We start from the raw sequence: 72,089 nt of genomic DNA on the forward strand, positions 1-72,089 counted from the left end.
CCATATACTTCTCTCTTATTAAAGAACATTCTGCACTAATCTTTGCCGCAGCACCATAATTAGAATCAACTATTTCTAGATTGCAAACAGAAGCTACAAAGAAACATGCTTTCTTCGCAACTCGCTGCTCAGCAATGTACACTTCAGGACAGGGATCACTGAAAATGCACTCCATGGAAATACTGTTACGAGGGCAGGTCACCGTTAACCAAGACATATAGCCATGTCCTTCTAATCTAGTGGTTTCAATGCCAGTCACAGAAACACCAGTCTTCCTAACTAAAACCCCCAAAAACTGTGCATAATCCAATGTCACATGAACGTCATGAAACAGCGCATCCTCCCTTGTACTGCATTCTGCACGTATACGACTTAAATCTTCTATGTCCTGCACTAACTCAGTGCATCTATTCTTATACAACTTCACACACAATCGATACATCTTAATGCGCTCATAAGTGAAGTCAGACACGCGCCCACTAAACCGATACATCAATCTCTTCACAGCCTTGTGTGCCGCTCTTTCACGAGATTCTTCAACTGAACTGGCATCTCCACCATAGAATATGAACCTTGCACGGGAATTTGGCTTACTAACTCGCACAAAGACATTATTCTTAGCAGCATCTATAAATCCATAAACAGGCGAAGGGAACTGCAGCCAAGCAACAACCTTTTCCAAAAGAGGCTGGAAAGGAACAAAAACTCTGTTAGGCCGTCTAGCCATAACCTGTAATGGCAAAAACGATATTCAGCTGCAAAGCATCTAACAAGAGAAAAGGGCTTTCTCTCCTAAACAAGACTACTAAACCCTAAGCACACCAGACCAGAAAAAATAAAACTAAACTCCACTAATAAGCATCTAATCAGAAAAGGAAAGCTATAGTAGATACAAAGGCAAATCATATAAAGAATCTAGAAAAAGAGGACATATATCTTATGCTAAACGCACATACAGGTAAATAAATATTCCTAAAATCACAAACACTCCACCACAGAACAATCATACCATTGGTGCACTATAACAAATAGGAACTCTAAATCTGAAGACGCATACATAGAAAGCAACTCCATTAGTCCAACAAAATGTACAACTTTGTTCGACTCCATGTGAAATCCCCTCCCATGTGTACTCAATTTCAGTATTGGCGAACACTAATTCACATTTAATCATTAGCTAACACTGAAGAGCTATGCCATATTTAAACGACCAAACAAATACTACTCTGGCTCTACATACAATAGCTAACAGGTACCATTTCTAAAAACAGTCTTAACTATCCACCATCAAACACATTTTTTAAAAAGCTGAAAAAATACCTCAACAAATGTCCAACAACACTACAACCAACGATAGCAGCAAACCTGTGAGGCCAAAAGGTAAAAACCGAAATAAGAACATGCAAATAAATCAAATTTATGTGTCAATCGTCCTATCACCACAGCAATCGAATGCATTAATATTATCACCATTTCTTTGACAGTGCAGAACAAAAGCAAACCCGACACCACTATCACGAATATTCAATCAGCATAAACAAATAAGTGTAGAGAATTGATTTGCTAGAATTGTATATTCAATATCGATCATTGTATCAGAACACATATAATAATCTATTAGTGAATTAAGGCTCAATTTGCTAGAAAATCCAAAACAAAAACCATCTGAACAAACAAATCCTGTCCTATAATTAATATAAAATCATCCATAACAAAGTACGACCTTTCACACCAACAATTCCGCACAGGAAACTCAGATCACCCACCGCCAAAAATAAGCTGATACTGCGCATGGATTGCTTGCCATGTCCAAAGAAAAGAACACCCTCAAGCTATATATATATATATAGACTATGGTCAACAAGCGCACCGACATGAAAGGCATTATTTTTTTCCACTTTGACACAGACACTGCAGTGGCGCCCAAGTAAGGCAATCCAATGCAAAAAACAAACCAAAATACTAAAAGGCTAAATAGAAAAGAAAGCAACAGAAACATACCAGCCATTCTGGAACTTCCAACCACAGCAAGAAAACTCCATTCCAGACCTGGCCATGGAGCAGAAAGGATCGGCAAACGAACCACCAAAAATACCCAAACCAGAGCAAATAAGCAAGACTAAATCAGAAATTCAACACACAAAGCAAGCAACGCCTTAGCTGTCAGGCAAACAAACACATGCACACCAACTGGATTTTCCATCACACATGGCAACACAGAAAACAATTCACAACAAGGGCAAACTCGACATTCTATTTAATCCAGGGGCGTCTAGGTAATAACACGCAAAAGAACTATTCACCAGCTACAATGAATACTTTTGCATGTTTTATATAGGTTATATATTAAAGTTTGTAAAACATGTTTGTTATTATTATTAAAACATGCAAAAAATGAAAGTGTGTGAAAATATGGAAAAATTATACTCATTTTATACTGAAAATTTTTTATGACCGTTGGTGCTTTTGGTTTTCTGAAATAAGTTACCATTAACAAATTATATTCGTTTTAAAATTTTAAGTCACAAAAATTATCTCACCATTTAGCTTGTGACAAGTGTCACTCTTTAAATGTAAAAGTTTTCATTGCCTTTGGCATTTTTCGCCAATAACACTGCTTTTGTTTTTTTTTCTTTTTCTTTTTCTTTTGTTTTTTGGTTCACCTTTTGGCTCGTGGGACGAGGAGTGTTTTCCTTTCCATAGAAAGGAATTGGTGTTATCCTATTACTAACAAGATCTTTTAAAAATTTCTCACATTCATGAGGAAGAGGAAGAGGAAGAGGATGTAAAAGAAGAGCTAAAAGGAGAAGATTTTCCATTAATGCTGGTGCTCTTAGTGGAGAGAGAAATGATAAACATACACTTAGTGTATGTGGGGTAAACATACACCACCAGTAAAAAAAAACTGCCATATCACCCATAACCAAAAAAAAGAGAGGGAAAAATGGGTGGGGGAAATTTTGGCTTTATGGAGCCACAAAGTAACGTTAGGCGGGATATTAGTCTTGGTGCCAAACTTTTATTATTTGTGGGCTCAAGTGCGCAACTTTCAATAATTTTTTTTTTTTTTTTGACAACTACTTTGCAAGTACCGAGTAAAAAACAAAGACTAATCCAAATATTAAAATAAATAGCTATAGAAGAAAATATTCAAACCATTAACGGTGGCAAATTTCCCGGTGAAATTTTTTATTTTATTTTATTACGCTAAAGTTTGCGATAGAGGTGATCATTGGGCAGGTTGGGCCAGGTTCAGGCCGAGCCAAGCCCAAAAAAATTGTCCATTCCTTGGGTCGGAAAACATGTGCTCAAACCCGCCCAAAATAGTTAGGTCGTGCGGGCTTTTTGGGTCGGAAAATTCTTCCAAAAACCCACCTAAAATTGGGCCGGGCTCATTGTGATCAGCTTTAGTTTGAGAGTAGTATGAGCACTCCATACTCCGTCTTATTAAATTAATACACTCCATTCTCGTATTAAACTGATATTTGATCTAGTAAGTTTGTTAAACTGATTGTCATTAGATTATTAAATACATAATCCTATCATTTAATTATAATTAATTTTTTTTATTATTTAAATCCAATAATAATCAGGTTTTGACAAACTTATAGAATCATGTAAAGCATTTGTTGACAGAGAAATCTAATAAGAACATGGTATTGATTTATAGTGGATGTTAGTAAGTTTAATAGTAATTTAGTAACAAATACAATATATTAGTATCATTGTAGGGAATATTTCAAGCATCCCACACTTGAGTCCCACTGTGATCATAAACTTAATCATGGTGGCGTCCAAAGGGAAGGAAGCTAGAGAAAAAGAGTCGCCATCAAGTTTTAGGAACTTGTAAACCGTTCAAAGGGTGAAGGTTACACCCCTTCACGATCCATGAAATCGCTAACTCCATAGTGGTCTGGAACCATAACTGGATATTCGGGGATGAAGGTACAAATCCAACCTAAAAGAGATTGAACCCGCCCTAAATAGGCCTCTACTTTATTTTTCTCATATTCATGTGCACTTTCTGACTAACATACCATCAATATATTAACCCTAAGCCTATTTAATCCATGTTGGTTGAATGTTAATGCACAAACAAAATTCTTATTGGTGATCACTTGAATTAAAATCACATTAACCTAAATAAAATTATTAATTATCTTATTAAGTGTGATTTCAAGTACACATTCCCTTTAAACCTGCAAGAGAGGGCGTGATCAAGCAATAACAATAATTATATCAAGCAACATAACAATATTAACAATCATCATCATCACAACGATATCAATCTCATCAAAGCATAATATTAGCAAGATCCTAGGCATGATACTAACAAGATTAATAACAAATCATAGCATGTCACTAAACGATAAAGATCAAAGCTTTACCCCTAACATGATACTAGCATGATAGAAGAAATAGGAAGCAACTTAAACATGATACTAGAAAGCAATAAATAACATCCTAACATGATACTAAGAATTAATATAATTTAAGTATGCTTTCTATAGAAATAGAGCAATAAAACTACTTACTTTGTTGCCTCGTATCTATTTCTATCAAAAAAATACACACGTTAGTAACTTCAAAGAAAATATTAAATCAAACAATTAATTTAAGTAATTGAAATAGGGATTTTTGGGACCAAACCCTTAGAAATTATCAACCTTTCATGTCTAGGGCAAAGGCAACTTTGAGCTTGGCTAGGTGTGTCTAGAACTTGTGAATGCGTTATTGTGTTTGTAAAAAGCTAAGCTTAGAAAGAGGGAGAAAGAACAAGCTATTGCTTAAGAGAGAGAAGAGAAAGAGTTGTTGATTGTTAATGATTTGAAAACGGGGAATAAAGACCCTATTTATAGAGAAAATATTCCTGAAACGATTAGAAAAGATCGACTTTGATTCGGAGTAAAAATACTTCCATCACGACACGATGGTGAACGCGTTAATTTAAAACCGTACGGAGTCCTTAATCTAATTAAATTAGACTAATTAACGTCTGTACTTATCCTTTAAAATTAGATTTAATCTTTTAAAACACTTGTTTTATTCCCAATAAAATTCTTTATTTTCTAAAAAATATAATTATTAATCCTAATTCTACTAGAATTTAAAAGAACCTTATAGATTATTCTAGTAGATTAAAGTTAATCCTAATGATTTTAGAAATAATAACTAATTGGCCCTGCACTTGATCATTGGGCCGTGTATAAAACTTATTTCGGGGCCAATTTAGTATTTTGGCCATAACTTCCTCATTATTCATTAGAATTGAGCTTATAATATATCGTTGGAAAGCTCTTTTCAAGCCCCATCCAACTACACCATTATTGAAGCCTTATCATGGACCAAACTAAACTGGACTGGATATTTTCCATAAATAGGGTACGAAAAGAAATATTTTCGAAAACAGAAAGAAGTATTTTTTATTAAAATGACCGCATCACAAGACTTTTCACATTTCACCTTGTTCGATAATCAATGACGTGAAAGATATTCATCACTGGGTTTGGTTTTTAAGGAGACACAATCAGGTGTCTACAATCATACATACTGAATCTGAAGAACCTGATAAGTACATGGTGTTACTAACCACCCTGTCCAGCAACCACTACTCCACTGTAGTAAGTTTGATACATTTTGGTAAAAAAATAAAAAAAAAAACAATAATTAAGTACTTAAAACAATTTTGAACTTAACGTTAAGACATTAATCTCGGGGTCAAGTTCACCAATAAGTATTATTATTTTCTTAAATTAAACTGGTAACAAAGTGTTAACATGTGGACAATGTGGTAACTACTAATAAGTCTTCACCTCTCCCATATAACTTAATATGATCAAAACATATACTTGTATAATGGTAACAATGTTTCAAATAATTATGTTAAGGATATCTACTAGTTAATATTTGCATCCCATTTATTTTTTATTTTTTAAACTTAGAAGAAGTTACCAATTAGTTAATGATAATAATCTTCAATGGCATGAGTAAAGATGTTCAAATTGATACATAACTTGGATTATGTGCAATTTCAAATTTCAATAATCAAGTATTAGCAATAGGTCACTAATAAATTTTATGTTATCCCAAGACAAAAATAAAATAAAAACGTATTCAACAAGTTTTGTTACTGAATAATGTTCAAACCTACTAATAAATAAGCCGCATATATAATGCATCAAGTACAAATTAAAGATTTCTCCATAACACATCTCAAAGTTGTTGTTTTTCTTTCTAATTTTTTTTTTATCGCATTTACCCCCTTTTTTGAAAATAAATACTCCAACACTTGGTATTAAATAAAACAATTTTTTTGTAATTTCCTTGAAAATGAGAATATAAATTATACTCCGTAACACAATACTCATCTGTTACTACTTTCTCCGTTCTTTTATTATTGCACCAAATAAGTTGGTCCTTTTTTTTGTAGTGGAAAAATGAAAGAGAGAGGGGTAGAAGAACAAAATTAACCATATAATGTAAGCAAAGTTATTAAAATCGGGATTCTACTTTGAATCGAAAGGGGTTATCAGAATCGAATCGTAAAATCGTAAGATTCTACGGACATGCATAGTCAAGACGTCAAATCTAAATTTAATTAGATATATCTAAAAAACATAAAATTGTGTTTAATGTTACCCCCAAAAAGGCAAAAGTTACCCTAAAATTAGCTAAAACTTACCCTTATACTGCTCGATGTACACTAATATTAGTGTAAACTGGGTGTATACAAAAGTTTTTCAAGGTTGTATTATTACAAAATAATCCAAAGGTTGTATTATTAAAAAAGAATATGCCAAAGGTTGTATTATTTCAGTAATTTTTCCTTATTTTTGTGTATAAACTATTTCATCTTTTACTTTGTGTATCAATAGTTTGTCTTTTAACTAATAACGTTGTGTTTAAGCCTTGTTGTAGTTCTTAAGATGTAATCGTAGGTAGTAATCGTTTATATTTTTAGTTGATATTAGGTGTTGTAATCTTATGTGTTTGATTAATAATGTTATGTTTTTTACCAAAAGAAATGTAATTTTCTGTTAAGTAAAGCTTATATAAGTTTAGTCACATGAAAAACCTTTTATGTTAAATATTCTTATCTATAACAAAATCTTACCTTATCTACCAAAAATCTTATCCCTCTGCTAAAAATCTTATCCTCTAATAAAAATATATCATCTTATCTACCAAAAAAACTTATCTTATCTGCCAAAAAATCCAAAAAAAATTTACCTTATCTAATATTATTTTTGTCTTATCCAACAAAATCTTATCCTCTGTTAAAAAAAATCTTATCTTCTGTTAAAAATTCTTATTTTACCAGATTGCAAATCATTATTTTAAAGCTATTATCTCAATTGTTTATAAGTTGACCTATTTCACTTACAACACTATCACTATCACTATCACAAATACAACTACATATATACTATAGTATTTTAAAATGAGTATTAATTCAAATTCTTCAACTTCTATTGATATGTGGTTTTTACCACTGTGCAACAACAACAATAAGATGTTCCACGTCAGAGATGAAGGGAATTGAAGTTATACCACGTAATTGTGAAGCAGCACATGATAAGTTGGTTGCTGACTATTTCAGCGACCAACCATTGTATGGTGATGATAAGTTTCGACGTAGGTTTCGCATGCGGAAACCTCTATTTATGAAGATAGTGAATCAACTAAGTGAAATTGACCGATTTTTCAAGCAACATCCAGATCCTAGTATGCATTTGGGTTCTTCTTCAATACAAAAGTGCACAACTGCTATAGGATGTTAACCTGTAGCTGTGCAGCTGATTAAGTTGACGAGTACCTCAAGCTTGGGGCAACTACAGCTAGACATTGTATACGCACTACGTTGATGGAGTGATTCGTGAATTCTCATCAGAGTACTTGAGGAAACGAACCCCTTAAGATATGAATCGCCTTCTAAGAGAAAGAGAAGAAAGAGGTTTTCCTGGTATGTTGGGAATATTGGACTGCATGCATAGGGAGTGAAAAAATTGTCCGGCGGGATGGAAAGGGATGTATCAAGGGCGATAAAAGACGGCAACGGTTATCTTAGAAGCTGCTGCCTCTTGGAATTTGTGGATATGGCATGCCCTTTTTGGAACACCTAGATCGTGCAACGATACAAATGTCCTTCAACGTTCATACGTCTTTGACGATATTTTAAATAGTCGTGCTCCATAAGTTCAATTCACCGTGAATGGATATACTTACAATCAGGGGTATTATCTCACAGATGGGATCTACCCTAAATGGGCAACATTTATAGATGCGATAACTGCACCGCAAACCCCTAAACAATGATTATTTACTATCAAACAAGAGAGTATTAGAAAAAATGTAGAACATGCATTTGGAGTGTAGCAAGCTCGATTTGCCATAATAAGGCGTCCTGCCTGGGCATGGAGTGTTGAAATGTTGTGGAAAATATGGCTTGTATTATCAATCACCATATGATCGTGGAAGATAAGCGCGATAGTTATCTTTATTACTGGAACCTAATGAGTTTACTACTGAATAATCCGAGTATTAGTAGGAACTTCAAACCAAAGAACAACTACTTTCACTACAACCCCACGCTAACAAAATCCTAATTTAACCACATTAATGACAACACCAGAAAATCTCCACAATAAACAAACTCATATGTCACTTAAACAAGATTTGGTGGAGCATTTATGGGCAAGATTTGGGCATACTTGTAATCGGTAAAGAAAAAAGAGAATAATTAATTGTTTGTCTTTGATTTCTTGTATTTGTTGTACTTTAGTGTAACTATTAGTGTTTCTATTCCTAATTTCATGTGTTATTGTATCAAAATATTGGTAAAATATGGTAATTTTTATTATGTATGCTAATTACACTATTACAAAAATGGGCAAAGAGACCCGTTGAAATATGCTTGAGAGACCACTTCTAGACGGGTCTCTAAGAGATCCTTTCTCATGAGGGGTCTGTTTGTGCGGACAAAGAGACCCGTTGTCAATGACAAGGGGTCTGTTATTTACGCGATGAGATTGATAGTTTCGAAGAGAAAGAGACCCGTGGTTTGATATAAGGGGTCTGTTTAACTGTATGAAACTGACTTGTCAGGTCAAATAATGGGTCTCTTTGTTCTTTATATTTTGAAAAAAAAATAAAAAATTCCCTTTTTTTTTTTTTTGCAGTTTGCATTTTAATTAATTTTGTTTTTATGTTCCATACAAATTGGCATAATTGAGGAGCTAAATTATAAATTGGTATTAATAATTTGTATACTTAAATTGTACACTTAATTTGTATGTAACATGCAAATTACACTTCAAATTGATGAGATGAAAAAAATAAAAATCAATGAACATAAAATCCCAACAAAAAATTGTTTGAATTTATGGAAATTTACAATTACAGTTACATTAATTAGACTTGAGTACTCCATTTGCTACCTCCTTTGTTTAATTGTAACGACATCAAGCAGATCTGAAAAAACAAAATTAAAATAATGAATGTTATAATTGAGAATTCCATATAAACAAATTAAAAAGAAAAATAAAAGACAAAACTAGGCTTACGTCGATAGATCTTCGGTGAGCAAATTGGATTGCTTGAATGCAATTCCCTTACAAATGAGCAGATCTATAAAATACCCTGTTCAAGTAGAAAAAGAAATAAATACTCATGAATAATGGAACTAAAATCCCCCCCCCCCCCCAAAAAAGAAGAATAAAAAAGCCCCAAGTTTTACATTTTAATAAGGAAAAATTGCTCCCATTAATCTGAACTTTGCCTCGTCCGCCCAAATTAATCCAAACTTTGGATTATTATCTATCACTCCCAACTTTAGGGGGTATTAATTTCTATTGCACCCAACAGGTCATCCAACCTGATGTAGCAGGTTAGATAGACACGTGTCAGCGTATGATTGGCTTAAATTTTTTTTAAAAAAAAAAAAACAAAAAACAAAAAACAGAAAAAAAACCCCACAAAACCACCCATGCCCAGCGGCTGCCACCATACCCCCACCCCCACCCCCACCCCGCCGGAAAATTAGCCCCATCCCCGAAAACCCCTCCCTTGCTGCCGAAAACCGCCGCCCACCACTCCCCTTCCCTCGAAACCCACCCCTTCCCTTCCCCCACCCCCGAAAACCCCTCCTCTACCCCCGAAAACCCCTCCCTCGCTCCCGGAAACCGCCGCCCAGCCCTCCCCCTTCCCTTGAAACTCACCCTTTCCCTTTCCCCACCCCCAAAAACCCCTCCCCCACCCCTATTTCCTCCGTTGCTCCCCTCTCCCCCGCCGTTTAAAGTCCCCTTCCCCTTCGTTTCCGACCCGAATCCCCTTCCCCTTCCCCTTCGCTTTCGCCGTTTCCGCCCCCTTCCCCTTCGTTTCCAACCCAAATCCGGCCTCCCCTCCTTTATCCTCCTCGAATCCCGCTGCCATTAACGGTGGCTGCTGTTAAGGGGTGGCTGGGTTTTTTTTTTATTTTTTTTAAAATTTTGTTTTATTTTTGTTTTTAAAATTTTGTTTTTTTATTTGACCATTCATGTAGTGACACGTGTCCAAAAAAAATCTAACACACAAATGTTGACCGGATTAACCGGTTGCAGGTAAGTTGGGTGCAATAGAAATTAATACCCCCTAAAGTTGGGAGTGATAGATAATAATCCAAAGTTTGGATTAATTTAGGCGGACGAGGCAAAGTTCAGATTAATGGGAGCAATTTTTCCTTTTAATAAATCAACAAACATTTCAATATTTCAATTTGCAGCAAATCAATTAATCAAACAAATTAATACAAGAAAAATAAACAGATAACATACTCAATTAACAAAAGAAAATTAAGCAAAGAAACCAAGAAGATTAAAAAAAATTATGCAAATTGACTAGAAGAAATTGTTTTCAATTACTCAATTTACTCATAGATTTGAAATTAATTTGGAATAAGAGGAGAATTTACATCGACACTAACCATGGGCCACGACAGTACGACACTTAATTAGGGTCAATGATAACCAACAAAGGTGGACACCTCACATCACCACACCACCAGCGAGAAGCCGCGGAACGCCGGATCAAAAGGAGGAATGAGAAATCGAGAAAGGGAAGGACCGAATGAGTTGAGACTAGGATTGTAATGGAGAACCCATTGTTGTAGATAGAGAGCTTTTATCATTTTCCCTCTCTTAAGAGTCGAGACTTGATTTATTAGAAGATATTTCTTCAAAGAGAAGGAAAGCGGCGTGAAGGAGGATGAATAGTGATGGGAATTGAAATGGGGAATATGAAGAGAAAGAAATAGAATTTTGTTATCAATCCTTTAATTGGTGGGCCCTTACACATATAAGAGACCTGTTAAGTCAATTACGAGCTCTTACTTTTTTTCCCTCCATCTTTTGGTAGGCCCTTTGATACATAAGAGACATGTTATCTCTAATATCAGATCTATTATATTAAAGAGAGCCGTTGAATTAGTCAACGGGTCTTTTATTATAGGTTCCTTTGACCATTTTTGTAGTAGTGTTATCGGATCCTTATTATTATTATTGTTAGACATTATTATTTTTAGACATTATCATTAAAAGAATCAATAAAAAATAATCTTTTACAAAGATAAAATTTGTAGGTGGGGCCATATTTATAGTATAAAATATATCAAGAGGATACTTTTGATGTGGGAAAAATAAAATGAAGAGGATGGAAGAGAGGAAAGAGATAGTGGGAAATGAGGTGGATGAAAGAGAGTATGAGATGTCAAAATGGGGTAAGGAGAGAGAATGTAAGAGAGGACTAACCCCTCCTTGATTTTACGCTCTTAGGAATTGAAGAGAAATCTACAATTTTATCTTCTTAAGAGGATCATTTTAGTCATTTGAGCATCAATAAGGATCCTTTTAACCACCCAAAAATTTAGCTAAGGGCACCCATAATGGGGACTACAATCCTCATCCTCAATATGTTTTTGGTGAATTTAGAGGATGAGAATTGTTGTGAAAGTTTTCATAAGGATCCTCAATTAAAGAGGATGAAGGTGAATCCTTTATAGAAGGAGGATAAAGGAACGTCGGCTAAAGAGCTAACTTCTGGGTGGAAATGTGTGGGTGAGTGACGCGTGGAGAGAGATAAGAGAATTATTATTTTTTAAAAAAAAATCATCGAAATGCATCAATTATTGTTAGACACTTGACAATGCTTTTTTAGCTGAATTTGTTCATGCATTTGTAACGTTGTTACGGTTATATTTTAACTGCTAATTTTGTATTAATAGAGTATAAGTAGAGTATAATTGACAATAGTAAATAGTATATGACAATATTTAACAATACATGACAATAGTTAATAGTATAATCAATGCCTTAATGTTATTTTTTATTTTCAATTTGTTATAATCGAGCTAAGTATTTCAGCAAAATAATTATTTTTGGTTCTTGATATTATTTTGTACTCTAATATATATAAGTGTAATTTGCATATATATAACTTAATTTATAAAATTAATGTTACAAATATTTGATGACAAAATATATAATGGGGTATTTGTAAAAAGTAGGAGAGAGAAAAGGTGGATGATAAAGAGGATCCTTGACTGATGTGGGGGGAAATAGAGGATGAGAAATAGTTATAGGATGAAGTTAATGGAAAGTGGGGCATATGAAAAAGAAAATGAGGTGTCAAAAGGAGAATAAAAGATAGAGTAAATTAGAGGATGAGGATGAAGATATCGTTGCCTATGCTGTAAGAGCACCAGCAGTAATGGGGATTCTTTTTCTTTTAGCTCTCCTTTTACATCCTTTTACTCTTCCTCATGGATGTGAAAAATTATAACAGGATCTTGTTAATTTTAGGATTACACCAAATCCTTTCTATGGAAAAGGAAAAGAGGCCTCATCCCACGAGCCAAAAGCTGAACCAAAAAACAAAATAAAAAAGAAAAAAAAAAAACAAAAGCAGCGTTGGAGGTCGGAAACTGCTAAATGGTAAATGCAATGGAAAATTACATGTATAGAGTGACACTTGTCACAATCTAAATGGTGACATGTTTTTATGTAACAAAAAAATGTAAAATGGCTATAATTTGTAAACGGTAACTTATTTGAGAAAACAAAAAGCACCAACGATCATAAAATTTTTTTCTCTATAAAATGAGTATAATTTTTCCATATTTTCACACACTTTCATTTTTTGCATTTTCCCCCATTAATCTCATATTTGCGGAAAATCTCATATCACCGAAACAAATTTTTTTTTCTTCATTTTACTTCCAATTTCAAGCACTGTTCAATATGGATTGTAATAATTCAAATTACGAGAATAATATGAATTTTCCAAATAATCCAAACTTTCAATATAATCAAAATAATCCTCCTTTTGATCTAAATTTATTGAGTAATCCTCAGTTTCAAGCTGCTTTAAAATGGTATAATAGTCAATAAAGATCAATAAATGTCAATATATTCCACAATGTCAACCTTCTTTCACTTTTCCTCAAAGTAGCTCGTCATCTGAACAACCTCTTAATTGGTAATATGCCGATTTTTCCCATTTCTAAATATTTCACTCAGAACATGGATCAATCACTGAGAGGTTTTGGTGGTAGCAATGCAACTCCAATAGAGAGGAGTGGTGATGAACATGTGGAAAAATTAGTGGGGGCGCAACATCTAGAAGACATTGACGATGTTGATGTCAAAATTGTTCCGATCCCGAACAAAATGTCAACACCACCAGGCAAAGGAAAAATCAATCATGTAGCATAGCTGAAGACAAAGCACTTGTATCAGCCTACATAAATGCAGGAGGTAACATAGTGAGAGGAACCAATACAAATAAAAGTGGGTTATGGGTTGAAATCTATAACCGTTACGAACGTTCTAGAATAGAAAACCCCGATGAAATAAAGGTAAGAAACATTAAATCTATGCAAAATCGATGGGATTTTGTCAATTCACCTTATAGTACATGGGTAGATGCATATGGGTATCATTATAGAACCAAGGGTAGTGGTGAGTCCGAGCAAAATTTGGAGAAATTTTCTCACAAAGATTATTACGCAACTAACAAAAAGATGTTTTGTTTCTTGCATTGTTTTGAAACTTTAAGAAAATATCCGAAATGGGATCCTTCTTTGGCCAAAGATCAATCCAATATGTTACATGGTGGCCAACAAAGGTCAACCGAAAGTGGGGGAAGCGGTAAAAGATCACAACCTGATTCATTATCTGAGGTTGGAGGAAGAGGTAATAGCCCTGGTGGCATAAAACAAACAAAGATGAAAGGTAATGATAGGAATGGTGTCCTTCGAACAAGTGTATTATTCCGATAGAGGGTTCGGAATTATTAGAAAGATAATTATTCAGTGAGGTCAAGTGATCAGAATGCCTAGCTGGAGATCGCTTCCGATCAGTAATATTAATGTATTATTAATATTACAGCTAAATCTTGACTGAACCCTTTAGGTCACACCCAATTAAGTAACCAATCCGAGACGACAGATTAACCCGAAGGAACTAATGGGTCATTAGAGTATTATGAACAAAGACGTCGGATATCGAGCTAGGAGCGTCGAAACCGAGCGTCATAGCTCGAGTCGAATTTAGGAATCGACGAGACGAAAAATCAAGCAATCAACAAGTCATTGCTCGGGAAAATCCTAGCTTTGTGTTGGCCTAGCCAATCGAAGGCAAGGATGGTTACCATGGCTAGCCAAAGCCATTGCATTAAGGCAAGGCTCGGCCGCAAGCTCAGCATGCCTAGCATGGCCAAGCAAGTTGGCCGAGCTAGCCTTGCATGCAAGGCTAGGCCGCCATAGCCAGCCGCACATGCTAGGCACAGGCAGAAGCCAGCACGTACCATCGTAAGCAAGGCCAGCATCATATGCGTGCTGGGCCTTGCGCACATGGCTGTGGAGTAGCCAGCCAGCACCATCGCAAGCATATGCGCACGCTAGCAGGCCCAGCCAAGCACCAGGCCGCTAGCGTAGCGCGCCTTGGTGCCCATGGCAGGGTGTTGCGTGGCGCGATATGGTTGGTTGTGCTTGAGGGCCGGCATTTGGGAATGCTTGGGGAGCAAGGAGCCATGTGGTCCTCACCTACTCCCTTAGTCACATTGTGACAATTGTTGATTGTTTTTGCCTTTTTTATTTTGATTTAAAATTTAATTAGAAAAGGCATTTTACCAACTCTCCAACATTGATGGGGGAGTGGAATGTTCAAGGGGATTTTCCTATAAATACCCAAGTATTGGGAATGGGGAAATCCACTTTGAGTTGTGAGCATAAAAGGATCACCAAAGGTGCGAACACTTGAGGGTGTTAGCCGTCGGAGGCTCTCGCAAGTGCGAAGCTCGGATAGCTTTCAAGTAAGAGCTCTTAGTGAGCGAAGCACGCGTCAAGGGTAAATCCGTCTTTCTCTTTCTTGTTAATTAATTATGTTATTAATTATGTTGTTAATTAATATACATGTTTTAGTTGCTTTAATTTGTGTGCGGGTCATGGGATTGGTTTTAATTCCGCGTGGTGTCAGACATCACGAAACCCAACAGCGGTATCGATCAGAGCTGCGCTCATTTAATTATTGTAACTATTTTTCAACGTGATTTAAATGGCTTTAAAATTTTGGTTATGCTTGCTAATTAGATTAGAAGCTCGTTTTGATTATTTTGATTGAAGTTTGGCTCCAAAACCCATATTTTAACCCAAGACTAGTGAATTTTGGGTGGAATCGTTGTCCTGGAAGAGTTTTGACCCTTTTTTGATTGTCTAGAAGGCAAATTTTGCCCGAAAATGCTATTTCGAGGCATTTTTCATTTTGTCGAAATTTTTTAAATCTTTAAACCTTTCTTTTTTAATGGCATATTAATTGTTCATTATGTGTATGGTTATTTCGTTAACCTATTGCATTTATAAGCCTTTTTGAGCATGATTATAAAGTTATAATAGGTGCTTAAATTGGTTGGCTCATTTTTCACAATATTGCAAATCAATTGCTTCAAGTGTGAAAAATTTGTGTTTTTGAATCCCTTAAGTATTAAAGATCTAACCTTTAATTATTTTAGTTGGTTGGAACTATATCTTACTAGATTTCGTGTTGTTTATTGAACTATGTTGATTTAATCATTTTTTAAGTTGATTAAAGTCATAAAAGTTCAACCTTGTGATTGAAATTTAATTAATTTTCATATTGGAAGATGTAATGTTTCAAATGAACACAAGTTATTGTTGAAATTATTTTCATTGGTCGATTAATTTATTTTCCAACCCCTTTTAATTTTGTCATCATTATTAATTTGTATTTGGTTAAATTAATTGTGAGAATAGCCCTTCAGTTTTGTAGCATCAAGTTGAACCAAAAATTATTTAAATAATGATTTTTGAATTAATTTTGGTTTGTGCACTAAAAATTGAATTTATTTAAGTTGGAATTGTTTAATTTCATTTTTGCTCAATATTGGTTCTAAAATTTAATTTAGAATTAATTGTTCATGTCACACAAAAATCGGGAAATAAACCCGAAAGCACAAGCACACAAATCAAGGCATAATATCCTTGAGCATGCTCTCGGCCAGCTAGGTTGCATGCGTAGCCCGCATGTGGCTGCTGAGGCTGCTAGGATGATGCCTTGTGTGCGCGTGTGTGTGGTGTGTGCAGGAGCATTGTGCGAGCTTGGTGCGTTGCGTGGAGTGCTGCAATGTGTGGCAGCAGCTAGCACAACCTCGTGTAGCCTTGGGCCTTGTGAGGCCACGTCTTGCGAGTACGCTGATGCGACCAGCATTACGCACTAGCAGTGCTGTTAGCTACTCCCACATGCTTGGTGCCGTAAGGGGCCGTGCGAGGGCAGCAGCCACGCAAGGCAGCCGCGCCTTGGTGCCTAGCACACCGAGCCTCGGGCTTGATGCTAGGAACTTAGGCGTCTTAGGGGCTATGTGTTTTGCGTATTTTTCCGATTTAATTATTTTAATTGTGTTTAATTATTTTAATTAACATGAGGTTAGGCCTTGATTTTGAGCGGCACTTGCAAAAATTTTATTTGGCAAAATTTGGGTTTACCGGCTTAATTAATCGGATTAATTAAGTTGGATGCAAAATTTAGTGGGAGCTTCATTATTTATTTGAGCTATTTTATCGAATTTAATTTCATAATTGGTTAACAACTTTGACTAATTTTAATTAGGCGCGTTAATCGGATTAACCACCTAGTTAGTTACTAGTTTACGCGTAATATTGCGTTATTACTTGTTTTCGTTGTAAAATGCATGGGCCATTCACATATAGTGAATGGATGAATGGAATGAATATTCAATCATAGGTTTTATGAAAATGACAACTAGTGGGGCTCGATTAGGATAGAAAATACAGATTGCGATTCATTATGTATTTTTGTAAATCTAAATACGGTTTGCAAACCGTTGCGTATTTTTGTACCTTAATATTTAGATTAGTCCTAGTCCTAATTACTAGTAGTTGCCTAAATGATGGTGAAGTCTTGAAGACGACATTTTCTTTTAAAACACGAAGCCATAAAGTTGCAATGAAGATCCTTGAAGACTTGAAGACTCAAGGGGTCATGCTAGTTGCCAAATGCATCTTTTACTTATGTTTTCAATATATATATTTATGCTTACTTATATATGAATGATATGTTAGATGTTTATTTAGGATTTTGAATGTTGCGATGATTAATTAAGTTCACTTAAATCAACCAACATAGAAAACCCAGGTGCTTAAAAATATTGAGTCAAATTTGCCATTCTTACCGAGCTAATGAGAATAGTGATGGGTTACGCCAAAGCGAGGAATCACTACTTTCCTAGGAACGTAAGGTATACCGGGTATACAAGTTGATTTTGGTTAAACTCAACGATATTAGTAAGGAGTCCTTAGATGTCGTGGCAATGGAGATAAATGTCATTAAAAGCATTAGATGCGACGTATTATCGAACCAAGAATAGCTTATAGCTATTAGCTTGGAAAATGCTTACCTTAGAATAATAAGTATTAAGACAAGCCAAAGCATGCTGAATCACTTGTTGATTCTTTAGATTTTAGAATCGTTTTATTCTCGCCAAATGGGGACAAATTTAATGTGTGGATAAAACGCTTAATAAGCCTGAAATTTGCATGAATGCTTTAAAATTCAAACTTATTGTTTTATGAATGGTTTTCCATTTCAAATTCTTTCAATTGTAGAAACATGTTTGCAAATAACTCAAACAACCAATTTTCGTTACGCTCAATTCTCGACAAGGAGAAACTTAGTGGGCTAAATTTTCTTGATTGGCAAAGGAACTTACGTATAGTTCTCATGAAAGAGAAAAAGGAATACGTCCTTGATGAGGAAATGCCCGAGGCTCTCAATGAGGAAGTCACTCAGGCTGCCCTAAACCAATGGCTAACTGCCAATCGGGATGACAAATGCATCATGTTGGCCACAATGTCTCCCGAACTTCAAAAGACTTTCTTTGAGAAGGAGACGACTTTTGAGATCATTTCTGAACTTCAAAATATGTTCTAAGAGTAGGCCCGAACTGAAAGGTTCGAAACCCACAAGCAGATCCTTGAGAACAAGCTCAAGAAAGGAGAGCCAGGCAGCCCACATGTACTCAAAATGATCGGTTTATTTGAGAACATGGAAAGGCTTGATGCGGGGTATTCGACCGAGATAGCAATTGACATCATTCTCCATTCGCTGCACAATGACTATGATCAGTTCAAGATGAACTATAACATGCACAGCATGGAGAAAACCCTCACCGAGCTTCATGGTATGTTGAAGCAAGCCGAGCAAATGCTCAAGGATGAGGGGAAGCATGACAAGCTTATGGTCAAGAAGGGAAAGCCATTCAAGTACACGGGCAAGAAGAAGAAAGCCTTTAAGGGGAAGGGTAAGAAGACCTTTCCGCCTAAGTCAAAAGCTACCAAGGACAAGAAGATAGCCTCTTCTAAATCTGATTCCGAATATTTCTATTGCAAGAAGAAATGACATTGGAAGAGAGATTGCCTCAAATTCAAGGAAGATGAGAAGAACGGAACCGTTGCTTCATGATCAGGTATTTTCGTTATAGACTTAAACTTCACTAGCACAACATCATGGGTATTAGATACCGGATGTGGCTCACACCTTTGTTCCAATTATTAGAGACTAAGGAAAACTAGAAGGCTAGAGAAGCGAGAGGTTGAACTCTGGGCTCAACAATGGAGCCAGAATTGCAACTGTATGCGTAGGGATTCTAAGTTTGTCTTTGCCCTCCGGGCTTGTTTTAGAACTTGAAAACTGTTATCATGTTCCAAATGTTACCAAAAACATCATTTCAATTTTCGGCGTTGGACACCAAAGGATTTGAATTTCGAGTAAAAGACAATACATGTTCATTTTACCTTGATAATGTTTTATATGGTACGGCACATTCTGAAAATGGTCTTTATGTGCTTTCTTTTTTTTTGAAAAAAAAGGTTAAAAATTATATTAATCACCAAAAATAGCAAAAAATTATACAAAGTTCCCTAAACACAGGGAACACAAAACAGCCTAAAAACCCACTACACCCATACAAATTAGAAAACAAAACAAGCCATACAAAAACAACTATACAATAAGTCTCTTAACCCATTCTCTATACTTTCTACTAGTCTTCAAAGGCATAATCTGCATCAGCCTGTTATAGTTGTCTTAAAGCAAGTTCTGCACCACTTTCTGGGGGTCCTGCAGACATTTATCCCAAACAACCTAATTCCTTTGCTGCCAGATAACATATATCAGCCCAACATAACAACTCTAGGCTACCCTTCTTTTGAATTTTCCTGAAATACTCAGGAGATTAGAGTTACAATCCTCCAAAGTAGTTGAATTTGGCATACCCAACCTCCTGCCAATAGCACTACAATAAACTTTACTATATTGACAATCAAAGAATAGATGCTTCATTGTTTCATCATGCTGAGAACATAAAGGGCACTCAGTCTTAGTAATTATACCAAACTAAGCCAACTTAGTTCTTACTCTAATTCTTTTCCACATAATCATCCAACCTAGAAAGCTATGTTTAGGAATGTTAAATCTGTTCCAAATCCACTCACACCAAGGAACATCAGGCAAATCAGTTTTAAGCCATCTGTAGCCACTAGCAACTGTATACCCTTTCTCATTTGCAAGCCATCTCTGACCTGTATACCCCTTTTTAAAACTTTCCTTCAACAGCCAAAACTGCTTCTAATTCCAGCTTGCAGTTTTAGCACAAGGAACTCTCTTCCAATTCCTATTCTTCATATATAGGTGATTAATCCACCTAAGCCACAAACTGTCCTGCTTCGTTGCAATATTCTAGATCTGTTTCCCTAAAGCAGCAAGGTTCCAAATTTGGCAATCATGAATCCCTAACCCACCTTGTCTCTTGCTTCTACAGACAATATCCCAAGCTATAGGAGGAGTCTTATTAGATATAGGTTTCCCATCCCATAGAAAATTTCTGCAGACAACAATGATACCATTTAGGACCTTCTTAGGCAAGATGAAAATAGTTTCCCAATAAGAGTGTAGAGTCAACAGGACATAATTCACCAATTGACCTCTTCCAGCATAAGACAAAGTTCTTAAACCCCAAGACCTAATTCTTGCTATTATTTTATCAATCAGAACCTGACAATCAGTCTTAGTCTACTTTCTTGAACTAACATTGACTCCCAAGTATTTAAAAGGAAGAAAATCTTCCTTAAAGCTCGAATTCTGAATAATTTCCTTCTTATCCCCTGGGCTCACGTTGCAGCAGTAGATATTCGATTTTCCAATACTAGCAACCAAGCCGAAAGTAGCAGCAAAAGTTGCCAAGCTTCTCAAAAGCATCTTAACAGAATTTTTATCCCCTTTATTGAACAAAATTAAATCATCAGCAAAAACCAGATGATTAAATTTTAAGCTTCTGCATTTCGAATGAAAAGAGAAACTTTTGTTATCACCCACCAACTGTAGGATCTTAGTCAAATACTCCATGCAAATCACAAATAATAAGGGAGACATAGGATCTCCTTGCCTTAAGCCTCTCTTTCCTTGAAAGAAACCCTCTTAATTACCATTAATACTCAATGAGAAAGAAGCAATAGTGACACAAGTCATAATCCAGAGAATGAACTTATTTGGGAAGTTCAAAGCTTGCAGCATCTCCTCCAAAAAGTCCCATTTCACTGAATCATATGCTTTCTTAATGTCTACCTTTAAAAGACAATTTCTAGTAGCATTCTTCCTCCCATAATGAGCAATAAGATCTTGGATAATACTAACATTATGTATTATCTGCCTATTCTCCACAAAACCAGTTTGATTAGGAGAGATTAGATCAGGAAGCACAACCTTTAACCTTTTACAAATCAGCTTGGTAACGCATTTGTAGACTACATTACAACAAGCAATGGGCCTAAATTCCAAGACTGAAGTTGGTTGCTCAACTTTTGGGATAAGAGATAAAGTTGTACAGTTCACTTCCTTAAGTAACTTGCCATTCTCAAAAAAGCTAAGCACAACATCAGTGAACTCCCCCCTAACTATATTTCAAGCTTTCTTGAATAAGGAACTGGAATACCCATCTAGCCCTAGAGCTTCATCACCTGGAATTGAAAAAACAGCCTTGATGAGTGACATTTTTGGCACTCATTTGGTTCCTTTTTGGATGATTTTTATTTCATTTTATCTCTCTTTTCTTTAGTTTTCCTTAGTTTTATTCTTGTTTTCTTCATTTTATGCTTTTTGTAGTTAGTTTCTCTTTTTCATGTCTTTTTCTAGTTTACTTGTTATTTTTCTCTTTTACTTGCTTTTTATCTTTTGCTTGTAGGTGGTAATTGATTGTCCAAGAATTCCCGAGCCTCCTCTCTACGAGTTTTCAATGCTTTTATGCCTAAAGAAGGTGCAAGAAGTTCCAAGTCAAAGGTGGATCCAAGGGGCAAGCTTCAAGGCTTTGTTTATGCCTTATTCATGGCCTTTATTCTTTAAGAAATTCAAGGAAGTTTCTGCCCACTTTGTCCTCCATCATCATCATCCTGGATGCGTGCACCACTTGAGCTAGGACGAAGAGAAGAAGGGGAGAAAACCCAGCAATGTGCGGGCGCACAAAGGGAGTGTGCGGCCGCACACCAGGTGCGTGCGGGCGCACATGCCTGGGTGTGTCCCGTGCGCGCCATTCTCCCTCCTCCGAGCGCCCGCACTTACGAGGGTCTATTTTTGGGCGTCATTACCGACCTTCTCCTTTGTATATATAGTTATTTCTACCTATTTTTGGGAAAAGTGAGTTTTGAGATTGAATTGGATAGTTAGTTTTTGGGAGAATTTAGAGAGAGAAACTCAAGAACTAGAGAGAGAAACTCATGATTTTTGGTGATTGCTCAAGGATTCCTCATTGTATTTGATCTTTGGATTAAAGTTTTGTAAGGATCTTCTTCTTGATTTCAATACAAGTTTGATTTTAGTTGATTTCATTAGTTTTTCATATTGTTGATGATTGATTTGGTTATTGATTGAATTTCGATTGATTTTGATTGATTGTTGGTTTAATCTTTGAATTCAAGCATGTTGATGATGAATTTGATGAATGTTGTAGTTTTGATCTCCATTTCTATGGCTAGTGAGTAGTTTCCTAGCTAGGGAGATGGTGAAGCATGTATGAATGATGGAATAGTGTAATTTGGGGATAATTGATGGAGTTGATGATATGATTAAATTTGGTTGATATTTCATGTGCATGTGTGTGATTAATTGAGGTTTGGCCATCTTTGATTAATACATTAGATTGCATTGTAAGCTTGCTATGATACGGACCATTGATTAGTAGACTTGCAATTTCACGATTGAGGTGCTTTGTGACGTTCCCTAGGTAGTGTTTAGCGTAGTTGACGCTAGTTAGACCTCTAGGTGAACCACCTTAGTATGCTCTTTTGGATACATGATGATTTTCCTTCATATCGCTTGACTTAGTCGGTTTGACCTCCCAAATTACCGTTTCCATTATGATTGCATGTGGATCCATTGCCCTAGTGTCTTAGATTGATTTTATACAAGTTTGCATTACCTAGTTTAGCCTTAGTTCTACCTCAAACCCCTTCTTGATTCCAAAATAGCTTGATTTAGACATCGTGCACTTGATATCCATTCCCTTGGGTTCGACCTTGACTTGCCACTACGCTAAATAGGGGTTAGTTAAGTTACAAATTTTGTTTGATAGGGTGGGATGGTAGCCCAACGACCTACCGTTCTCCTTCCCATCAAAATGGCGCTGTTGCCGGGGAATGGTGCTTGAGTGTATTTTGTTTTAAAGTCTATTTCATTTTGATAAAATACAAAAAGATTTTGTTTCTCTAGGCTACATTTGTAGCCGTGCTACTAATATTTTTGTTTGAGTTTTGCATGCATAGAACCCGCGATCGTCCCCTTGTTCCCCTTGATCCGGAAATTGAGAGGACTCTTTCAAGAAGAAGAGTGGATAATAGATCCTTGGCTTATAGCTCTTCAAGTGAAGAAGAAATTCAAGAAGAGCAAGGAATGGGTGAAAATCCTAGAATAGCCTTGAAGGAGCTTGGAGTGCCCGGGGCATATAGGTTTGAGAGTGGAATAGCTCCACCTACTACCCCGGCAAATGACTTCGAAATCCGGCCGGCAATGATCACCTTGATTGAGAGAAGGCAATATAGTGGGGCTAAGAATGAGAGCCCATTGAACCATTTGAAAGAATTTGAAAAATATTGCAACACTATCAAAGTCAATGGGGTCCCTCAAGAATTCATCCACCTCAAGTTGTTCCCTTTCTCTCTAATAGGAAGATCTTTGGAGTGGCTAGACAAGGAGGTGAAGCCCAACTCCTTGAGAACTTGGGATGATGTTACAAAGGCTTTCTTGTCCCGTTTCTATCCCCAAAAGAAGACGGCGGAGGCAAGAGCCTTGATTCAAGGGTTCAAGCAAAGGCCGAGTGAAAGCCTTTATGAAGCATGAGAGAGATTCAAAGAGTATCAAAGGGAGTGCCCTCACCACGGAATCCCCACATACCAAGTGATCCAAATCTTCTATGGCGGTTTAAGTCCCCAAGGCAAGTCATGCCTTTATGGAGGGGCCGGGGGCCCTATCATGAACAAAACCGAAGAAGAAGTTGTGGACATCATTGAGGACGTGGTGACATATTATAGGGATTGGCAAGATGGGGAGAGGGACTCTTCAAGCAAGAAATCTTCATTGTATTCGGTGGACCATCTCAATGCAATCAACAACCTTTCCTCCCAAATGACAAACTTAGGAAAGGAGGTCACCGCAATCAAAGCTAAGTTGGAGAGCACTTCTACCTCTTCTCAAGCTTCTAATCTTCCCTCCCAATTTAAGGGGAGAGGTACTCCTTCTAACTCTCAACCCCCTCCCTCTTCACATAATATGCCTTTAGGTTGCTTGTTTTGTGATGCATGTGGATCGTATGATCATGACTCTAGTGTTTGTCCTAATGAATGTGTTGATGAATTTGACAACAATGAGTGTGAACATGTTAATTTTGTGTCAAACAACAATGTTCAAAGGTTTGATAATAAAAAAGGCCAATGGAATAGGAATTACCAAAACCAAGGCAATTTTGACAACTATAATCATAATGGTGGTTATAGGAACCAAGGGAATCAAGGTTCTCGTGGTAACCATAACCAAGGTTATAGTAGCCAAAATCAAAGCCAAAACTATGGTAATCAAAATCATAATTATGGTAATCAAAACCAAGGTTATGTAAATCATAACCAAGGTAATGGAAACCATAATCATGGTGGTGGTAACCATAATCAAGGTTATGGTTCAAATCAAAATAGGAGTAATTGGAACAATCAAGGAAGGGGAAATTTTCAAAACAATGCTCAAAGAGGTCCCCCACCCGGTTTTGTTCCAAGGACTCAAGGTGAAAATTCCTATTCACAACCTTCATCTCCTAGGACTACTTTGGAAGAGTTGATTGATAATCAAACCAAGATCATTAACACCTATATGGCGGTTAGTGATAATAAATTCAATGAGATGATGACCCACAATAAGATGCTTGAGACTCAAATTACCCAATTAGCAAGCACTATTAAGGATTTTTCTAGTCCTTCATCTTTGCCTTCCCAAGGTGTTGAACCAAAGAAACCCGTGTACTCTATTGCCACAAGTGGTGGAAATGATTTTGATGAGGGAGTTTCTTGTTCAAAAGAGGGAAGAGATGAGAGTGGCGCTAAGGAGAATGAAGTGGAAAGGGTTGAGTCTAAGGAAATCTATTGTGAGGTTGACAAAAGAGAAGAGTGTGTTGGTGAAAAGATGAGTGAGATAGAGAGATTTTTCGATCTACCATATCCCCAAAAATATTTGAGATTCAAAATGGATGAGCAATTTGGGAAGTTCCTTGAAGCTTTTAAGGATGTTCATGATTCTACACCCTCTACCGAACCAATTCCCGACATGCCTAAGTACTCCAAGTTTGTTAAGGAGATCTTAAAAGAGAGAGAGGATTTTGATGAGGGTAGTTCGGTGGAAGGAGGGAAGTGCTTTAGTGCTCTTATCCATGGTGAACTCCCAAGGAAGATGGAGGATCCGAGGAATTTTTCAATCCCTTGTCAAATTAAGGAAATGGTTTTTGAGAATGCTTTGTGTGATCTAGGGGCTAGTGTGAGTATTATGCCCTTTTCGGTCTTCGAAAGGCTTGATCTTGGTGAGCTTCAACCATCCAAGATAACACTTCAATTGGCCGACCGTTCTATTAAGATTCCTAAGGGAAGAATTGATGATGTCCCCTTAAGGATTGGAAAGTTTGTTTTTCCGATGGATTTTGTTGTTCTAGAGATTGAGGAGGATGAACATATTCCAATCATCTTAGGGAGGCCTTTCTTAGCTACCTCGGGAGCTTTAATAGATGTCAAAGGAGGTCAAATTACTTTGAGGTGTGGGAAATTTGAAGAGAGTTTTAAGTTAAAACCAATGCATGAGTCTTTATCTTGTGTCCAAGATATCGCATGTGCTAGTCTTTCTCGTTCCATTGATGGTATGTGCATGATTGATTCTTCTACTAATAATGTTTTTGAGATTGTTGATGATGTTTGTGCAAGTATTGATGATGTTAGTGAAGAAGAATTTGTGATTCAAAAGCCAAAGGATGAGAAAGATATTGGTTTTCCAAATTGGTTCAAGCTTAATTCTCATGAGGAAGAGAAAGCTTCCATGATTAAGGATGTTGAAGTCAAGCCGAAGAAAAAGGCCCGTGACTCGAAGAAAACAAGGAAAAGGAAGAAGTTGAGAAGTGAAAAAGAAGAATTTGAAAAGAAGTTTGTGATAGTTTCATCAAGCAATAATGAGAAGTTGCCCAAGGTTAAAGAAGAATTTGCTCTATCAACCACCTTGAAGAAGGTGGTGTTCTTTGATCCTCCATGATTAGGAGGAAGGGTCGAGCTTAGGACCTTAAGCAAGCGCTTCCCGGGAGGCAACCCGGAGTTTCTAACCTTTCTCTTTGATTTTTGAATTTTCTCATTTTTGTTTCTTTTATTACTTTGTCTTTTCTTTTACTTTTCTCCTTATTTGGATATTTTTAGGATGTCCGTTTGCGGGATTGGAATTCAACAAATATGCATGATGGATGGAAGGTGTTCATGGCACAAATCATATTTTGTTCGATTCTAGTCGAAATTTGAGGTAAAAGGGTAAGAATTTTAGAGAGGTAAGATAGGAATTTCATATTTTGAAAGTTGGAGGAAATTGATACTTAGTGAATTTTTGTGGTGTGTACATGAATTTTCAACTTTGAGGACTTTGAAAATGATTTTAGCTACTGCCTATGTTGTTCCTCATCACCATCATGATTCATGTGCGCACCCAAATAGGCAGTAAGTATCAAATTTATGAGAAAAAAAGAAGGAAGGAGCACGCACAGGGATGTGCGGCCGCACACGAGGCATGTGCGGGCGCACAGCCTGCGTGTGCGGGCGCACATCAGCGCTGTGCGGCCGCACAGAAGCTGAACGTGCCATTTATCTTCTTCTTCCTCCTTTTTTCCCTTCATTTTCTCACTTCCCTCATCTTCCTCACGCACACTCTCATTCAAACCCTCCTTTGTGTGCACTCCTCCACCCTCATTCATCATCCAAAATCACTCAAATCCTCACTAAAATCACTCCATTCTCACTCAAAATCACTCACAAATATTTCTACACTACAAATTCCTCACAATTTGACCCAAATTTCACTCAATCTCTCTCCTACTCTTGGTGGCCGAAAATTGGGGGTTTTGTGTGGAGTTGGAATTGCTTGCTCAAAATTGGTTTATCTTGCTTCTTTTATGGTATAATCACTAATCCTTGCTTTAATTTTGCCAATTATATCATAAATTTGCATGAATTACAAATTTGTATGAGCATGAATAGTGTAGTATTGATTTTGTGATTTTTGATGCTTGTACTTGATTTTGGTTGTGATTTGGTGATATTTGATGATTGATTTTGCATGACATTGTGTTGTTTGTTGATTTTGTAGCGATTTTCATCAATTTTGGTTGAATTCTTGTGAGTTGAAATTTTGGAAAGTTGGTAGTATGTGGTGATTTCGGTATTGGCTTTTTGTTTGCTCGTGGATTGATTGAAAAGGAATTTTTCTTGGTACATTGTTATTGTTGATTGGTTTGGAATTGGTTTGATTGGAAAGAATTGAGAATTTGGAGTTTGGTGATTTTGGTAGTAAGCGGTGAATTTGGGTGTGGTGCTCTTGGTTCTTTGGTTTGCTACTTGATTGGTTGTTGGTGATCTTCTATACCTCTCACAATGTCTAAATACCTCAAGAAACTCACCAAAAAGCGAAAAACCGATGTTAGCATCGAGGAACCTCCCCGCCTAAGTACCTCCACTAGGCCTAGTACATCTTCTAGGCCTAGTACTTCCAACCCATCTTCCACTCAAACACGACCTCCAACCTCTCTTCCAAAAAAGAAAAATTTCACCGATAAACAAAAAGCCTTCTACCAAAATCTAAAAGATGAAAGAACCCTCAAACAAACCCGCCATTACTTTCAATCCGATATGCTGAAGTTGGGGATTGATAATGATGTGCGGTCATTGCTTTTGAATTTGAGATTGGGGACTTTCATCGCCGATTCCTACCGCACCTACTAGGAGCCTACCTTGGAGTTCTTGGCTACCTTGGAGCTTGTACCCATTGGAGGGGTATATAGGGTGCGGTTCCAATTGTTCAACAACATCTTTGACCAATCTTTAGAAGAGTTCCACGCCGCTTTGGATTTTGATCCCCATGGGGATATTATTAACGTTGAACACTTCATCTTCCCGGATTATGATCAAGATTCTTGGTGGGAGCCTTACCCTCATCCCTTCGATGATGGGAGCCTTACCCTCATCCCTTCGATGACCCCGAGCGCAACAGAGACCCCGATGGGGCCGGGCCAAGTGGGAGTGGTGGTGGTGATGGTAGTAGTTATTAGTTCCCTTTTTAGCTTCTCATGCTTTTTACCTCCATCCCTCATATTTTTGATACTTGCTTTGTTTTGATCGGGATGTTGAGATGTATTTTCTATCTAGCTTGGGGGAACTAGTAACTTGCTCGGTGACCTTGTTGTTGTTGTGTACATATCTTAGTTGCTTGCATGTTTATTTTCATTCCTCTTTTTGGTTTCCTCATTTTCTTGATCTCCAGGCTACTTTCCTTATAGCTAGCTTGTTTGCCCTATTTGCTTGGATGTTTGTTGTTTGTGGAGTTGTTTTGCTTGGCATGTTGTTGTTGATGATCCCTTATATCCAAATCCCTCAATCCAAATCCCTTAAATCCAACTCTTGTAGTTTAGAGTAGTTCTTTAGTTAGTCTAGATTTTATTTCTTTTATTCTTTCTTTTCTTGGGTTCGTTTAGCTTTTCTTTCCTTTAGTTGTATATACTTCTTGCTTTGTTTATTTTCTTTTATTTGTTGTTTTCTTTTATTTGTTTTGAAGTTACTAACCATTTTCTTTGTTCATAGTTTCAATTTTTTTTTTCTCACTTGGTTCCTTGAAGAGCTTATGGATATGGAATGTTACGAGGTGGTTTCTTATTGCTTCGTTTATTTTTGCTATGCTTGGAATCCCGGTGAGACCTTTCTTATTTTTCTCTTTATTTTCCTTGGTTGCATAGAATAGGATTAGTTTAGGAGAAGTTGAATGGTTCGAGGATGGATGCTTGTTAACACGTAATGTGTTTGGGATCGGTGACTTTGTTGTCTATCGATCACTTGTTTGTCGATTGGGATTTTTATGTGCTTAACATGATTTCTAGTCCTTTGCATGATTTTCTCCTATGTTTTCCCTTCCTATGTCTCCATTTCTTTTCTTTTACTCTCTTTTATTTTACCCTTTTTCTCTTACTTTCTTTTATTTTTCTTTTTATTTTTGATGTGATTTTGAGGCATTATTTTTCATTTCTTTTCTTTTGAGATGAACCTTGTACATTGGACTTGTCTTTTGCATGACTTTCTTCCTAGGTTGTAAAGCTATGCGCGGTTTGAGATTATGTTCGGTTGACTCTAGGATAGTGTATGCTAGGGTAGTTGGTTTGAACTAGGAGGATCATGAAGCCGGATTCTACTTGTTTGTGGTATGTTGGTAGTTGCTTCCTATAGTTGATTTGACACCATTGGTGAGTTTTTTCCACAACCTTGTGAGGTTACTTGTTTTTCTAGCCTTCAACATTCCTTGTATGAGCGGCGTGGATCCTTAACTATGCAAACCTAATCTAATAAAGCTTGATGTATGATTCTCAAACACGAGACCGAACTATCTAGGAAGGACAAAGGCACATTTTTCGGGGTGGTATTTTTCATTTTTCCTATATTTTGTTATTTTCTTTTATTTTGGGTTTACATTTGCCTTCTTGCAACCATTTGAGCCTTATCCCTTCTTTTCAAGCCACATCTTTAGTTATTTGACCTTTTGTTTCATTTTCTACCTTTCTTGATTTTTGTGAAGCAATATGATCATTTGAGATGAAGTTTGTGGTGGTTAAGTTGGAATTTTGGTTTTTATGAAGGCAAGATTGTGTTATGATTTCTTTGTGAATAATGGCAAATGAATATGAGTAAAAGCCGTCCTTAATTATAAAAGGCATGGACAAATAAGTGCAAAAGTTGTAAAAGCCGTCCCAAGTCAAAAAAAGGCAAGGACTTTGCAATTACAATATAAAAACAAAAAAAATACATGAAAAGTGAAAAATTCAAAAATATTTTGATGAATTCTTTTCTCCTACTAAGCATTGAGGACAATGCTCTATTTTAGCTTGGGGGAGAAGCGTGTACGCTTTTTGTATATATTTTTGTGAGTATAGCTTCAAGTAAGCTTGGGGGTGTTGTTTTTGTTTGGTAATTTCTTGATTGTGATGTTAAGGATTGATCACCCTTTTGCTTCATTTTTTTTTTAGGAATATCACCAAATTTTAAAATTTTAGCCTACCTTCACCCTTTATGCCTTACGTTACAACCTTGGGGAAAGACCTTTCGACCTAGATAGTTGAGTCACTATTCGGGGGAGGGCATCATGGGTCATTGCCTAAGGAAAGGGGATGCATAGTCAAGATTGTCGAGTAGCCTTAAAAATATTTCTTTTCCGGTTCCTTCGAGGAATCATTGGGATACTCACTAAAGGGAGATTTGAGACTAGTGGGAAGAACGCGGTAAGATTGTTTGGGATGAAAGTGAATTGTGATAACAAGTTCCTATGCTTAGCATACCCTATGTTTCAATCAACCTTGGATATCTTGAAACGTGCATACCTTAACTACTTGAGAAAGATTGTCATTCATTTGCTCTATAGTCTTTATGTCGATTCATTTCGTAAAGGTTTATTTTTATTTCATTCTATGGTTTGCCTCATTGATGTTTGGTGGAGAGTTATGGGTCAAACTCTTAGGATACCCTTACGAGACCTCACTCGTCCTCATAGGCGACTTTGGGGTTTAAAGGGCTTGTTGTAGCTAAAAACAACCGTGATTCCTACGACAATGAGTTTTAGTGTATATTCTTATCTTGAGTCTTTCTTTTTCGTTTTCAATAAAATTTTCATCCTCTCTCTTTCTTGCTTTGTTTTGCTCGAGGACGAGCAAAAGTTTAGCTTGGGGGAATTTGATGAGTGACATTTTTGGCACTCATTTGGTTCCTTTTTGGATGATTTTTATTTCATTTTATCTCTCTTTTCTTTAGTTTTCCTTAGTTTTATTCTTGTTTTCTTCATTTTATGCTTTTTGTAGTTAGTTTCTCTTTTTCATGTCTTTTTCTAGTTTACTTGTTATTTTTCTCTTTTACTTGCTTTTTATCTTTTGCTTGTAGGTGGTAATTGATTGTCCAAGAATTCCCGAGCCTCCTCTCTACGAGTTTTCATTGCTTTTATGCCTAAAGAAGGTGCAAGAAGTTTCAAGTCAAAGGTGGATCCAAGGGGCAAGCTTCAAGGCTTTGTTTATGCCTTATTCATGGCCTTTATTCTTTAAGAAATTCAAGGAAGTTTCTGCCCACTTTGTCCTCCATCATCATCATCTTGGATGCGTGCACTACTTGAGCTAGGACGAAGAGAAGAAGGGGAGAAAACCCAGCAATGTGCGGGCGCACAAAGGGAGTGTGCGGCCGCACATTGGTCGTGTGCGGCCGCACACCAGGTGCGTGCGGGCGCACATGCCTGGGTGTGTCCCGTGCGCGCCATTCTCCCTCCTCCGAGCGCCCGCACTTACGAGGGTCTATTTTTGGGCGTCATTACCGACCTTCTCCTTTGTATATATAGTTATTTCTACCTATTTTTGGGAAAAGTGAGTTTTGAGATTGAATTGGATAGTTAGTTTTTGGGAGAATTTAGAGAGAGAAACTCAAGAACTAGAGAGAGAAACTCATGATTTTTGGTGATTGCTCAAGGATTCCTCATTGTACTTGATCTTTGGATTAAAGTTTTGTAAGGATCTTCTTCTTGATTTCAATACAAGTTTGATTTTAGTTGATTTCATTAGTTTTTCATATTGTTGAGGAATGATTTGGTTATTGATTGAATTTTGATTGATTTTGATTGATTGTTGGTTTAATCTTTGAATTCAAGCATGTTGATGATGAATTTGATGAATGTTGTAGTTTTGATCTCCATTTCTATGGCTAGTGAGTAGTTTCCTAGCTAGGGAGATGGTGAAGCATGTATGAATGATGGAATAGTGTAATTTGGGGATAATTGATGGAGTTGATGATATGATTAAATTTGGTTGATATTTCATGTGCATGTGTGTGATTAATTGAGGTTTGGCCATCTTTGATTAATACACTAGATTGCATTGTAAGCTTGCTATGATACGGACCATTGATTAGTAGACTTGCAATTTCACGATTGAGGTGCTTTGTGACGTTCCCTAGGTAGTGTTTAGCGTAGTTGACGCTAGTTAGACCTCTAGGTGAACCACCTTAGTATGCTCTTTTGGATACATGATGATTTTCCTTCATATCGCTTGACTTAGTCGGTTTGACCTCCCAAATTACCGTTTCCATTATGATTGCATGTGGATTCATTGCCCTAGTGTCTTAGATTGATTTTATACAAGTTTGCATTACCTAGTTTAGCCTTAGTTCTACCTCAAACCCCTTCTTGATTCCGAAATAGCTTGATTTAGACATCGTGCACTTGATATCCATTCCCTTGGGTTCGACCTTGACTTGCCACTACGCTAAATAGGGGTTAGTTAAGTTACAAATTTTGTTTGATAGGGTGGGATGGTAGCCCAACGACCTACCGTTCTCCTTCCCATCAAACCTCTCTAACCTCTTTCCTAGAGAAAGGAGAGCAAAGATTCTGTGCTTGATCCTCATTCAAGATATAACCTCTATGAACAATTTCTTGCTGCACATGAATCCTGTTACCAGCATCTGTACCTAACAAGGCTCTATAGTAATCAATGAATGCAGTAGAAATTGCATCTAGGTTGGTACAATCCACACCCTTATCATCCTTGATTGCCACCACTCTCTTCCTATACTGTCTCAGCTTAATACTCCTATGAAAATAGGCAGTATTCTCATCCCCCACCTTAAGTCAATTAATTTTGGCTTTCTGTCTCAAAGAGCCAAAGTAATCTTTCCTGGTTTTATCATACTCCTGAAGAATTCTCAATTCCATTTCTCTCAAGTCCTCATTCTCAATATCAGGTTGAATCTTCTTCTGAATACTCTCAAGCTCAGCACCTAACTTCATGAACTGAATCTCTAGATCAGCAAAACGCATTTTATTCAACTTTCTCAATTCATACTTCAATTTCCTCATTTTCACAACCATTCTATACATTGGAATGCCTTGAACATTACTCTTTCACACCTACTTCACAATCTCACCAAACTTCTCATGATTAGCCCAACTATTCAGAAATCTAAAAGGTTTCCTCCTCCCTTGTTCTTGAGCAAAAAGATACAACATAGCAGGGCAATGGTCAAACCATTTCACTTGCATGTAATAAATGTAGGAACTAGGGAAATCAAGCACCCAATCCACATTACCAAGAATTCTATCAATTCTACTATAAACTCTATTCTCCCCACTCTGCTTATTGTTCCAAGTATAAATGGCTCCAACCTTATTTAGATCAAAGACACCACAATACTGAACACAATCTCTAAACTGAGCAATTTCACCAACAGTGATACTACTGCCCACCTTATCCTCAAAATTTAGAGGACAATTAAAATCTCCAAAAATCACCCGAGGAGAAGTCATATTGTCACTTATGCCCTTAAAACCTTTCTATAGATCATCCCTATCACTAGCATCATTATTCCCATACACCACAGTCATATAGAAAGCCTTATTTACAGCTATATTATTTACCAGAATATGAATGAACTGACTAGTAATATTCACAATATTACCTTTGAAAAAACCAGGCAGCCAAGCAATCAAAATTCTACCACCTTTACAACAATGAAAGTTAGTAGAAATACACCAACCTTGAAACATCAATTGATGAATCTTAGGAAAGTTTTAAGCCTTGATCTTAGTCTCTAATAAGCAACAAAGACCAACCTTATTCTGCAAAAGGAATAAGTTCACATCCTTTTGCTTCTCAAGGCCATTCAATCCCATCACATTCCATATTAGAATGTTATCCATGATCCGGGGTTGTTCCTACTCCCTTTCCAGGAGAAGCACCCAAATCATCATCAACTTTCCCATCCAAATTGCCAAAAACCATCTCATCATTTTGTAGACTATCTAAAGAATTTTTGATAGGAATTTGAACACTGCTTCTCTGCACTGATCTTGCCTACCCATGAGAGTCAATCCACCCCTCCTTTTCTTCTTGATTATCCATTCCCTCCATAACTTCCTCTATTGGAGAAGGAGCAGGAACTTGCACAACCTTAGGCCTCCAGACCTTCTTCCCATTCCTACAATCCTTCACCTCATGCCCTATATTCTTACATGTGTCACACTTTAATGGCTTCTATTCATAAACAACTTGTTGCTGAATATAGGTTCCAAGTTCAGACACAAATTCTATAGTCTCTTCAAACTTTCCATTAATATATACCTCCACCAAGAATCTAGCATAAGCAACTTTATCCTTCATCTGAGTAGCTGAATTAGGTCTAATTGGAGACCCAATTAAGCTAACAATCTTCTCCAAGCAAGATTTTCCCCAATATTTCAGTGGTAATTTCGGCAATTGCACCCAAACAGGGACCCTAGTAAATTCATCAACACTAAGTTCCATCCCATCTTCCCATTGCTTCAAGAAAACATATTTCTTATCAAACATCACATGCACAGAATTTAAGGCCTTATCCTTCGTTTCATTATTCAGAAATCGAATTAAGAAAATACCCTTCTTCAATGGTATTACCTTATCAACATTCTTATCTCCCCAAATTCTCTTACAAAAACCTAGAAATACATTCAAATAAGGATTATTACCCATTACATAAGCAACAACCCCCAATTTCCAGTAATCAAGTTCATCAGAAACATCTCAAAAGATAATTGCAATTTAGGCTTAATCTGATTTACCTCAATCGCAGATGCTTTGTTTTCCTCTAATCGGACAATCCTTCAATTTGAAGGAGCAGCCATAACATTCAACCAATCATTCAATTGCAACTTCTACCTTGATCCCTGAATCAATTCTTAAATTGATTGAGCTGGAGATAAGATGAAATTCTCCAGTTCATCAGCATCATCAAAATTCAATTGCGGAATACCCTCTCCTACCATTCTCGATTTTGTTTTTGAAATTGTATTCAATGGATTCGCTATCTTAATCCCTTCATGAATCTATGATTACTCTTGGCTTTCTCACACTCTATTCGAATCTTTGTTCGCTCGTTTCCTCGCCATTGCAGAGGTTTAGAGAGAGAAAGACTCTCTTAGAGAGAGAAAAAGTTTTTTTAACTTTTTATGTGCTTTCTTTAAACAAACAAGTTTATAATGTTAATGATACCACCAAGAGAGCTAAGACCGTTGAGTCAAATCAGACATACTTATGGCATTGTTGTCTTGGCCACATTAACATCAAGCGCATCAAGAAACTTCTACAAGAAGGTATTCTTGACTCATTCGATTTACAATCGTTTGAAAATTGCAAAGGATGCTTGTTAGGCAAGATAATAATGCAGCCATTCTCCAAGTTAGGAGAAAGGGCAGGTGACTAATTGGGCCTAATACATACCAATGTATGCGGACCAATGAGTACACCCGCAAGAAATGGTTATTGATATTTTATCACCGTCACGGATGACTATAGTAGATATGGATATGTCTACCTTATGTCGAACAAATCTGAATCATTTGAGAAATTCAAAGAATTTCAGAGTGAAGTTGAAAACCAGCATAGCAAGAAAATCAAAGCCCTTCGATCGGATCGAGGTGGTGAATACTTGAGCCATGAATTCGATGACCATCTGAAAGAACATGGTATTCTTTCAGAGTTGAGACCTCCAAGAACTCCACATTGGAACGAAGTATCCGAGAGGAGGAATCGAACCTTGCTAGACATGGTACGATCAACAATGTGTCTTAGCGATCTTCCTATCTCTTTCTAGGGACACACACTTCTAACCGCGACACTAACACTGAACCGAGCTCCACCAAAAGTTGTCAAAAAGACTCCATATGAATTATGGACGAAGAAACCTCCAAGGTTGTTTTTTCTTAAGATATGGGGTTGCGAAGCATATGTCAAAAGATTAATTTCTGACAAACGTCGCCCGAAATCTGACATTGTTTCTTTGTGGGATATCCAAAAGAACCAAGGAATATTACTTCTAGAACAAATTCGAGAACAAAGTGTTTGTTGCTCGCAATGGAGTTGTTGCTCGCGATGGAGTCTTTTTGGAGAAGGAACATCTTTCCAAAATGACAAGTGGGACGAAATTCGAACTCGATGAAGTTCGAGAGGACGAGCAAAAAAGTCAAACTAACAGTCAAAGTGCTCCAAGAGCATCTGTTGACATTGGTTAGACTCAAACCGACAATGTGCAAAGTCAAAATGATAATGCAAATGCTCAGTCCATTACCCTATGTAGGTCACAAAGGCTAAGATCTCAACAAGATAGATATCTCGATGTTGTATTAACCGAGGATCAAGACATCCTAGTCATGGATGGAGATGAGCTAACGACCTACAAGCAAGCTATGATGAGCCCCAACTCTACAAAAGGGCAAGAAGCCATGAAATCCGAGATGGATTCCATGTTTGAAAATCAAGTATGGGACTTGGTTGATTTACCCGAAGGTTACATACTTATCGGTTGTAAATGGATTTTCAAGATGAAGACCGACAAAGATGGAAATGTATTTGTATACAAATCTTTATTGGTAGCAAAAGGTTACATGCAAATTCACGGCGTTGATTATGATGAAACCTTTTCTCTAATTGCAATGCTTAAGTTCGTTCAGATTATCCTAGCAATTGCTACATATTACGATTACGAAATATGGCAAATGGAGGTTAAAATCGCCTTCCTAAATGGAATTTTGGAAGAAACTGTGTACATGACACAGCCTAAAGGTTTTGTTGATCCGATCAATGCTGGGAAGGTATACAAGCTTAAGAAATCCATTTATGGGTTACAGCAAGCAAGCAGAAGTTGGAATCTGCGATTCGGCGAAGCCATCAGCAAGTTTGGTTTTATCAAGAATCCAGATGAGTCTTGTGTATACAAGAAGGTTAGTGGGAGTGACACCGCATTCCTCTTCTTATATGTCGATGACATTTTGCTCATTGGAAAATGTTTTTCAATGAAAGACTTGGGAGAGGCACAGTACATATTGGGCATCAAGATCTATAGGGATAGGTCTAAGAGGATGATTGGATTAAGCCAAAGTACTTACATCGATAAGGTACTGACACGATTCAATATGTAGGAGTCCAAGAGAGGCCACCTACCAATGTCACATGGCTTAACCCTAAGCAAGAAGCAGTGTCCAAAGACACCTGATGAGCGAGAAAGGAGGAATCAGATTCCATATGCTTCGCTTATTGGATCGATCATGTATGCCATGATATGTACTAGGCCCGATGTATTGTATGCTTTAAGTGTTATGAGCCGATACCAATCAGAATCAAGAGAGGCGTATTGGACTACGACCAAGAATATCCTAAATTACCTGAAAAAGAAGAAGGATAAATTTCTGGTCTATGGTGGGAGTAATGATTTGGTTGTTAAAGGTTACACCGACGCAAGCTTTTAGATAGACAGAGACGACTTGAAGTCGCAATCAGGGTACATATTCTGTCTAATTGGAGAAGCGTTTAGTTGGAAGTGTGCTAAGCAAAGCACAACATCATATTCTACAACTGAAGCCGAATACTTGGCAGCTTCTGAAGCAGTTAAGGAGGCAGTTTGGATTCGCAAGTTCGTTGGTGAACTTGATATTGTACCCTCCATCAAGGGTTTAATAGATCTCTATTGTGACAACAATGGAGCAATTGCTCAGGCTAGAGAGCCAAGGGAAAATCAGAAGGTCAAACATGTCAAAAGGCGATTTAACATGATAAGTGAATGGAAGTCCAAGGGTAAAATCAGAATTTGTAAGATTGGAACAGACGACATTGTAGCCGATCCACTCACTAAACTTTTTCCTCAAGTGAAACACAACAAGCACGTTGAGGCAATAGGAATCAGGCACGTCGAAGATTGGCTTTGATTTTCTTAGTTATGAGTTTTAATTAATTTCGGGATATTTTAATGTAAAACACTATGTTGAACCATTCAGTTTTTAAAGTAATTTAATTATTCTGCAACTTATTATCACTCCATTTCTATTTAATTGTGGTTTAGAATTAAATAATGAGTCCATTCGATTTTTAGAATGTTCAAAATAGGGTATCAAGACAATGTCTTGGATAAAGAAACATCTATTAAGTGAACATTGAATATTATAATATAAAATTATCCCTAATCAAGGTCATTTAAGTGTTGAACGATTAATGACCACTTGAGATTAGTGTGTAGTACGATTTATAGCACCGTTTCTTGTGCTACAAAGACATGATTGTTATAAAATCATTTGCATGGGTATTGGTTTAGAACCATACCGGATCGACCTGTGAAAATACTTTAAGAGATTTAAAATCGTCATAAGTATATTTCTCCTTATGGCTATCGGAACCTCTTTCCTCGACCATGAGTATTGTAAGTTATCTTGCTTGAGTGCTAGTTGACCGAGAGGTGGATTCTAGGTCATTGAAACTAAAATTCCTCCAATCAAACTAATTTATAACCAAACCTACACCTAGTAATAGGGCAAGTTCGGGTCGAACCACTAGGAATGGGGGGAAGTTAGCTATTACCTAAGTCAAGCTATTTCGAAGCGTAAAAGGGAGAGTAGGTTATCTAAGTTCAACTAACAACAAAGTAAATCAATATATCAAGACACTAGGGATTTAGGATCCACATATTCTTTCAATGGACACACGCTAATCGAGTTGGAGATTGATTAATTCAAGTATTGCGAGGGAAGATAGACAATGCAATCAAAAGAGCTCACCAAGCTATCTCCTAGAGGTCTAACTAGCGCGAACTACGAAAGACTCTACTAGGAACGTCACAAACCAAGCTCGATCGATAAATGTGAGCTACAAATCAATGGTCTGTATCAATGTAGGCACACAATGCAATCTAGTATGACAATTAAAGTTAGCTACTGTTTAACTAATCACACACATGCACAAAATTAATCAACCAATTTACTAACAATGCTAAATTAATCAAAAACTCCCAATTAGCTATGATCCATCACTCAAACATGCTTCACCACATCCCTAGCAAGTAAACTACTCACAATCCATGGAAGAAATCAAAATCAAAACTAAGCTAATCAACAAATTCATCATCATCATTTCAATCAAACAAATTCAATAAACTAATCAATAAACTTGAACAATCAACAAACAGTTGAAATAAAAAGCTAAAGATTGCATTAAAGTAAAAGAAATCCTTACAAACTTTGGTGAAATCAAAGGAAAATGTGTTTAGAATCATCAATCATCAATCATCAATCATCAACCATGAATTTCTCTCTTTAAATATCTAAGAACAAGTGTTTTTCTCTCTAAACTTCTCTCTAAACTTCCCTCTAAACTTCTACCTCTCTTTCTAAAAAATGAATTCTCTCCTCCTCCCTCTCCCAATCTCCTAAAATAGAAGAAAAATCTATATATAGTAGAACTAACAAAGATAAATTAGTTAGATCGTACAAAATAGACCCGTACAGGCGCGACCTTCTTACAGAGGATGCGCGGCCGCGCAAAAATGGGTACGGAAAAGGGGAGCCAAGGCCACCTATGCCGGCGCCACCAGGCCGCCCCATCATCGCGCGCGCCCGCGCATGGGAATAGGGCAGCCTCCTTCACCTTCATCTTCTCGTGCACTCCACTTGGTGTGCTTGATGAACACGGAGCATGACAGATCCTAAAACACCATGATGGTGGGTTCAACACCAGAATTGGTGCCCCGCCGGCTTGAATGCACGGCCTAAGGTCACTTGGAACTTGCACATCTCCATACTTGGGCTTCAAATGGAAGACACTAGGCATCCTAATCAATGCAAAACTCGGGAAGAAACCTCGGGAAACCTTGGACAACGATCTTAACCTGAAAATGAAAGAAAACAAACAAATAAAAGGGAAAAAGAAAAAATAAACCAAGAAATGCATGAAAATGGAAAATCAACTAAGGAAAGTGCAAACTAAAGAAATAGAGAGCAAAATTAAGGAAGAAGGACAGAAAAGAGCTATAAAAGCAATCTAAAATCACCCTAAAAGAGAACATATGAGTTCCATAAATGACACTCATCAAATTCCCCCAAGATAAACTTTTGCTCGTTCTCGAGCAAAACCAAGCATGCAAGAAAAAGGATGAAAGACTTATTCAAAAATGAAAAGAAAGACATGAGATGAGAATATACACTAAGACTCACTTTCGCAGGAATCACGGTCAATTTTAGCAACCAAAGACAAGCCATTTGTAAATCGCTCTAGAGGACGAGTGATGCTCTCGTAAAGGTTTCCTAAGAGATTAACCCATAACTCTCAACAAACAAACATGAGGCAAATCTCAAAAGTAAAAGAAATCAAAAGAAAAGTAAAATCAAAACCTTTACGAATTGGACTTTACAAAATGACTACACTTTAAATGAATAAACAGCTTTCTTAAGCAAATAGGGGTATGTACGTTCCAAGATATCCGAGGTTGACTGAAACATAGAATATGCTAAGCGTAGAGAACTAGGAATCACAATCCACCTTCATCCCATTCGATCTTACCGCGTTCTCCCTATAGTCTCAAATCTCCCTCTAGTACGCATCTCAATAGCTCATCGAAGGAGCCGGAAAAGAACATATTTTAGGCTACTCGACTTCTTGACCTTGCATCCCCTCTCCTTAGGCTTTAACTCGTAATTCCCTCCCTCGATATGTGACTCAACCTCTAGGTCAAAAGGACTTTCCCAAAGGTTGTAACGTAAGGGCAAAAGGGTGAGGGTAGGCTTAAAATTTAGAATTTGATGGTATTCCTAATTAGTGAAGCAAAAGGGTGATCAAACCTTCTCCTCATAACCAAGTAATCACCAAACAAAAACAAACTAACACCCCCAAGCTTATTCAAATCTATAATCACAATCATATATACAAAAAGCGTAAACTCTTCTCCCCCAAGCTTAAAGGAAGCATTGTCCTCAATGCTTGAAAAGGGAGAAAAGATTAACATCAAAATATTTTTGCATTTCTCATTGTTTTTCACTTTTTCTATTCTGTTTGCATTTTTCAAATTCATAACAAATGTCCTCGCCTCTTTTAACTATGGACGGCTTTTTCAACTTTGCATTTGAATGTCCTTGCCTTTTTTAGCTTTGGACGGCTTTTTCATTTATTCACTTGCCATTATTCACAAGATATACAAAACGCAAGCTTACTTACAAATAAGAACCAATATCCAAACTCATATACCACAATCTCCAAAAACATGATAATTTGCTTTACAAAAACCAAAAATGGAACAAAAATGAAACAAAAGGCTCAAAATTCTAAAGATGTGGCTTGAAAAGAAGGGAAAAAGCTCAAATGGTTAGAAAGTAGGCAAATGTAGACCCAAGGACTAAAAATAATGAAGACTACCCTAGAAAAGAAAAATTACCACCCCGAAAAGATGCCTTTGTCCTTCCTAGATGGTTCGATCTCGGGTTTGAGAATTATGAGTCAAGATTCTAGATTAGGTCCTCAATAGTCAAGGATCCATGCCGCTCATGCAAGTAAGTGTAGAAGGCTTGAAAAATTGTAAACCTCACATGGATGTAGCAAAAACTCACTATAGTTGTCAAATCGACTATAGGAAGCAACTACCAAGCATGCCACAAACAAATAGAATCGGGTTTCATGATCCCCCTAGTTCTTAGACATGGTACCTTAGCATACACCATCCTAGAATCAACCAGGCATATTCTCAAAGCGTGCATACCGCTACCAATTAGGAAGATGTTCTTTCAAAAGAAAAGGTCCGTTGGTATATAATCCAATTCACAAGAAAGACAACAAAAAGAAAAATAAGGCCTCAAAAACTTTATACAAACTAAAAACAAAAAGAAAAGAGAAGAAAAAAAAAGAAAATAAAAGTAAAGAAAAACAAAGAAAATAGGAAAACAAAGATAAAGGAATAGTATGAAAATAAAGAAAGGAACAAAGATGCAAGTATAACACGTAATTCCCAATTGTCAAACAAGTGGTCATTCGACAACAACGTCAATGACCCCAAACACTTTAAGGTGTTACAAGCATACATCCTCGAACCGTTCAACTTCTCCTAAATCTAATCCTAATCTATGCATCCATGAAAAGTAAAGAAATAAAAGAAAGAAAATAAGAAGGATCTCACCGGGCTTCCAAGCAATGCTAATAAAAATAAGGCGAAAGAACATCCACCTTCATTAAGCTCCAAAAATCAATAACATCATCATCAAAACTAAGTGAGAAGAAAAATAGAAATAGAGCTATAAACAAAGAAAACGGCTAGTAACTTCAAAACAAAATAAAAGAAAGCAAAATTAAACAAAAAGAAACTTAAAAAGCAAAAATCAAGTTAAACTACTAAAAAGTAAGAATAAGCAAAGAAAACTAAAGTAACTATACACTAAACTAGCCACTAATCACCTAAACTACAAGATTTGGAATGAAGGGATTTGGATTCACGGGTTTTGGATATTAGGGCTTTGGATTCACGGGAGCAAACAACAAGCATCATAATCATAGAAATCAACACAACAACAACATCAGCAAGAGAGAAAGAATAGACATGAAAAGCTCATAGAAACAAAAATCAAACACCATCAAGAAGAGGCCAAGGCATGCAATTATCAATCATCGAGGCAAAAAGTAAACAAGGTAATTCCCAACAACAATATTGGCCACCGAGACAAACCCCTAAGAAAATAAAGTCCCCCTAAGCTAAACATGAATACTTCTTAACATCCCATCAATACAAAGCAAACAACACATAAAATAAGGGATAGAGGAAAAATGCACAAAATAGGGGAACTAGCTATCACTCGGCCCGACACTATCATGAGCTATGTCATCTTGAATCATAGAAACCGGATCAAACTTTTTAGGCTTCAACTTCCTCTCATATTTCTTGGAAACTTTCTTCTTCTTCTTTGATTTCTTCTTCCTTGGATCTTTGAGATCCTCATGTTCACCACTTGAAAAACTATTCTCGTCATCCTTCAAAGAAAGCTCAAACCAAGAAGGTATTTCAAACTCATTCTCAAGTTTCGAGGGATCCTTGTCTTCTTCACTAACAACCTTGCTTTCAATACTTTTAGGAACATCATCACAAGCTACAAGCATATCGTTAGTAGAAGACACAAACATGGAATCATTAGCATTCGAAGGCAATGAGTTTATGCACATAAGATAGAGACTCATGCATAGACTTGAGCTTAAAACTTGCCTTATTATTACCAACACATAAAGTATTCATGCCACCTTTCACATCTATAAAAGCACCGAATTTGCTGAGAATGGCCTCCCTAGAATGATAGGAATGTTGTCATCTCCGCAATCTCTAGCACAATGAAATCAACGGGAATAGTGAACTCTCCTATCTTCAGGGGCACATCCTCAATTCTACCCTTTGGGAACTTAATAGAACGGTCGGCCAATTAAAGGGTCATGTTGGTTGGAAGGAGCTCTCCTAACTTAAGTTTCTTGAAAACGGAGTAAGGCACGATGCTAACACTAGCACAAAGATCACAAAGGAAATTTTGAAACAGAATCCCATTAATATTGCAAGGAATGGAGAAATTTCCGGGGTCTTTCATCTTTTAGGGTAAGTCATTATGGATAAAGGAACTACAACACTCCCCCAAACTCACCGGTTCAACCACATTGCAATCTCTCTTACCGCTCAAGATTTCCTTAAGAAATTTAGAATAGTTAAGCATTTGCCCCAAAACATCAGTGAAAGGAATAGAAAGATGAATTTTCCTAAGCATCTTGATAAATCTCCCAAATTGTTCATCCAATTTGTACCTATTGAACTTTTGGGGGTATGGAAGTTTCGGTTTGAAATCCTCATCTTGCTTCCTCTCTTTCTCTTTTGTCTCCTCATTAGAACTCTCACTCATCTTGCTAGAGTCAACACTCTTCTTTTTCTCTTGAACTTCCTCTTTTCTCACACTCTTTGACACCTTGTTCTCATTTTCCTCACTTGAGTCACTCTTGCTTCCTCTCTCTTCAAGCACTCTCCCACTCCTTGTGGTAATAGAATAAACGGGTTTCTTAGGATCAACTCCTTGAGAAGGTAATGAAGAAGGCTATCACAATCTTTCAAGGTATTGGCTAGTTGAGCGATTTGGGTCTCAAGCATCTTGTTGTGTGTCATCATCTCATTAAACTTCTTGTCACTCACCGCCATGTAAGTGTTCAAAATTTTTCTTTGATTTTCAATGATCTTTTCCAAGTTAGTTCTAGAAGATGGGGTTTGAGCATAGGAATTATCACCATTGCCTTGAGGTCTTAGAGCAAATCCGGGTGGGGGTCCCCTTTGATTGTTGTTTTGAAAATTGCCCCTATTTTGATTGTTCCAATTACCTCGACCTTGATTGTTTCCATAATTTTGGTGTTGGCCACCAAAACCATGAGATTGGTCTTGATTTTCATACCATTGGCCTTGGTTTTGATTACTATAAACTTGATTATTATAGTCACCTCAAAAACCTTGATTTCCTTGGTTCCTATAACCACCATTGTTGTAGTTATCAAAACCCCTTTATTGGTGAGCATTCCTAGTCCCAAAATTCCTTGGACCTTCAAATCTTTGTCCATTGTTATTGTTGGAAACAAAATTCACTTGCTCACAATCATTGTTTTCAACACCATCACAATTCTCAAAAGCATGTGGACAACTAGAAGAGTCATGGTTATATGACCCACAAACATCACAAAAGACACATCTACTTGGAATATTAATTGAAGTAGAAGGAGTAGAGTTAGAAGATGTACCTCTCCCCTTAATGTGGGAGGGAATACTCGGCGCAATTGAAGAGGCACTCTCTATCTTAGCCTTGATTAATGTCATCTCCTTCCCCAAGTTTGAGATTTGGGAAGACAAGTTATTGATTGCATTGAGATGATCAACCGAGTAGACCGTTGAGCCACTTTTACTTGTAGGTTCTCTCTCTCTCCCTCTTACCAATCCATGTAGTGAAGAACTACATCTTCTATGATATCAACAACTTCTTCCTCGGTCTTGTTCATAATCGGGCCTCCAGCTCCGGCATCAAGACATGACTTCCCTTGGGGACTCAATCCTCCATAGAAGATTTGTATGATTTGGTATGTCGGGATTCCATGGTGAGGACATTCTCGTTGATACTCCTTGTATGTTTCCCAAGCCTCATATAAACTCTCACTAGGCTTTTGCTTGAAACTTTGGATTAGAGTTCTTGCCTTAGCGGTCTTCTTTTGAGGGTAAAAACGAGAAAGAAACTCTTTAGAGACCTCATCCCAAGTTCTCAAGGAATTAGGCTTCACTTCCTTACCTAACCACTCCAAAGCTCTTCCGATTAGAGAGAACGAGAATAACTTAAGCCTTATGAATTCTTGAGAAAACCCATTGACCTTGATTTTGTTGCAATACTTCTCAAACTCTTTGAGATGATTTAGTGGGATTTCGTGCTTGGCACCACTAAATTGCCTTCGTTCAATCATTGTTATCATCGCCGGCCTTATCTCAAAGTCATTAGTCGGTGTTGTTGGCGGAGCAATACCACTTTCAAATCTATAGGCACCGGGAGTTCCCAACTCCTTCAAAGCAACCCTTGGTACTTCACCCATGCTTCTTTGTTCTTCTTCTTGAAATTCTTCTTCACTTGAAGAGATAGAACTCAAGGATCGTCTAGCAACTCTTATCCTTGCGATTGTTCTCTCAATCTCTAGATCAAAAGGTACTAAAGTCCTTCCTCTTGTCCTATGCATACAATCTCAAAGAAATAATTAGTAGCACGACTACAAGTGTAGCCTAAAAGAGGAAAATCTTTTTGTATTTTTGAAATGAAATGAAATAGACTCAAGAACAATAGCAAACAACTACGCCATTCCCCGGCAACGGCGCCATTTTGACCGAGAGGTGGATTCTAGGTCGTTGAAACTAAAATTCCTCCAATCAAACTAATTTATAACCAAACATACACCTAGTAATAGGGCAAGTTCGGGTCGAACCACTAGGAATGGGGGGAAGTTAGCTATTGCCTAAGTCAAGCTATTTCGAAGCGTAAAAGGGAGTGTAGGTTATCTAAGTTCAACAAACAACAAAGTAAATCAATATATCAAGACATTAGGGATTTAGGATCCACATATTCTTGCATGGACAAACGCTAATCGAGTTGGAGATTGATTAATTCAAGTATTGCGAGGGAAGATAGACAATGGAATCAAAAGAGCTCACCAAGCTATCTCCTAGAGGTCTAACTAGCGCCAACTACGAAAGACTCTACAAGGAACTCCACAAACCAAGCTCGATCGATAAATGTGAGCTACATATCAATGGTTCGTATCAATGTAGGCACACAATGCAATCTAGTATAACAATTAAAGTTAGCTACTCTTTAACTAATCACACACATGCACAAAATTAATCAACCAATTTAATCACAACGCAAAATCAATCAAAAACTCCCAATTAGCTATGATCCATCACTCAAACATGCTTCACCTTATCCCTAGCAAGTAAACTACTCACAATCCATGGAAGAAATGAAAATCAAAACTAATCTAATCAACAAATTCATCATCATCATTTCAATCAAGAAAATTCAATCAACTATTCAACAAACTTGAACAATCAACAAACAATTGAAATTAAAAGCTAAAGATTGCATTAAAGTAAAAGAAATCCTTACAAAATTTGGTGAAATCAAAAAAAATTTGCTTAGAATCATCAATCATCAAACATGAATTTCTTTCTCTAAAAATCTAAGGACAAGTGTTTTTCTCTGTAAACTTCTCTCTAAAATTCTACCTCTCTTTCTAAAAAATGAATTCTCTCCTCCTTCCTCTCCCAATCTCCTACTAAAAATAGAAGAAAAATCTATATATAGTAGAACTAACAAAGAGAAATTAGTTAGATCGTCCAAAATAGACCCGTACAGGCGCGACCTTCTTCAAGAAGATGCTTGGTCGCGCAAAAATGGGTACCGAATAGGGGGAGCAACAGGCGCGGCCGTGCGAAGGCCACGCACGCTCGTGCCACCAGGCCGCGCGACCGCGCCATCATCGCACGCGCCCGCACTTGGGATCAGGGTAGCCTCCTTCCCTTTCATCTTGACGCTCCTCGTGCGCTCCACTTGGTGTGATTGATGAACATGGAGCATGGAAGATCCTAAAATACCATGATGGTGGGTTCAACACCAGAATTGGTGCCCCCACGGCTTGAATGCACGGCCTAAGGTCACTTGGAACTTGCACATCTCCATACTTGGGCTTCAAATGGAAGACACTAGGCATCCTAATCAATGCAAAACTCGGGAAGAAACCTCGGGAAACCTTGGACAACGATATTAACCTGAAAATTAAAGAAAATAAACAAATAAAAGGGAAAAAGGCAAAATAAACCAAGAAATGCTTGAAAATGAAAAATCAACTAAGGAAAGTGCAAACTAAATAAGTAGAGAGCAAAATTAAGGAAGAAGGAAATAAAAGGGTTATAAAAGCAATCTAAAATCACCCTAAAAGAGAACAAATGAGTACCATAAATGACACTCATCACTAGTCCGTTTTGATGTTTGTCAAATGTTTGCCGTACATGGGGATTATAACGACAACACTCGGACGGCTAGGTCCTTTAAGTAAGAGAAGCTAGCATTCCCCTATTAACAATAGGGAACATGTCTTTGTTATTTACAAGGCCTCTCGAAGAGACAGACTTTGAAAATTCATGGACGTGCTCCGATGAATTTTAAAAATCATCTGCTTATTGGCAGTCAAAATCGGATATCGAGAAACACTTCTAGACGTAATAAGGATGATGAATAATCTTACCTTGTAGTTCATGAAGAAACATTAAGAGACATAGGAATTAGGCTATACACTAAAAGCGCACTTGTCCTTCTACTTGTCTAGAAGGACAAGTGGGAGATTGATAGGAATGGTGTCCTTCGAAAAAGTGTATTATTTCGATAGAGGGTTCGAAATTATTAGAAAGCTAATTATTCAGTGAGGTCAAGTGGTTGGAATACCTAGTTGGAGGCCGCTTCCGATTAGTAATATTAATGTGTGATTAATATTACATCTTGATCTTAACTAAACCCTTCGGGTCACACCCAATCAAGTAACCGATCTGATACGACGAATTAATCCGAAGGAATTAATGAGTCGTTAGAGTATTATGAACAAAGATGTCGGATGTCGAGCTAGGAGCGTCGAAACCGAGCGTCATAGGTCGAGTCGAAGTTAGGAATCGACGAGACGAAAAATCAAGCAATTAACAAGTCATTGATCAGGAAAATCCTAGCCTCGTATTAGCCTAACCAATCGAGGGCTAGGATGGCTAGCCAAAGCGCCGCAAGGCAAGGCTCGGCCACAAGCTCAGCATGCCTAGCATGGCCGAGTAAGCTGGCCGAGTTAGCCATGTGTGCAAGGCTAGGCTGCCATAGCCAGTCGTTCATGCTAGGCACAGGCAGCAACCAGCACGCACCATCGCAGGCAAAGCCAGCAACATATGCGTGCTGAGCCTTGGGCGCATGGCTGCGGAGTGTTGGGCTACGCCTAGAACAATCACAATAGCAGCAACGCAAGCACGCAATGCATGCGTGGCTGCGAGCTATGCGTGCTGGCGTGGCAGTTGGGCCATTCCCGCATATGTGCTCGCTAGTAGGCCTAGCCAAACACCAGTCCGCTAGCGTGGTGTGCCTTTGTGCCCAAGGCTGGATCCTGCGTGGCGCGATATGGTTGGCTGTGCTTGAGGATCAAATTTTGGGAATGCTTGGGGAGCAAGGAGGCTATGTGGTCCTCCTTGTGGTCCTCACCTACTCCCTTAGTTACATTATGACACTTGTTGATTGTTTTACCTTTTTTATTTGATTTTTGATTTAAAATTAAATTGGAAAAGGCATTTTACCAACTCTCCCACATTGATAGGAAAGTATTGGGAATTGGGAATTCCACTTTGAGTTGTGAGCTTGAAAGGATCACCAAAGGCATGAACACCTTTACTCTTAATAATTAAGTTTCTTAGTCTAGCCCCAACTAAGCTCCGAGATAGGGGTCGTACGGATCGGTCTTGAGGGTGTAAGCTGTCGGAGGCTCTCGCAAGGGCGAAGCTCGGATAGCTTCCAAGTAAGAGCTCTTAGTGAGAGAAGCACGCGTCAAGGGTAATTCCGTCTTTCTCTTTCTTGTTAATTAATTATGTTGTTAATTAATATGCATGTTTTAGTTGCTTTAATTTATGTGCGGGTTATGGAATGGGTTTTAGTTCCGCATGGTGTCGGACATCACGAAACCCAATAGGTAAAGCATCTACTACTTCATCTTCAAGTATAAATCTTAAATCGTTAAATACAAATTTTAACGAAGTTGGGGATAAGTTGAATGATTTGGGTGGGCGACGTCTAGATCAGTTGAAGGAAAGAGATGAACTTAAAAAAGCACAAGCTGAAGAAAAGAAAAGGCAAAAGGACGAGGCTATGAAGTTTAGAATGTTAGATAGGTTAATGTAGAAGCCCGTTCTCGATGAAGTTGAATTAGAAATGTAAAAGAAACTTAGAGATGAATTTAGTAATAAATTTTCGATTTGATTTAATTTACCTGATTGTACCGAGTTATCATTATTTGTTATTATGATTATGAGTTGTATGTTTTATTATTATTGTTAGTACCTATTGTTATTGTCATTGTAACTAGAATTATTGTCAATGTTCCATTTTAATATGAGTGTAATTTCTATGTATTAATATGACATTTATTTGTACTAAATTTAGTTATAGTCTGCTAATGTTACTTTATATTATCATGATAATTTATAAGATTGCTCCCAATAACATTACATCTAACCAAAATCATATCTTCTAACATCCCTTGTTTTATGACCACATATCCTTATCAGAAATCTTATCTTCTGACTAACCTTATCTTATTTTTGTCTAGATAATTTATAAGATTGCTCCCAATAATAACATTTCATCTAACCAAAATCCTATATTTTGACATCCCTTGTTCTATGACCACATATCCTTATCAAAAATCTTATCTTTTGACTAACCTTATCCTATTTTTATCTATAAAATTCATACGATTGCTCCCTATAACATTTCATCTATTAATATCAACCTTATATTTCCCTCAGGAAAAATGGGGAAAAAAAATCCCTTCTATTTCAAATATTGTTTGGTAATAAACATAATATGAATTTCGATTCAAACTCTTCAAGTTCTTCTTCTTCGTCTTCAAGTTCAACTGATGAAATTTATGATCAAGTAGTCATGAATTTTATCAACGAGAATCATCGATTACTAGTAATGTAAAATGCAGTACTTGTAGCTATAAACAATTTAGTACAACAAAATTAAATGAACAAAAAAGTCAAAGAAAATGAAGAATTACTATATCGAGAAATCGTGAAGCAGCTCACGACAATTTAGTTGCAGATTACTTTAGTGATCAATCGATATACGATGAAACCGCATTTCGAAGGATGTTTCGTATGCGAAGACCCCTTTTCCTTCGCATTGTCAACATATTATGTGTAACTAACCGTTACTTCCAACAACACCCAGATGCTACCATGCGTCTTGGTGCTTCACCCCTTCAGAAATGCACAACAACCATATGTTTGTTAGCTTATGGTTGTACAGCTGATCAAGTAGATGCACATTTGAAGCTCGGTGAAAGCACTGCTAGAGAATGTCTTGGAAAGTTTGTTGAAGGAGTAATTGCTCAATTTGCAACTGAGTACCTTGCAAGCTAACATTGGAAGATATCCAACGCCTCCTTAGAGAAGGGGAGGAAAAAGGTTTCCCTGGCATGTTGGGCAGTATTGATTGCATGCATTCGGTATGGAAAAATTGTCCAGCTGGATGGAAAGGAATGTATCAAAGAAGATCTAAAACGATGACTGTTCTTTGGGACGTCTGGATCCTGCAACGACATTAATGTACTTCAACGTTCTCTAGTGTTTGATGATATAATAAATAATTGTGCTCCACAAGTTCTGTTCACAATTAACAGAAATAATTACAACAAAGGATATTATCACAGATAGGATTTATCCAAAATGGTCGACATTTATAGATGCTATTGCAGCCTCACAAACCTTAAAGGATAAATTGTTCACTGAACGTCAAGAGAGTGCTAGAAAGGATGTTAAGTGTCATTTGGTTTGTTACAAGCTCGATTTGCAATAAGTAGGAAGCCTGCTTTGACATGGAGTGTAGAGTTGATATGGAAAATCATGAAGACTTGCATCATCATAAACAACATGATAATTGAAGACGAGCGTGATACATATTTAAACTATAAAGATCCACTTGAATTCGCCCGAGAACATCCTGAAAATATGTTAGGGTCGTCCTTAACCAGAAATGCAATAACATTTACCGTAACTCCCATGCATTATGAATTTAATAATTTCAGTAGATTGATAGTTTCAAGAGGGGAGATTCGCGAAAGACAAGTTCATGTGGTATTAAAGAACGACTTAGTTGGGCATTTAAGGGAAAGGTCTAGGAGCTCGGTTGAAAATTAGCATTTTAATAATTTTAAATTATGTATGTTATTTTCGTTGCTTATTTTCATCCGTGTATTTCATATTTTTAATTCATGTATTTCATATTTTACTAATTTTTATATTAACATGTTAATGTGAAAAAGTATTAGTTGACGTATTTATGTTCAATTAATAATAATAATAATAATAATAATATTTTACAAACTTCAATAATAATTAAGTGTATAAATAGGAGAGAAAATATATGGTGGGGTATATGTAAATAGGAGAGAGAATATAGGAAAGGATACTCATTGATGTTGAAAATATTTAATAAAGAGGATAAGTAAAAGGATGGAGATAGTGGAAAGTGATGTGAAAGATACAATTTGTTATATACACCCGGGTAATTTGCTCATTTATTTTAGCTCAAAGCCCCAAGACCTGACGGTATGCATGCTATATTTTATCAGAGGTTCTGGCAGATTATTGGTGATGATGTATCTAATTTTGTTAGTAATATTTTGCATGGTTGTCCCTTTCCTAATCATGTGAATAACACTAATATTGTTCTAATTCCTAACGCGGGATAAACCTAGGTTGTTGGTAACTAAGTTCCCCGATCAAAACAAAATTTGTAGAACCAAACCCAACCCTAGGTATAGGGGTAAGTCCGGGTCGAACCCAAGGGAATGTGGTATTTACTACGGTCTCAAGCTAAGCTATTCCGAAGCTTAAATGAGGGTTAGTCTAGCAAACCTAATAACGCAATTAAACGATTACAAAACTAATATAAAGGATGCTAGGGAGTCGAGATCCACATGCACTCATGATAAGCACACTAATTGGGAAAGAAATCGATCAAGCATAGAATGTGAGGGAAAGCAACAAATGCAATCAAAATAACTCAAAGAGCTATTTCCTAGGGTCAAGCTAGATGTCTCTACAAATGACTTCAAAGGAAAATCGCAAATTAAGATCAATCGATAATAATAGCTTCCAAATAAATTTTTCGTGTCATTGAAACCTATTATGCAATCTAGCATGATAGTTAAGGTTGATCACTCCTCAAGGTATCAAACACATGCACAAATTTCACCAACCAATTTAATCACAATGATGATCAATCAAAATCCCCCAATTAATGATGAATTATCACTCATACATGCTTCACCCTATCCCTAATAAGTAATCTACTCATTACTCATTGCAAATTTGAACAACAAAACTAATATAATCACAAATTTCATCATCAACATAGTAATCAAAATATGCTCAAACTTATCAAAAATCAAATCAAACAAACAACAAGTAATTCAATAAAAATCAAGAATCAAACATGAAATAGCATTAAAGAATAAAAAATTCTTACAAAACTTTGATCAAAATCAAAGAGGAAGAAGATTGAAAGTAGCATTCATCAACATCACCAAGTTTCTCTCTCTAAAATCTAAGAACAAAATCTTCAAAATCAAGAGCTTCTCTCTCTAAAATTTGAAAGTTTCATCAAAAACTAAATTTAAAGCTTATCCCCTCTCTAGAAATGAAGGAATTTTATATATAGTAAAACTAACTAAGGAGAAGTTAGTTACACGTCCAAAAGAAACCTCAAAAGGTGTGGCCTCTCATCCCTAAGTGCGGCCTCGACAAAATGGGTATGCAATAGGGGAGAGAGAGATGCGCGGCCGCTCCTAGCATCTGCACGGCTGCGCCAGCCACCTGCGCGGCCGCTCCTCCCTCGCGCGCGGCAGCGCCTGGGAGTAGGGGAGCTTGGCTTTGTGTTCTCGATGATGCCCCCGTGCGTTCCACATAATGCATGTTTGAGAGGCAGTCACTTGAGGCCCTTATGGTGGGTTCAACATCGTCTTTAGTGTCCACTCGGCATGAGAGCGCGGCCTTGAAGACTTGACTCTTGCACTCCAACACCTTTGAGCTTCAAGATGAGGAACCGGGTTGCATCCTTAGCCTTTTATGCCCGAGAGAACACCAATGAGCTTCTCGAACATCACCATCTTCCTAAAATCAAAGAAAAGCAAACAAGTAAAAAGGAGAAAATGCCAAATAAAGTAATAAAAGCAAGAAAATAGGGGAACAACTAAAGAAAATGCAAAATAGAGAAAGTACAAGAAAAACTAGAGAAAAGGAGATAAAAGAGATGAAAAAGCAATGAAAAATCATCCTAAAATAAGCTAAATGAGTGTCATAAATGACACTCATCAAACTCCCCCAAGCTAGATTTTTGCTCGTCCTCGAGCAAAACAGAGCAAGAAGAAATAGGATGAAAGACTTATTCAAATGAGAAAAAGGAAAGAAGGAGATAAGAATATACACTAAGACTCACTTTCGTAGGAATCACGGTTGTTTTTAGCTACAACAAGCCCTTTAAACCCCAAAGTCGCCAATGAGGACGAGTGAGGTCTCATAAGGGTATCCTAAGAGTTTGACCCATAACTCTTGGTAAAAATGGGGCAAAATCAATGAAAGAAAGTAAAATAAAAAATTCAAACAAATAGCTTTTGAAAAGGACTTTTGCAAATGATCAAATGCAAGTGAATAAGCAACTTTCTATACAATAAGGGTATGCATGTTCCAAGATATCCAAGGTTGATTGAAACATAAGATATGCTAAGTGTAGAGAACTAATGAGGCACAATTCACCTTCATCCCAACCAATCTTATCGCGTTCTCCGAACTAGCTTCAAATCTACCTTTAGTGAGCATCTCAATGGTTCCTCGAAGGAACAGGAAAAGAAAGAAGTTTGAGGCTACTCGACATCTCGACTATTGCATACCGCTCTATAGGCTTGACCTATATCTCCCTCCACCGACTTGTGACTCAACCACAAAGGTCAAAAGGTCTTGAAAAGAGTTGTAATGTAAGGGCGAAAAGGGTGAAGGCAGGCTAAAATTTGAAATTTGGTGGTATACCTAAATTGTGAAGCAAAGATTGCCAAATCTCAACACCAAAACCAAGTAATCACCAAACAAAAACACCAACACCCCCAAGCTTATTCAAAGCCAAAATCACAATCGTATATACAAAAAGCGTAAGAACGCTTCCCCCCAAGCTAAAATAAATTGTCCTCAATGCTTAGGGAGAACACCACTCACATCTAAATATTTTTGAACCTTTTCATTTTCACATTTTTTTTACTTTTGTTAAAGCTTTTTGAACTTGCTTTGCTTATTCTTATTTTTTCAATTTTTCATTCTTGAACTTTATCGTCCTCGCCTCTTTTAACTATGGATGGCTTTTTCAGCTTTGCATTTGCTTTTTTTCACAAAATGTTTACAACACAAACTTGCTTACATTGAAAGAACCAAACAATCATTCACATCCACTAAAACTCTAACAATAGAGACCAAATGCTTCACAAAAACCAATGATGGGAACAAGAATGAAACAAAAGGCTCAAAAGCTAAAGATGTGGCTTGAAAAGAAGGGTAAAAGGCTCAAATGGTTATCAAGAAATCAAATTTAAACCTAAAACAAAGAAAAGAAAACTATCCTAGAAAAGTAAAAATTAACACCCCGAAAAGATGCCTTTATCCTTCCGAAGTGGCTAGGTCGCTATCTCGGGAGATGAAAGTCAAATTCTATATAAAGTATACAATAGCCAAGGATCTATGCGCCACTCAATCAAGAAATGTTGAAAGCAAGAAGAAATAAAACCTCACATGATTGTAGCAAAAACTCACTATTAGCTTCAAATCCACTAAAGGGAGCAACTCCTTCTTACAACAAACCAATGGAATCCGGCTTCAAGGCCCTAAAAGGTCTAAACCGCTACCTTAGTATACCCTATCCTAGAATTAACCAAAGATACTCTCAAAACATGCACACCGATACGACATAGGAAATTATTCATTCAAATGCAAAGGCTCGAATGGTATTATGTCCAAATACAAAAGCTAAACAACTAAAAAGAAGAAAACAAAGCCTCAAAATCTTTTTGTCTTTTTCATATTTGGTTGAAAAATAGAAAACAAGAGGGAAAAAGAAAATGAAATGCGCAAGAACGCATGCAAGACATGTAAAACGCAATCGACATACAAGTGGTCATTCGGCAACATCGCCAATGATCCCAAACACTCTAAGGTGTTACAAGGCAAGCATCCTAAAACAATCAACTCATTCTAGACTAAACCTATTCTAAGCAAACAAGAAAATGAAAGGAAAATAAGAAATAGAAAGATCTCACTGGGTACTCCAAGCAATGCTAATGAATATGATTAAGAAGAAGCATAAACCTTCATGATGCTCCAAAAGCAAAATCAAGGATAACATTCCAAGTGAGAAATAAAAAAATATATACAAAGAGAAATTGTTAATAACTTCCAAACAAAAACTCCAAACATCTAAACTGAACAGATTTGATCATAGAATCAGAGAAGCATGGTGTAATAGCAGAGAGAAAACTCATCCATCCAAAAAACAATCAATCAGCAGGAAAACAACGAACAATCAACAGATTAACATCATATCAACATCATTAGAAAACAACCTCATCAAACAGAAATCATCATCATAATCATCATTAGAAATGAGACAGAAACTGAAAGACAGAACCGTAGTGAACCATAGAAGCAAGGGGGAGATCTAAGCAGCACAACAAACATAAGAATACTCCCCCAAGCCTAAAGTGAGCTACCCCTACCCCCCAAGCCAAAACCTAGCAACAAGCAGGCAAAAGAACAACATCAATGCAGAACAAGCATAAAAGGGAAGGTAGCCAATATGGTATCACTCGGCACTATGGTAAGGGGTAGAATAGGTACTCCCCTCACCTACCTCAGAAGAGACATGTCTAACAACATCATCCACCACCATTGGGCTTTTACCTCTCAACCTACTCTCCCTCTGAGCCTTATCCCTAGCAAAATAATGAGACCAATCATCAAGAACCGGCTCACCCGAGAGCCCCCATCGACCAAAGGTTTTAGGATTAGGGAATGGGTTTGGGTTAGCCGGGTTGTATACAAAATCACAACCTCCGGGCCTCTTATAGTTGTAAGAGGCTAGAGAGGTCCCCCTAATTGCATTGGAGGGCACATAGGGCCCCTTCCAATAAGGGTAGCACAAATTAGGTCCATGGTCCGGGTCATATGGGACCCATTAAGGTATGGGTCCTTGTTGGACCGGGAGGTAGGGATAATTTACATAAGGCTCAATCTCCCCTCTCATCACATGCATGTCATAGAGTTGTCTAGCATGATAGTCATATCCTAACACAAAGTCATTCCCTAAAGGTGAAGAATTCAACACATTGGCAATGAAATCAATCTTTGCATGCAAAATAGACAAATCACAATTAGAGGAAGAGATCAAAGGAGTACCTTCCCGGGACACCGGGGGCAAATATGAAGGGAGAGTATGAATGGGAACACAAGGGTTGATGCGAAGGTTGGGTGGAGGAGCTCGCTTGAGAGAATGATTAATGGGCCATTTGTTGAGCCGTTAAGGAAGAGGAGTGCCTATGTATCGGGCGGTGGCCTCTGGGTGAGGGATAAGGCACCAATTGGTAGCCCGAGAAACCTTCCAAATGAACAAATCCTCTTTAGTAGTCCGCTCCAAAAACTTTTGGTTGATCAAAGCATATGTGTTGCGGAGGTAGGAGGGGGACTTCTCCCGACAATCTCGAATGGGCTCAAGAGACAAGATCATCTTCTCATACATCTTGTTGAGAGAAAGGGCAATGATGGTGATCAAACCACCCAATTGGATGATCCTTGAGAGGAATACACCATCGCAAATGTTGAAGAATCGATCTATCAACTGAGTCCCATAATCAATGACCCCAATATCATCGGAAGGATGATCCGCTAGCCACAATCAAGTGAGTTCTTCCCTCGAGATTGCACCAAGAGACTCCTTTGAGAAAAAGGCATAGGTGAGCAGCCGATTAAAGTATCTCAAAGCCAGGTGAATTATCGAGCCCGCCTTGGATTATTGAGGTTGGTACGATCCCTCAACTGAGATGTGCCACCACCATCGGCCCTCATTGTAATCATCATTGTTTTGCAACACCTCAAAAGCCAGGTAGATATACTCGGAATCTTTCGAAAGGGCGGGAAGCTTGAAAATCTCGCTAAGGAAGGAGAGAAGGATGGAATGGTCGTTGTTAAACATCTGGAACGTCAATGTGCAAACAGGCTCACCCTCCACTTTTTCTTCATGTACTTCAAGAGTGGAGAGGAACTCAAAAGTGAGACGGTGGTAAGTCGGAGCATTTAAGCCAATGAAATCCTCCAAACCAAGATTCCGGGCCAAACGCCTCACATCCTCATCAATACTAAGCTTTGTAGCCGTTGATCAATCATAAAACCTTGTTGATAAAAGCTTCCAGGAAGAAAGCCGGACAAAGTTATCCCAATGCTCGCTCTTTGCAAATTCAATACCGTATGTCTCACTCACATTTGGTGGGGGTGGCACCACCTCACGGGAATTAGAGCCACGGGCTCGTTTAGGACGTCGAAGGGGGGACATCTACACAAACAAACCAAGACAATATTTCAAAGGCATGAAAGAGATGGTGCTCTCCACAAGTTGTATAACCAAAATGGATGAATCCAAAATCAATCATTGAACTAGAATGAATAATATGTCACATAAAAAGTATGTAAGCACATTCAACCCACAATTAAAGCAAGGAGTCACAAGACATTTGAGAATAAAGAGTAAGCAACAACATTCATATAAAGAGGGTGAGCAACATTCATAAGCACTATAACCATTTCAAAGATGGTGAAGACCAACAATGGTGGTGGCAAGATAGTATCACATTCAAGAAAAATCATAGCATCACAAGTTCATATATTCACTAATAATCATCATGAAAGCAAAATTTGGGGACATGAAATGGGCAAAGTAGAAACACCATTAAAGCATACATCATAACGTTTAAATCCAACAACAAAATACATGGTGTGAAATTTATCATGAAAATCAATTGAAATAGAGAATTCATACCTTGAATGATGGTTTAATTCAAATGAAATGGAGAACAAAGCAGAACTACTAGCAAATAACCCCAAGCTTGCAAGTTCCAAAAACCCCAATAAACAATACCCAAATTCTCAACTATGGAGAAAGAAAATCAATTTCAAAGAATAAAATTGAGTATTTGAAGTGATTATCAACTAAGAAAATTGAAAAATGATGATTTTATGATGAAATGTAATAGCAAAAATAGGGAGAATGCTTGAACACTACAATGAAAAATGAAGAAAAATGAAATAGGAGAGAGAGAGAGAGAGAAGAGAGGGGTGTGTTTAAGGGGGAACGTAGTAGTGGTGGGAGCCCGCGCCACCCCCCTGCACGCCCGCACCAATCCTCTACGTGCCCACAAAGGCCACGCGCGTGGCCGCGCCTTTCTAGGTTGCTTATGCTAGAGCAATTTTCGGTGCGTACACCGGTGCACACAACACCCATAATGATGATAAACACGAACATAGGTAGTTTCTAAACCCCTTTTCAATGGATTCAACATCCATAATTCATGAACCCACCAAAGCTCAATTCTTACTCAAACCTTCCAATAGCACAAGAACACTTCATCTTCGAAAGTTGCTACCAAGATTGTTGGCAAACTAACCTCCATCATCTCAAAACTACCTAAAATCACAACAAACAAAGGAAATTGGTTAGTTCATAAGCATCAAGAGGAAAGATAAAATCAAAAGGAAAAATGAAAAGAAAGTTAGAAAGTCGGGTTGCCTCCCGAGAAGCGCTTGTTTAACGTCATTAGCTTGACGTTATCACCCCTTCTGAAGGGGGATCATAGAGGGTCACTCTATGAACAAGGCCAACAAAAACTCCATCCTAATACTTCTTGAGCCGACGGCCATTGACTTTGAAAGGAGATAACGAATCCATTGAAGAAATTTCCACAACTCCATTAGGAAAAACTTCTTGCACCATGAAAGGACCACTCCATCTAGACATGAGCTTTCTAGGGAACAACTTCATCTTGGAATTGTAGAGGAGAACCTTGTCACCAACACAAAACTCCTTTTTCTCGATAAGCTTGTCATGAGCTTCCTTAGAACGCGCTTTGTAGGTGCTAGCACAATCATATGCATCAAGTCAAAGCTCCTCTAACTCATTAAGATCTAGCCACCGTTGCTCTCCCGCACTTGCTAAACAAAAGTTGATTTTGTTGATCGCCCAAAGAGCACGGTGTTCAAGTTCCACCGCAAGATGGCAAGATTTACCATAAACAAGATGATATGGAGTGGTGTCAATAGGAGTCTTAAATGCCGTTCGATATGCCCACAAGGCATCATCAAGTTTATCCGCCCAATCTTTTCTATTTCTAGCAACTGTCTTCTCAAAAATCAACTTGATTTGACGATTTGACACCTCAACTTGACCACTTGTTTGAGGGTGATAAGAAAGGCCAAAACATTGATGAACCCCATGCTTTTTCTGAAAGGAATGGTGTCCTTCAAACAAGTGTATTATTCCGATAGAGGGTCTGGAGCTATTAGAAAGCTAATTATTCAGTAAGTTCAAGTGATCGGAATGCCTAGGTGTAGGTCGCTTTCGATCAGTAATATTAATGCATAATTAATATTACAGCTTAATCTTGACTGAACCCTTCGAGTCACACCCAAGCAACTAACGATCCGACACGACGAATTAATCTGGAAGGAATTAATGAGTCGCTCGAGTAATATGAATTTAGACGTCGGAAATCGAGCTAGGAGCGTCGAGACCGAGCGTCGCAAGTCGAGTCGAATAAATAAAAAACAAGACGTAAAATAAATAACTAATCAACGGTTTACCAAAATACCCCTAGCATCGGAATGCCCCGAGCAAACCGAGTGCTAAGGGCATTTGGTATAGCAAGGTGGCTAGCATGCACACCAAGCCGAGCATAGGCTGGCTGGTTGGTGCTGCGGCATGCTAGCGCACCACTGCTAGAAAGGCTGCCAGCACATCGCTAGCAAGCTGTGCTAGCATGTGCGGGCAGCAGCAGCATCAAGCTAGCAGTGCTAGCTAGCTGGCAACGCGCTAGCAGTGCTAGCTAGCTGGCAATGCGCTAGCATTGCTAGCAGCGTTGTGGCGTGCTGGGCCGAGGCAGCAGCATTGCCGCACAAAGCAGCAGGCGCAACCACGCACACCAAGCGCCAGCAAGGCTGCTTAGGTGCCAAGGCTTGGCCTGCCACATGACATATGCTCATTGGAGCTAATGGTGATGAGTGGCGGTTTTTGGGAGCCTCAGGGATCAAGTATTGGTCCCCCCCTCCCCTTGTGGTCCTTACCTAACCTCTCCTCTTAGAATGCCACTTGTTGATTAATTAGTTGTTTGCTATTTTCTTTTATTTTTGATTTAAAAATAAAAATGGGAAATTGATTTTACCAACTCTCTTACATTGATGGGAGAGTGAATTTCTCACTTGAGTTTTCCTATAAATATCCTACTTGGGAATTGGGAAAACTCACTTGAGTAAGAGCTCAAAAAGGCATCTCCACTGGAGAGAAAACCTTTAAGCTCATTAATTACTCGAGTAGTGTTTTGGTCCGACTTGGCTGACCTCCAAGTAAGAGACTTGTTGCAGTGGTGTTGTTGGTGGATATCATTGGAGGCTGTTGCGCTTGTGAGGCTTAGCTTTTTCAAGTAAGAGCTCCGGTGGTCGAGCGAAGCACGCTGCAAGGGTAATTTAGTCTTTTTTCTAATCTTGTTGTTTATGCATTTTGGTTATATTAATTGTGAGTTTTTCCTTGGGCTTGGGTTTTATTTTCGTGGTGAGTTAGACTCATCGAAACCCAACAGCGGTATCGGAGCCTTGCTCATTTATTTTTATAACTAAAAATTTTCAAGGTGTTTTATGGCTTTATTTTTCTGGTTTTATGTTAAATAGTGAATTTTGGGTGGAAACAGCGTTCTGGAAAGTTTTCAAACCTTCAGGACTGTGAAAAAGCCAAAATCCGACCAGAAATGCCTTTTTTCGAGGGTTTTTTCGTTTTTGACGAAAATTTTTAAATCTTTTAACCTTGAATCTTAATGGAATATTTATGGTGATTATGTATTTGGTTCTTTCCTTAATATTTCTGCATTTTTGGACCTCTTTAAGCATGGTTACTTTGTAGTAATTAGTGCTTGAAAGATTGGTTAAATTTTCACATAATTGCAAATCCATTGCATTAAGTGTGAAAAATTATTATTTGAGGCATCTAAGTACTAAAGATCCAATCTTTAATTGTTTTAAGTGGTTGGAACTTTGAGTTACTAAATTCCATGAATTTTTTGTTGAACTTTTTGATTTAGTCATTGATTAAGTTGATTGGAATCATAAAGTTTCAATCTTGTGATAGTATTTTAATTTATCTTCATATTGGAAGATACAATTTTCAAGGATTCACAAGTTAAAGTTGGAATCTTTATTTGAATATTTGTGTTCATAATTCCAACTCCCCTTTATTTTTGTCAAATCTCATGATTAATTTAAGTTAATTAAATTAATAGTGAGAATAGCCCTATTCATTTTATTGCATCAACTTAAACCAATTTTATTAAAGAATAGTTCTTGGAAATAATTTTGGTTTTGTGCACTTGAATGAATTTATTAAGTTGGACTTGTTATTTTTCATTTTTCTCATTAAATTAATTCTAAAATTAATTTGGAATTAATTAATTAAGTCACGCAAAACTTGGAATTAATCCCGAGGCTTTAGCACGCAAACCAAGGCAAAATCACCCTTTGCTAGTCGGGCTGCACAGTAGCCGTATGTGGCTGCTAGGGTGTTGCTGCTGCTTGGTGCGTGCAGCCAAGCATGGCTGCTGCTTGCTGACCAGCGGCATGGCGCGCCACGGCCAGCAAGGCAACAGCAGCATGGCGCAACAGCAGCTAGTTGTGCGCGCCATGCGCGCTACTGTGCGTGTGTGTGGCTGTGCAAGGAGTGTGCGGTTGGTGCGAGCGTGAGCATGTGCGCGTGGTGCTTGGTGCATAAGGGAGGTTAGTGCGCAACTAGCTGAGGCATGGTGTCTCGAAAACCAAGCATTGTTGCTTGGTGCTAGGCACACGAAAGCGTTAGGCTATATTTTACGTTTTGGCCATTTCAATTATTTTAATTAAGTTTATTAATTTTAATTAAAAAATTTTGGAGGCTAGGCCTCGGTTTTGAGCGGCACTTGCAAAATTTTATTTTGGCAAAATTGTGGGTTTTTTTACTTAATTAATTGGATTAATTAAGATGGATGCGAAATTTAGTGGGAGCTTCAATTTTAATTACGCTTAATTACATAATCGATTAAACAACTTTGACTAGTTTTAATTAGGCGCGTTAATGGGATTAACCACCTAAGTTAGTTACTAGTTTACTCGTGTTTATGCATTGTTACTTGATTATTGTTGTAAAATGCATGGGCCATTCATAAATAGTTGATGGATGAATGGAATGTATATTCTCTCACAGGTTTTATAAAATGGAAACTAGTGGGGCCCGATTAGGATAGAAAATACGGACTGCGTTCCATTATGTATTTTTGTAAATCTAAATACGGTCTGCGAACCGTTGAGTATTTTTGTACCTTAATATTTAGATTAGTCCTAATCGTAGATACTAGGGTTTGCATTATTTTGGTTATGTCTTGAAGATGGAGGTTCTTGGAAGACGAAGACATGAAGTTGCAAAATAAGACCCTTGAAGACTTGAAGATTCAAGGGGTCATGCTAGTTTCCAAATGCATCATTTATTTATGTTTTCGATATATATTTATGACTATATATATGAATAAAATGTTAGATGCATGTATAGGATTTCGAATGTTGCGATGATTAATCAAGTTCACTTAATTCAACCAACATAGAAACCCTAGGTCCCTAAAATATTGAGTAAAATTTGACATTCCAAAACAACATTTACCGACCTATTGAGTGTAGTGATGGGCTATACCAAAGCGAGGCATCACTATTACTCCTAGGATACGTAAGGCATACTGGGTATGTATGTTGCTTTTGGTTATACTCAACGATATGAGTGATGGAGTCCTAACATGTTGTGGAAAAGTGGATAAGTTGTTGAGAGAGCATTAGATGCGACGATTTATCTAACCAAGAGTGGCTTGGAGCCATTAACAAAGAGTTTCTTACCTTAGAATATTGAGTGTTAAGACAAGCTAAACACTAGTAGAAAATATGAAAAGGGCGCCGAGTAATGCCCACCGGTTTTTAAAACCGGTGGGAAAAACATGGGCGGGATTAGGGGTAAGCAAATTGCCACCGGTTCCATGTAAACCGGTGGCAATTTAATAAAAGGCACCAGTTCAAACCGGTGGCAATTTAAAAAAAAAAAAGCCACCTGTTTTTTCCTTCTCTTTTCTTTCTTCGTCATTTTCATTTTCATTCGTGTTCATTTGAATTTTTCGAGCTTCATTCCGCCAATTCTCCCTGCTAAACCCTCCATCACTTGACCTCACTGCAACGCCGACCACCCTCCTCCACTACTGCAACACCGGCCACCCTCCACCACTATTGCAACGAACGCCGGCCATCCTCTCAACAGCAGCGAGTTAAGCACAGCTCTCCAGCCCGAGGTTCGCCCTCCAGCACGAGCAGGGAGCTGGGCACGAGCAGCCCTCCAGCCAAGTCACCGCCGCCCGAGGTTCCTCCACCACCGACCACCGTCCTCTACCTCTATCTCTCCTCCCCTTCCACCTCCACCTATGGTTAGTATTAAATTTTTTGGCAATTTTTGTACAATTATTTTCAAATATCTACTTATTTTAATTTCTTTTGCATTTTGAACAATTGTTAGGTGAATTAAAGTTAAGGTTTGAATATAATTTTACCCTAATTTTTCTGAATTTTAGGTTGTTTTATTGGGAATTTTGAATAAATTTGAGATTAGCTAGTAACCTTGTTACTTAGTTGAATTTTTTATGTTTTAATGGGTAATTTTAGGTTGTTTTAATGTATAATCTTGAATTAATTAGAGATTAGTAACCTTGTTACTTAATTAGTTGAATTTTGGTATGTTTTAATGGGTAATTTTAGGTTGTTTTAATGTGTAATTTTTAATTAATTAGAGATTAGTAACCTTGTTACTTAATTAGTTGAATTTTGGTATGTTTTAATGGGTAATTTTAGGTTGTTTTAATGTGTAATTTTGAATTAATTAGAGATTAGTAACCTTGTTACTTAATTAGTTGAATTTTGGAATGTTTTAATGTGTAATTTTAAGTTGTTTTAATGGGGAATTTTGAATAAATTAGAGATTAGTGACCTTGTTACTTAGTTGAATTTTGGTATGTTTTAATGAGTAATTTTGAACAAATTAGTTAATAAATAGTTTGGCAATTGTTAGTTTGATGAATGATGTGTTTTAGCTTAGCAATGTATGTAGCTACTAATTAATTACCAACTTTTGTGTGTAATTGTTTTTTTTTTTATAGATTCATATGTGAAGCACGAGTTTAGCTTGAAGAATACATATTTACCTCAAGTGGGAAGCTTAAAAGTATACATCCATTGTACTTGCTATATTAGTATGAGAAAGAAATAAGTCATTTGATAAGAAATGTAGAACATGGGTAAAGTAGAAGTCATATAGGCCATATTTGGGTCATTTTGGATAAAATGCGTCTTAAAACTTAATAAAATGCTCTTTTGATGTCATTTCAAGTCTTAGACACCTACAACTAGGTAAAATTGACATGTTATGAGAAAGAAATAGTTCATTTGATAAGAAATGTAGGAAATGGGCAAAGTAGAAGTCATATAGGCCATATTTGGGCCATTTTTGATAAAATGTGTCTTAAAACTTAGTAAAATGCTCTTTTGATGTCATTTTAAGCCTTAAAAACCTAAGACTAGGTAATATTGATATGTTATGAGAAATAAATAGGTCATTTGATAAGAAATGTAGAAAATGACCAAATTAGAAGTCATATAGGCCATATTTGGGCCATTTTTGACAAAATGAGTCTTAAAACTTAGTCAAAATGTTCTTTTGATGTCATTTCAAGCCTTACGCACCTAAGACTACGTAATATTGACATTTTATGAGAAATAAATAGTTCATTTGATTAGAAATGTAGGAAATGGGCAAACTAGATGTCATATAGGCCATATTTGGGTCATTTTGGATAAAATGCATCCTAAAACTTAGTAAAATGCTCCTTTGATGTCATTTCAAGCCTTAGACACCTAAAACTAGGTAATATTGACATGTTATGAGAAAGAAATAGTTCATTTGATTAGAAACGTAGGAAATGGGCAAAGTAGATGTCATATAGGCCATATTTGGGCCATTTTGGATAAAATGCAATCTAAAACTTAGTAAAATGCTCTTTTGATGTCATTTCAAGCCTAAGACACCTAAGAATAGGTAATATTGACATGTTATGAGAAAAAAAAATAGTTCATACATAATGTTTATCCTTATTTCTGTTTTTTTATAGATTCATATGTAAAGCACGAGTTTAGCTATATTGGTAAGAGTTATAAACTTTACCAAGCTATATTTCTTTCTGTTTATCCATTTAATAACAGTTTTTTCATGATATTACAACTTGTGTATTATTGGCTAATTTCAAATAAATACAACAATAAATAGAATTCTTACATCATCATATGCCTAGATACCCGTTCAAGGCTTTCTCATTAGGAGAAAGTCTTGAATAGTCCCCGGTTGGGATTGTTCTTGAATGTTTACTCTCACTTAGGTGGTGAATGTATGTATTCTTTTCGATTTTAAGGAACATCTTGGCTTACCATTTCCTCACCATGTTCACTAGGTACATATGTGGGTAAGTAATTATCTACATCGTGTACTTGGAGAATTAGGGGGAAATGCTGCTGGATTTTCCTTAAAATTGGAAAGTTGACTTACATTCACTAGTGAGAGTAGACATTCAAGGGTGGTTTAGGGTTGAGTGATAAGGACACTTTAGAAACATGCATTTTTTTCACTATATGAATGGTAAATTCACGGTGTGTACTTGAAATTGATTTACATAAAATATGTAGCAATTATACATTATTCATAATATGTTGCTATATATGTTTAGAGACAATTTCCGAAATGGAGAAGGATCGTGGTTGGATTTATGGTAGACGTGATTGACAAGAGGAAAATGTAGGTCGTTATCTACCTCTCCCTAGAGCCAAAATTAATTTGTAAACACTCGACCAACCTAATACAAGTATATGGTAAGTCAAGGGTCGAACCCAAAGGAATGAGTAGGAACGATGCTATAGCCTATGTCAAGCTAATTCGAAGAATATAAATGGTTGCGGTTGGTAACTAAGATGTCCAAAAAAAACTAGACAAATCGAAGAATTCAATATGCTAAACACTAGGGATATAGGTTCCACATGCAAGCTCAATGATTATGCTAATTTATAGATCACTCAATCGATTCAACATCACAAGGGACAAACAATAGTTGCAATCAAAGGAATCCAAAAGCTATCTCCTATAAGCCAGGCTAGGGTTCACTATGAATGGATAACAAGGAAAATCACAATCAAATTCAATCAATTAAAGCAATTCTCAAATCAAGGGTTCATGTCATTGAAATTTGCAATGCAATCTAGATTAATCTTATAGGTTGATCACTCCTAGTTTAATTAATCACATGCACAACTATGTCAACCAATTTAATTGCAACATTCAAATTAATTTAGCATCATCAACTAGCAAAAATCATCAAACAAGCATGCTTCCCCTTCTCCCTATCAACTAATCTACTCACTAATCATGGTGAAATTAAGGAACAAAACAAATTCAATCAAATTTATATTCATTTAAAGCTTAATCAAAAGAAAATCAATCAATCAATCAACAAATTCTAGAGCAAGGAAAGTAATCTCAAACAAAATTCAGGAAACTAGAAAGAATTGCATTAAAAGTAAATCAAAGGAAAGAAATCTTACAAACTTTCATTGAATTGAAGAAGGAATTTCAAAATCTAATTGAAATCTAAGATCAAATTCAAGTACAAACAAGTAAATCTTAAGCTTCTCTCTCTACTATTTTTGGAAAATTATATCTCTAGTACAAAAGTAAAAGTCGTCATAAAAAAGAAAGTCAAAAGCTATAAATAGAAAAATCAAACGAAGGGGGCTGCACAGGGCCGTGCGCACGTACAGACCAGCCGCGCGCGCGCACAGCTGGGTCTGCGTGCACGCATCCCTGTGTGGTGCACGCTCCCCGCGCTCCCGAGCATCCCCATCTTCAGTGCACTCAAGATAATGCCCGCGAGCAAAGCAGTCCCAAAATGAACAAATTGACTTGATTTTTCACCTACAAAACACAAATAAAACAAAGAGAGAAAGCATAACAAAATAAAACTAAAACTAAAACTATGAATTATCAACTAAAAATATGAAAAACTCGTAAAAACTAATCGAGAACCAAAGTAAATTATAAAAATGGAAAATCAAATAAAACTAAGAGAATTAAATGAAAATGATGAAAGAAAATAAAGAAAATGAATCTAAATCTTATTCTTTTGAGCGCCATAAACGACGCTCATCAAACTCCCCCAAGCTAAACTTTTGCTCGTCCTCGAGCAAAACAAAATCAAACCCAAGGGAAAATGATGGCACTATACAAGCAAAGAAAGAAACAAGAAAACTAGAGAAGATGAGAATATACACTAACTCACTTTCGTAGGAATCACGGTCAATTTTAGCAACTAAAGACAAGCCATTTAAACCCCTAGATTGCTCTAGAGGAAGAGTGATGCTCTCGTAAAGGTTTCCAAAGAGGTTAACCTATAACTCTTTTTATTAAAAAGGGAGGCAAAGCATAGGAAAAGAAAAGAGAAAGTTTAAAACCTTGAGAAGAAAAGAAATGCTTATACAATGGACTTTTGCACATGATCAAATCACGAAGGATATCAAACTTTCTAAAACAACAATGGTAAGCACGTTCTAATATATCGAGGGTTGATTGAAACATATGGCATGCTAAGCGTAGAGAACTAATGAGGCACAATCCACTTTCATCCCAACCAATCTAACCGCGTTCTCCCTAATGGCTTCAAATCTTCCCTTAGTAAGCGTCTCTATGGTTCCTCGAAGGAACCGGAAAACAATAGAATTTGAGGGTTCTCGACATCTTGACCTTGCATCCCTTTTCCTTAGGCTTTAACTCATAATGCCCTCCCTCGGCATATGACTCAACCACTAGGTCGAAAGGACTTTCCCAAAGGTTGTAACGTAAGGGCAAAAGGTTAGGGGTAGGCTTAAAATTTAGAATTTGGTGGTACACCTAGGTTATGAAGCAAAGATTGGCCACACCTCGACACCAAAACCAAGAAGTCACCAGACAAAAACAAACTAATACCCCCAAGCTTATTCAAAGCTATATCCACAAGCATATATACAAAAAGCGTAAACGCTTCTCCCCTAAGCTAAAAGGAAGCATTGTCCTCAATGCTTGAAAAGGGAAAAGAATCACATCAAATTGTTTTTTGAATTTTCTCATTTTCACTCTTTTTTTGTTTTTTTTTTGTAAATTTTCATTTTATCAAAGCAATTGTCCTCGCCTCTTTTAACTTTGGACGGCTTTTTCAATTTTGCATTTATTACGTCCTTGCCTTTTTTAACATTGGACGGCTTTTTCAATTTATTCATTTGCCATTATTCACAATATATACAAAAGACGAGCTTGCTTACAAATAAAACCAATATCCAACCTTGTAGACCACAAACTCCAAAAACATGACCATTTGCTTCACAAAAACCAAGAATGGAACAAAAAGAAATAAAAGGCTCAAAGTTCTAAAGATGTGGCTTGAAAAGAAGGGGAAAGGCTCAAATGGTTAGCAAGATGGAAAATGTAAAACCAAAGAACTAAAAAGAAAGAAGAAAATCCTAGAAATGAAAAATTACCACCCCAAAAAATGGCCTTTGTCCTTCCTAGTTGGTTCGGTCTCGTGTTTGAGAATTATGAGTCAAGATTCAAGATTAGGTATGCAAAGGTGAAGGATCCACGCCGCACAATCAAAAATGATGAAGGCTTGAAAAAGAAAAATCCTCACACGGTTGTAGCAAAAACTTACTAAAGTTGTCAAATCCACCAAAGGAAGCAACTCCGTCTTACCACAAACCAAAAGAATCCGGCTTCAAGGCCCCAAAAGGTCTAAACTGCTACCTTAGAATACCCTATCCTAAAGTCAACCAAAGATACTCTCAGATCGTGCAAACCATTGTATTTAGGAAGAGAAATAGCCAATGTGCAAGTTCAAGTGGTACTAAGTCCAAAGTAAAAGCAAAAAGATAAAGAAAAAAAAGCAATGCCTCAAAAACATTTTATTCATATTCACAAAAACAAGTTTTGTTTGTTTTTTTTCGTTTTTTTTGTTTTCTTTTTTTTTGTTTTTAGTTTTTTTGTTTTTGTGTGTGTGTGTGTGTGTGTGTTTTGTTTTTTTTTTTTTTTGGGAAGAAAATAAAAGGATTAAAAACAAAATAAAGAGAACAAGGGATAAAAAGAAAACAAAAGAATAAGAAAAAGAGAAAAGGAAAACATGAAGGAAGAAGAAAACCAGAAGAAAAGGGAAATGAAACAAAAATAGAAAAGTAAAGGAGAAGTAGAAATCAATAAGGAAGTAATGCTAACACACATAAATCCCAATCAACAAACAAGTGAACATTCGGCCACAACGCCAATGTTCCTAAACACACTAGGGTGTTAAAAAGCAAACAACCTCGAATCATTCAACTTCTCCTAGAACTAATCCTAGACTAAGCAACCAAGAAAAGAAAAAGAAAAGAAATAGAAAGATCTCACCGGGCACCAAAGCTATTGCACATTAAACAAGGCGAAAGAGCACCTTTATGAATCGTCGAAAATAAAACGCATACAAAGAAAATTGTTAGTAACTTCAATACAAAATAAAAGAAGAAAAGAGAAAATAAAACGCATGAAAATAAAGAAAAAGCAAGTACTAATAGCAACAAGAATCAGAATCGTCAGACTAAAGCAGTATCAGGAGACAAGATATCAGACAGTTATCATCAGGAATCATCATAACAGAGACACAGAGAAACTCAGCGGACAACGATCAGCGGAATAATCAACAAAACCTATAACCGGGCAGATAAATCAACAGAAATACAGCATCACCATCATAAAACCAAAAGACACATAGATCAATACCAGACCAGAAGCATATGAGACCAGGAATGAACTACAAAAGCAAGGGGGGAAACAGTGAAGCACAGAAACAACGACATAAAGCACCCCCAAGCTTAAAATGGACTACCCCCCTAACTCTAAACCTAAAGACATATAGGCAACTGAGAAACATCATATAAAGCACATAAGAAGGGGGGTAGCCATGGCAGTATCACTCCACATTATGGTAAGGGGTAGAATGAGAACTCCCCTCACCTGTCTCCATCATATGACTAGAGCTAGCCATCTCGCTCACGTCCATGGGAGCCTTACCCCTTAACCTACCTTCCCTCTTAGCTCTATCAACCTCAAAATAATGATACCAATCGTCTATGACCGGCTCACCCGACCTACCCACCTTCCAAAAGTCTCGGGGTCCGAAAAGGGCGAAGGATTAGCCGAATCATATGTATAATCACAACCATCGAGCCGCCGATAGTCGTAAGCGGCCGGGGTGGTGCCTATGATAGAACTAGGGTGAACATGAGGGCCCTCCCAATAAGGGTAGCAAGGCCAAGGACCAATGGTAGGATCAAAAGGCTCCCATTGAGGGATAGGTCCTTGTTGGACCGGGAGATATGGGTAATTAACATAGGGCTCGATCTCCCCCTTCCGAACATGTAAATCGTACAATTGATTTGTATGATAGTCATAATAAAAATTAGGGGTTTGTATTGAAGGCATAGAATATAACACATTAGCAATAGAATCAAGCCTAGCATGAGTGGTTGACAAATCAAAAGTAGAAGGAGTAGGAGAGGTGGAAGGAATAAGCGTACCTTCCGGTTGAGGAGTAGGAGTGTGAACATTCGATGAGAAGGCATTGGTTGAGCGGCCTCTTGTATGGTTCGTCCTTCGTCGAATAGAAGGATCAATATCTCGCATCGGAGGCCTCTAAGACAAGGAATCTTTCTCTTTCGGTCGGGTAGTTGCCTCTTTGCATGGGATTAAGAACCATTCTTTAATCCGGGAAACTTTCCAAATGAAAACATCATCCTTTCTAGTACGATCAACGAAATTTTGGTTCACAAGGGCGGAGATGTTGAGGAAATGAGAAGAAGATTTCTCTCGAGGATCGATAATTGGGGGGAGCTCATTTAACAAAGTCTTATAGTCGTCATTGATGCAAAGATCTAGGATAGAAATCATCCCTCCCAATTGGATGCTCCCCGATAAGCTAACTCCATCACGGATATCCAACAATCGATTGATCAAATGCTCCGTGAAATCCACTAGCTCAATCTCGAAGTCGTTTTGGTCGGCTATCCACAA

General features: G+C 37.3%; 2 protein-coding genes, 1 non-coding gene and 1 pseudogene across 3 annotated transcripts; 1 reads left to right on the plus strand and 3 right to left on the minus strand.

Annotated features, from left to right (window-relative positions):
• Nucleotides 1-20,303: 20,303 nt before the first annotated feature.
• LOC145588692 (uncharacterized) lies at nucleotides 20,304-33,272 on the minus strand. The gene is made up of 5 exons (XM_081645306.1): nucleotides 33,094-33,272; nucleotides 32,763-32,994; nucleotides 21,050-21,467; nucleotides 20,641-20,842; nucleotides 20,304-20,550 (listed from the first exon to the last, which is right to left on the minus strand). The coding sequence occupies exons 1-5, from the start codon at nucleotides 33,270-33,272 to the stop codon at nucleotides 20,304-20,306; spliced, it is 1,278 nt and encodes a 425-aa protein (XP_081501432.1).
• On the minus strand, nucleotides 23,897-23,995 carry LOC145590339 (small nucleolar RNA R71; annotated as a pseudogene).
• Nucleotides 33,273-33,311: 39 nt separating the features above from the next.
• LOC145588693 (uncharacterized) lies at nucleotides 33,312-34,100 on the minus strand. The gene is made up of 2 exons (XM_081645307.1): nucleotides 34,014-34,100; nucleotides 33,312-33,734 (listed from the first exon to the last, which is right to left on the minus strand). Exons 1-2 carry the CDS (start codon nucleotides 34,098-34,100, stop codon nucleotides 33,312-33,314), a joined length of 510 nt encoding a protein of 169 aa, XP_081501433.1.
• An 11,228-nt stretch (nucleotides 34,101-45,328) lies between these two features.
• Nucleotides 45,329-45,434, plus strand: LOC145590387 (small nucleolar RNA R71). Its single transcript, XR_014101994.1, has one exon. It is a non-coding gene; the product is annotated as a small nucleolar RNA R71 (small nucleolar RNA).
• Nucleotides 45,435-72,089: the final 26,655 nt, after the last annotated feature.

The sequence above is a fragment of the Chenopodium album genome, chromosome 17 (assembly GCF_948465745.1).
Source record: "Chenopodium album chromosome 17, dcCheAlbu1.1, whole genome shotgun sequence".
In the NCBI taxonomy this organism is placed as follows: domain Eukaryota; kingdom Viridiplantae; phylum Streptophyta; class Magnoliopsida; order Caryophyllales; family Amaranthaceae; genus Chenopodium; species Chenopodium album.

Coding starts and splice junctions, on each gene's coding strand:
- LOC145588692 (XM_081645306.1), bottom strand. CDS start 33,272: ATGGTTGTGAAAATGAGGAAATTGAAGTATGAATTGAGAAAGTTGAAT. Junction 20,843..21,049: donor TTTCTCATTGAGTATTAATG/GTAATTAAGAGG, acceptor TGTTCAATAAAG/GGGATAAAAATTCTGTTAAG. Junction 20,551..20,640: donor GTCAATGTTAGTTCAAGAAA/GTAGACTAAGAC, acceptor TTATGCTGGAAG/AGGTCAATTGGTGAATTATG.
- LOC145588693 (XM_081645307.1), bottom strand. CDS start 34,100: ATGGATAACATTCTAATATGGAATGTGATGGGATTGAATGGCCTTGAG. Junction 33,735..34,013: donor TATTCCTTTTGCAGAATAAG/GTTGGTCTTTGT, acceptor GATGATCTATAG/AAAGGTTTTAAGGGCATAAG.